General features: G+C 36.1%; 5 protein-coding genes and 2 non-coding genes across 8 annotated transcripts; 3 read left to right on the top strand and 4 right to left on the bottom strand.

Annotated features, from left to right (window-relative positions):
* Positions 1 to 16,260: 16,260 nt before the first annotated feature.
* LOC123257945 lies at positions 16,261 to 21,597 on the top strand. The gene has a single exon (XM_044717888.1). The coding sequence runs from the start codon at positions 16,261 to 16,263 to the stop codon at positions 21,595 to 21,597; it is 5,337 nt and encodes a 1,778-aa protein (XP_044573823.1).
* Positions 21,598 to 25,877: 4,280 nt separating this feature from the next.
* On the bottom strand, positions 25,878 to 26,597 carry LOC123257959 (pyruvate dehydrogenase E1 component subunit beta-like; the record flags this gene model as incomplete). The annotated part of the gene is made up of 1 exon (XM_044717902.1): positions 25,878 to 26,597. A coding segment is annotated over exon 1 (717 nt), but the record flags the coding sequence as incomplete, so codon positions are not given.
* A 179-nt stretch (positions 26,598 to 26,776) lies between these two features.
* On the bottom strand, positions 26,777 to 28,868 carry LOC123257936 (ATP-dependent zinc metalloprotease FtsH 2-like). Its single transcript, XM_044717877.1, has 2 exons — positions 27,983 to 28,868; positions 26,777 to 27,910 (listed from the first exon to the last, which is right to left on the bottom strand). The coding sequence occupies exons 1-2, from the start codon at positions 28,080 to 28,082 to the stop codon at positions 26,835 to 26,837; spliced, it is 1,176 nt and encodes a 391-aa protein (XP_044573812.1). The 5' UTR covers positions 28,083 to 28,868; the 3' UTR covers positions 26,777 to 26,834.
* Positions 28,869 to 37,760: 8,892 nt separating this feature from the next.
* LOC123257942 (valine--tRNA ligase) lies at positions 37,761 to 40,370 on the top strand. 2 transcript variants are annotated; one of them, XM_044717884.1, is made up of 2 exons: positions 37,761 to 39,743; positions 39,837 to 40,370. In XM_044717884.1, the coding sequence occupies exons 1-2, from the start codon at positions 37,893 to 37,895 to the stop codon at positions 40,362 to 40,364; spliced, it is 2,379 nt and encodes a 792-aa protein (XP_044573819.1). In that variant the 5' UTR covers positions 37,761 to 37,892; the 3' UTR covers positions 40,365 to 40,370. The 2 variants fall into 2 exon arrangements, with proteins under 2 accessions (XP_044573819.1, XP_044573818.1); XM_044717883.1 differs by having other exon boundaries at positions 37,761 to 39,552; positions 39,604 to 40,370.
* Positions 40,371 to 58,524: 18,154 nt separating this feature from the next.
* On the bottom strand, positions 58,525 to 61,070 carry LOC123257944 (NADH-quinone oxidoreductase subunit F-like). Its single transcript, XM_044717887.1, has one exon. It carries the CDS (start codon positions 60,423 to 60,425, stop codon positions 59,070 to 59,072), a length of 1,356 nt encoding a protein of 451 aa, XP_044573822.1. The 5' UTR covers positions 60,426 to 61,070; the 3' UTR covers positions 58,525 to 59,069.
* Positions 60,445 to 60,517, bottom strand: Trnak-uuu. The gene has a single exon. It is a non-coding gene; the product is annotated as a tRNA-Lys (tRNA).
* Trnaa-ugc lies at positions 60,838 to 60,910 on the top strand. Its single transcript has one exon. It is a non-coding gene; the product is annotated as a tRNA-Ala (tRNA).
* Positions 61,071 to 72,089: the final 11,019 nt, after the last annotated feature.

Here is a 72,089-nt window from a genome sequence, read left to right on the forward strand (position 1 = left end):
ATATTTCTTGTGCTAAATCTGAAATGTCCTTATCCTCCAGCGGCAAAATAGTGCTCTTTATCTCTATGATTGTTACATCAACACCCAAAGTACTATAAAAACTTGCAAATTCTATTCCAATTGCACCAGACCCTATAATTAGTAGCGATTTTGGTAATCTCTCTGGAGTCATAGCGTGCTGCGCATTCCATATTAAATCTCCATCTGCCTCTATTCCAGGCAGATTCCGTGCCCTCACGCCTGTTGCTAAAATGATATGCTTGGAAACAATTTCTTGTTCTTCCTTATCGCCAGCAACTTTTATAGTACCATTGCCTGCAAGTTTACCAAAGCCCTGATGAACTTTGATGTTATTCTTCTTCATCAAATAAGCAACACCGCTTGACAATTTATCAACAACGTTTCTTGAATATTTCACTATTGATTGTATATCAAAATTCGCTCCCTTTACTTCTATACCAAACTCTTTTGATCTTTTTATTAGCCTATAAACCTCAGATGCTCTAAGCAGTGATTTTGTTGGTATACATCCCCAATTTAAGCATATACCGCCTAAATTTTTTTCTTTTTCTACAATTGCAGTTTTAAACCCAAGCTGTGCCGCCCTAATTGCCGCTATATAACCACCAGGACCGCTACCTATAACCGTAATATCATACTCATTCATCAGTTTTCTTCGTATTCAAAAAGATTATATATAACAGATGGAACCCGTATGATCAATATTCAGGTAGCTGACAACATAGAAACGAAAAACTTACTTGACAAACTCCGCCAGCCCCCGTATCATGAAACTGAAGCTATTGTATTTGCTTTCGCCAATCTGCAGATTAAAAGGTAAGGATTACTTAATGTATCGGCGTCTTATGTTCAATTTTTTGCAGTATATAGATACTGTATGTCTTTACAAAACTTCATCTACATCTAGATTTTTATCTAAATAAGCTGAACGCGCTTATAAAGCGTTACAAGACATCAAAAAATGCCAATACTCGACAGAGATAGTAAAAGACTAGCTAACTCGGGGATTCTTTGTCTTTTTTTCTGCTTGGTAAATTTCTTAAACATTTGCAGCGTAGGTTAGTTGCAATTAAAAGCAGCTGAATTTCGCTTGTCAAGCGTTTAAAACATAAAAAACGCCAATATTTTAAAGCGGATAATAACCCCAGGGCTTCTTTTGCCTTTTTTTTCACTTGGTAAATTTCTTAACGTTTGTAGCTAAACAACAACCGTCATCCCGCTACTTGTTAGCGGGATCTCTTGTTAGCGGCTGAGATACCGCGAATGAATCGCGGTATGACGTAGGACTGCTGTTATCCCAGTGCCCAGACACTGGGATCCAGTTTTCTTTACAAATTCACCAAAAATGTTTCATTCTATAACGCAAAACCCATACTCACCAAACCCAATGCATTACTTGCAATTAAGTTTTCTGGATCCCAGTGTCTGGGCACTGGGATGACATCATAGGGGCACTGGGATGACACCCTGACAATCGTCATCCCGCTGCTTGTTAGCGGGATCTCTTGTTAGCGGCTGAGATACCGCGAATGAATCGCGGTATGACGTAGGACTGCTGTCATCCCAGTGCCCAGACACTGGGATCTAGCCTTTATTATTTGGTTGAAATTAAGTCTTCTGGATCCCAGTGTTAGCTACTTTCATGACATCATCATAAAGTAAAATGAGATCCCAGTGTCACGCACTGGGATGACATTATAGGGGCACTGGGATGACAAGAAGAGGGCACTGGGATGACAGGAGAGGGAGGCTACTTGGATGACACCCTGACAATCGTCATCCCGCTGCTTGTTAGCGCTTACTATTACCCACAAATAAAAACATAGTATTGTATTTACTCAAATAATTTAATTTTATTAACCTGAAAGCTTATTAGATTAAAATTATTAAACTAAGAGTTATAATTTTAGCAACTAAAAGCTGTAAATTGCACCATATAAACAGTTATTTCAAGCAAAAGTTATGCCATTAAGAGCTATGCAACAAACATTTATATTTGTGGGTAATAGTAAGATCTAAATCCGATAGAGCATTGTTGGCACACCATCAAAAGTCGCCTCAGACCTCTAATGCATCAATGTACAGACTTACACCTTTTAGTTGGTAATACCATTTTAGACGTTTATCATTCGTTTTAGAAAATACTATAGTAGCGGAATGACGAATTTTTGTTTTTCAAATTGTCGTAAGTCAGTTTAGCTATATAAAACATAGTATAAAAAGAGCTATTTCAGCAAAGTTTCAAACAAATAAAGTTCATTAGCCTCACAATTGGCACTTTATGGGATATACTTGATACATAAATTTAAAACACAAGTTAACGAATTATTATGATTTTTACCAAGATAATAATATAGTAAGATTTGGTAGTGAAGTATCAAAATGGAAAAATACACCAACGCATGGTTTAATAAGAAAGATAATCATGATTGTGCAAACGATGGTACTTGCGGGCAATCTATAACGGATTTTAGGATTGGTAATACAGACATTTCTTTTTTTGATAGTAACAAAAACTTAATTGCCAAAGTACCTAAACTACCAAAGTATTCTAGGGATAAATATGGGCATCAATTGTATAAGGAAGCTGAGTCAAAGCAGTTCAATTATTTTTCCACAAATATACATGATGTTTTGTCTAACAGCTTTACCGTTAAATACGGGTATATAAATTGTACTATAAAATACGACAACTTATCTGAGCAAGAACAAAACCAAATAGAAACAGACATTAAAACTGCCTATGAGGCATTTAAAGAAAAGTTTTGCTTCAAAGATAGTAGCATAATTAAAGATATAACGGTTTACATTTTTAATAATAGAAGCGATTATACAAAGTATAACAATCTTCTCGGCATAGATGAAGATGGTGGTCCAGGATATATTACACGAGGAGTAACAGATTGTCAGAATATTCTGACATATAAGCAAAGTGCCATGGATTTTGTTCTAGGTCATGAGCTAGGCCACATATTTCAATTGCGTTTTTCACCATCGGCAACAGTCAAAGATTTGAGTACTCAGGATACTGAACTCATAGCAAATGTTGTTGGACGAGAAGTAGAAGAAAAAAATTATAAAGCTATTTGCAAGCAGATGGGTGTAGATGAATATAAATACGATGGATGGAGTTTTATTTTTAAATACATAGGTACAACTGGTAGTGTATACCGCCTAAACCTTTCAGAAGAAGAGAAATTTCAAATTATACAACGTGTCAAGAGTTCTGGACTAGATGAATATGAAGACCATGGATGGATGTTTAAATTTAAATATAAAGATACAACTGGTAGTATATACCTCAAGGACCTTTCAGAAGCAGAGAAATTTCAAATTATACAACGTGTCAAGAATTCTGGACTAGATGAATATGAAGATCGTGAATCAATGTTTAGTTTTAAATACAAAGGCACCACTTATAGAGCAGAACACAGAGATTATCTTTCAGCAGAAGAAGAAAAACTTCAATTTATCAAAGACATTAAGAACTCTCATGAATCGCTCGTTAGTGAATGTGATGGATTGGGGAATGAGAATACAACTTTAGTGATTTACGTTGATGAAAATAAGGAGATAAGTCAAATGTATTTTCATAATCTAGACAAGAATATATTCAAATGGTTAGATAAGACACTTATAAGCAGAAGTAAACCTGAAGAAGATGTGGATGACACAGCAGGAAAAGAGCCTGAACCAGAATCAGCCGAAGAGGATACTCAGCAACCCAGTAATTTCTTATCCAATATTTTTTCAACAATTAAATCCATTATTGATTCTATCTCATCACTCTTTTCATGGTTATTTGGGTCGAAAGAGAAAGAGTCTAATCAACAATCTGATGATAATCCTTCTTTGTTTAAGCTCGATGCTAATGAGTTAGATCACGAAGTTAAGCCTGATGCCAATGAGTTAGGTCACGATGTTAGAGATCACTTATCAGACAATTATAACCATTACAACTCATCTGATGGGCTAATGTAATATAGCTAATTTACAGTATCTGTTCAGATGCATGGCTAATGTACAAATATTGAAACAAAAATTCCAGTGCCCCTGTGATGTCATTCCAGTGCTTGACACTGGAATCCAGCTTTTAATCGAAAATGTTGTATAGTACACAATCAAATTTTCTGGATCCCAGTGGGCTTTATTGCATCGCTCAAGTGAAAAGAACTGGCAGTTACTGACAAAATTCATTATAAATAGCCATTTAACTGTTGAAGAAAAAATATGCCACAAAAAATGAGAGTCAGTAACTGCCATGAATATAACAAATTTCTCCAAGAAAGAGGAAGCATTTTTTGTTATATCAATGACGCCATAGAAAATTGGTACGAGAATTGTCCAAAAATGCAGGGCGGCAACTATATTTATAGTGATAAAGTTGTGATTTTGGTGCATATAATCGTCAGTTTCTTTAGAATTGGTTTAAGACAAACAGTCGGGTTTATAAAAGGGTATTTGCAACAAATAGGAAGAGATTTGCAGCTATTCACAAGCATCAAAAGAAACTTAATATTAAGATAAATGATTGCAGAATTGATAAAAATAATATGGAAGATATCGAAATTGCTATAGACAGTACAGGAATTAGTATATACAACAACACACAGCAAGGAAAATAGCACTGACAGAAAATATCGTGGCTATGAGCAAACGAGAAAATTGCACGTAATGTTGAATATAAACAACAAAAAAGCCATAGCTGTAAAATACAGTAACGGTGTCTACTCTGATCACTATGGAGCTTGTGATTTGCTAAAAGAAGTTGATTTTCAGCATGCCATAAAAGCACTATATGCAGATAGAGCATATGACAGAGAAAAGCTCTATAAGCTGTGTAATCAATATGGTATAAAAACGAAAATTCCTCCGAAAAACAACGCAGCAGAGCATCCAAAGTTAGACTATATGGCTGAGAGAAATTCTGCAGTCAAGCTCATAAAGTCATATGATGAAGATGGTATAAAGAAGTGGAAAAAAGAGATGAGTTATGGAAAAAGATCTTATATAGAAAGTTTTTTCTCGCGACTGAAACAAACATTTGGATTTAGTTTTAGGAACAAATCTGAAATGAATCGTGAGAGGGAACTGCTACTCAAATGTTATTTGCTTAATAAATTCACTGATATTGGTATGGCTAAATTTGAGATAGTTACATGAATTTACCATAAATCACCATCTCATAAAGTGTGATGCAACAAAGCCATCCCAGTGTCAAGCACTGGGATGACACCCATTTGTTCCTATAGTTGTCTTTTCTCGTCTACCTTATTTTGCCACTCTGCTGAACAGATACAATTTACAACCACCCCCCTACCCTTTTTAGTTGTTCAGCAAATATAGAGAGGTTAAAGGGAGTGGTATTACTTAAACAACTAACAGAGCAATATTGGCTCTTCCTTTGGCATTAATCTGCACAGATGCAGTGAAAGACTTCAGCTTGATCATTTTTTTTGGTATTTTGATTGGCACTTGTTCTGCAATATTTATTTCTGCTCCTATATTGACCTACAGAGCTTTAGATTGTAGAAGTGTTTAGTCGCGGTATAATATCAACTTATTATCTCTTATAGTGAAATGAAAATACCTTAAAAAGCTCATTCCAAGTAGTGAATGAGACATAGAATGAGTGTTAACGCTTGCCTGTACATCATTAATCAAAAAATTTCCTATTTTAACTTGAGGTATTTGAACCACTCCAGCTTTTATTTGACCTTTCGCAGTTTCATATATTTTAAAATCCTGAACGTATCCGTTCAGCGGAGTGGCAGAATAAGGTAGACAAGGTGATCTAAAAAGATAATCATAGAGCAAAAGTGAAATAATATGGTAAACCTTTTAGAACTTTGCAAAAATTTACAGCAAAAAATAGAAAGGTTAGAAGCAAAAATAGAAAGATTGGAAAAAGAGAATGAAAGTTTAAAAGCAGAAAATAAGGCTTTAAAGATAGAAAATGCTGAGTTAAGAGAAAGACTCGGTTTAAGCTCAAAAAATTCATCAATACCAAGTTCCAAAGAGTTGTATAAAATAAAAAAGAATAAGCCGAAAAGCGAAAGGAATATTGGCGGTCAGGTTGGTCATAAAGGAAGTTTTCGCGCCAACATGGATGCAGATAAAGTAGTAAAGATAGAGTTGCCTAATACTTGCGAATGCGGAGGAGAAATTGCAATATGTGAAAAACCATATATTCATCAGAAAGTTGATCTTCCAGAAATCAAGCCTTATGTAGTGGAATATCAGTTAGAACATGGCCGTTGTCGGAGATGCGGAAAGAGAAGAAGTAGCAAGTTACCGGAAGGTGTTACGCCAGATACATTTGGTCCAAGGGTTAAGTCAATAATTGCAGCGTTCAGCGGATTCTACAAAAATTCAAAACGCGAAATAGCGAGTGTCGTAAATGATATCTTCAATTTGAACATAAGCGTCGGTAGCATATCAAATAGTGAACATAGAGTTGCTTCAAAATGCAAAAAAATGTATGAGCAGATCGAACAAGAGATAAGTAGGAGTAAAGTTCTACATATTGATGAAACGAGCCATTATAACAAAGGTAAACTCGCTTGGTGTTGGATGTTTGCAAGCAATACGGCAAGTTTTGTAAAATTTACAGAGTCAAGAGGAATGAAAGTTTTACAAAATAGTAAATTCTGCAATCGCAATAGCTTGGTAATAACTGACAGGTATGCAGCATACAATTATTTTGCCGATAAAAACAGGCAAATCTGTTGGGCACATTTATCAAGAGATTTTGAAAGATTAGCACATAGTTGGAATATTGAAGTTAAAGTTCTGGGTTGTTACTTGAGAAACGTGGCCACTGAATTATTTGCACTAAAAAAAGCTTTACTAAAAAGTGAGATAGATGTTTTGAGGTTTGTCAGACGTGCCAGAAAATTAAGAAAACGTACAAAGTATTACTTGAAGGAGATATCTCGTTTACCTGAAGCAATTGGAGCCTCTCGAGTTGCAAAAAATGTTCTGAGATCTGAAAGAATGATGTGGAAATTTTTAGATGACCCAGAAAATATTCCGCTGACAAATAACCACGCTGAACGGCAAATTCGGCATTATGTCGTTTATCGCAAAAACTCATATTTTACACAATCAAAGCGGGGAAATACATTCCTTGAGCGGATAATTTCATTATACTTAACTTGGAAACAAAGGGGTCTCAATCCTTTCCAAAATCTCCTATCTATTGTTTCTTAAACCACTCTCCTGAACGGATACTCCTGAACGTTTTGTAAGTTAATACCAGCATGTAATGCGTCTTTTTGTGATAGAACAATATCGGTTGCTCCAGTATCAAGCAAAAACGTTATATTGCTATCATTGACTTGAGCCTGAATATAAAAGTGTCCATCGTATGATTTCGTAAATTCGATACTTCCACTATTTTGAATTCTTCCTTTATATGGTAAAAAAGTACTGAGAAATCTGTCGCTTAGTTTGTCCCTTTGTGAATCAATAAGCATTGCAGTGGTGGCTATTATTAGTAACCAAATAACTAGATTTTTCACCGCGTTCATATCAGACCTCTTGCATAATCATTATTTGAGCAAAAAGTTAACAACGCACTTCCTGATGTCATTCCAGTGCTTGACACTGGAATCCAGTTTTCTGATCGAAAATGTTGTATAGTGCACAATCAATTTTTCTGGATCCAAGTAGTCAAGGCACTGGGATGACACCTTTGTACTTGAGGTAAAACCGGCTAACACACTGTCTTCGAAAACAAACGTTTGTACAATTGTGCACGTGACACTGGAATCTAGAAAAAAAGAACCAGTGTCAGCTACTTGGGTTAAAAAGAGCAGTTTATCGTTAAAATTTGAAGCCATTACAATAAATTTTTAAGATTAGCGTTAAAAGTTATTATTCAAAATAAGTAAATTTCATTGTTTTAGTACAATATTTAGTATACACTTTAAGAAGATATGTTTGATTTAATTTCATGTCAGAAGCAAAAAGTTTAATTTTGGCAGCTATCCTTTCCATGTTAATCATGGTGTCTTGGCGTATTATTTATGATAATTTTTTTAGTACAAACCAAAATCAGCCATTGATTGAACATATCGAATCTTTTAACGACCTTGCTCCTATAATACACCAGAATCGTTCTGAAATTATTAATTCTACTCGAGAACAGAGGGTTAGTTTAACCAATAACATGATTAAAGGATCAATTTCTCTGAAAGGTGCAAGGTTTGATGACTTAATTTTAACTAATTACCACTTAGAACCGAGTTCTTCTTCTCCACAAGTGGTGTTACTGTCACCTGCAGAATCAAAAGATGTATATTTCGCAGAATTTGGGTGGCTCGATCCGAGTAACAAGATTAAAGTTCCAGATTCTAAAGCAGTCTGGCGAGCAGATAAACTTAATCAAAAAGAGGTCAATTTATCTTGGGACAATGAGAATGGCATTTTATTTAGAATGAAAATTAACCTCGACGATAATTACATGTTTAAAGTTGAGCAAGTTGTTGAAAATAATACAAAGGATAATGTAGTTTTGGTTCCTTATGGTAAAATCAACCGTAAACGTGATAATATTAATGAGTCTTATTGGATATCACATGAGGGAGTACTGGGTGCATTTGATAATAAACTGGAGGAGTGGACGTATAAGGATATCTCCAAGAAACATTTAATAAAAGCAAATACAAGTGAAAAAAATTGGTTTGGTTTTGCTGATAAATACTGGCTCACAGTCATCATACCTGAAAAATCTGATAAAATAAATGTAAGCATTAAACATACTAACGCTAATGATATTGATAAATTTCAAGTAGATTTTGTTAAGTCTTATAAGAGTATACTTCCTGGTGCAAGCACTTCTAATGTGAATTATTTTTTTGCTGGAGCAAAAAAGTTGAATTTACTGGATTCTTATAAGGATACTCTCAATATACCTTTGTTTGATAAAGCTGTAGATTTTGGTGTTCTTTACTTTATAACTAAACCAGTGTTTTTACTGCTTGAATACTTTAACTTCGTTTTAAAGAATTTTGGCTTAGCAATATTATTGCTGACTTTAGTAATCAAACTTTTGATGCTTCCCTTATCTAATAGATCATATGTTTCAATGTTCAAGGTGAAAAGCTTGCAGCCTGAGCTAACTCGTGTAAAAGAGTTGTATAAAAATGACAGCTTAAAGCAGCATAAAGAGACAATTGCATTGTTTAAGAGAAACAACGTAAATCCAATGTCGAGCATTTTTCCCATGCTAATACAAATACCGGTATTTTTTGCTCTATATAAAGTATTATTTGTTACTATAGAGATGAGGCATGCTCCTTTTTTTTTATGGATTAAGGATCTTTCAGCTCCTGACCCAACGAACATCTTTACATTATTTGGGTTGTTTAATTATAACTTTCCTATTTCTATAGGCATTTTACCTATAATTTTCGGTGCTACCATGATAATTCAGCAGAAGCTAAGTGAGAAAGATCAAACCAGTAAAGATGATATTCAAGTAAATGTTATGAAGTTTTTACCTTACATTTCTGTCTTTATTTTTTCTTCTTTTCCTGCCGGCCTGGTAATATATTGGATATTTAGTAATATTATAACTCTAATTCAACAGTCATTAATAAAGTTGTTTTTAACAAAAAAAGTGGTAGTAAATGTCGAGAATACTAATAGTTAATTCGATTTATTATACTGAAATAGCGAACCTTTTGCTTGAAGGTGCAATTGATAAATTAAAAGGCAGTAATGCCAGTTACGATGTAGTTGAGGTTCCTGGTACATTTGAGATACCAGCTACAATTCTTTTTGCAGTCAAGAGTGGGCATACTAATTATGATGGTTATTTAGCTCTTGGGTGCGTAATTCGCGGTGAAACCGATCATTATCAATATGTTTGTAAAGGAGTAATTGAAGGCTTAAATGAGGTTGTTATGCATTATGCAATACCCCTTGGTATGGGTGTAATTACCGCTGACAGCAAAGATAAAGCACTAGTTAGAGCTGATAAAAACAAAAAGAACGTTGGTGGCCATGCAGCCTCAACTGTTTTGCGTATGATAGATTTACACAATAAATTAAAATAATGGAGGAAAAACCAGTAGATAAAAAGTGGCGCATAAAAAGAAGCACGGCAAGATTTCTTGCTGTACAAATTGCTTATTCAAATATTTTCGTAGGTTACAACAAAAGCACTTTTAAACTGGAAAATTGTGAGCTTAAGGACTACATAAATAAGTTGAAAGATATATTTGAATGTGAAGAATTTGAACATCAGTTCTTAGAAAACTTGTTATATAAGGTTATAAAAAGCAGTGAAGAATATGATAAAATAATAGAGTCTTATTTACACCCAAGTTGGTCCCTTTCACGGTTAAATCTTATAAGCTTATCTATTTTGCGTGTTGCAATATGTGAGTTAGCTAATTGTGATACGCCAGTTCCAGTTGTCATTAATGAATATACTAACATTGCATCTGATTTACTTGATAAACCAAGCGAAATTGGTTTTATTAATGGGTTATTGGATAAGGCAAAAGATGCAGTTAAATTAAATAAAAATCCTTAGCAATTATAGCCAGCAAGCACAAGGTGTCATCCGAGTAGCTGCTGTATGAACATTGTCTACCAGATCCCAGTGCTTGACACTGGAATCCAGAAAAATTGATTGTGCACTATACAACATTTTCGATCAAAAGCTGGATCCCAGTGTCAGCTACTTGGATGACAAGAAAGGGAGCACTGGAATGACATTATCTGTTGTGCAATTTACCTTCAAAAATGGTATCCGTTCAGCGGAGTGGCAGAATAAGGTAGACAAGGTGATCTAAAAAGATAATCATAGAGCAAAAGTGAAATAATATGGTAAACCTTTTAGAACTTTGCAAAAATTTACAGCAAAAAATAGAAAGGTTAGAAGCAAAAATAGAAAGATTGGAAAAAGAGAATGAAAGTTTAAAAGCAGAAAATAAGGCTTTAAAGATAGAAAATGCTGAGTTAAGAGAAAGACTCGGTTTAAGCTCAAAAAATTCATCAATACCAAGTTCCAAAGAGTTGTATAAAATAAAAAAGAATAAGCCGAAAAGCGAAAGGAATATTGGCGGTCAGGTTGGTCATAAAGGAAGTTTTCGCGCCAACATGGATGCAGATAAAGTAGTAAAGATAGAGTTGCCTAATACTTGCGAATGCGGAGGAGAAATTGCAATATGTGAAAAACCATATATTCATCAGAAAGTTGATCTTCCAGAAATCAAGCCTTATGTAGTGGAATATCAGTTAGAACATGGCCGTTGTCGGAGATGCGGAAAGAGAAGAAGTAGCAAGTTACCGGAAAGTGTTACGCCAGATACATTTGGTCCAAGGGTTAAGTCAATAATTGCAGCGTTCAGCGGATTCTACAAAAATTCAAAACGCGAAATAGCGAGTGTCGTAAATGATATCTTCAATTTGAGTCTTATAGGTGTATAATAAATGTAAAATGTATATATAAATATTTATGGATGAAACAAGCATTATAAATTATAATGAGTAGATTTGCAAATACTTTCTACTATAACAATCCATTTTCTCGAAAGCTGAAATAGCCTCCACTTGTGATGATAATATGGTCAAACAATTTTACGCTTACAGTACTACATGCTGCTGCTAAGCTCTTCGTTACTGCTTGATCTTCTTCTGATGGCTCTAAGCTCCCTCCAGGATGGTTATGTGACATTATTATTGATGTTGCATTTTTCATTAATGCCTTTCTTGTAATTTCCTTTATGTATACTGGTGCTTTTTCCATTTCACCAATATAGGATTCTTCTCCAATTAGTTGACGCCTTTTATTCAAGTACAGTATTTTTACACATTCCCTTTCTGAGTGGCCTATACTTACGTTTAAGTACTCTACTATCCCTTGTAAGTCCATGATTGGCTCACTCTTAAGCTTTTCTTTCAGTACCCTTTCTAGTGTTTCCTTAACACACATAATCATTGCTACTGCAGAATCAGTTACTCCTTCTATAACTTTCAGGTCATCCATTTCTCTACCTAAAATCCTTCCTACTCCTGTATAAGTATTCACCAAATTTTTAGCAATTTCTTGAGCCTGTGGGCTTTCATGTACTGCACTTAGAAACGTTTCCATTATTTCACGATCAAGTAGTGCTTTGCCTTTGCTTTCTAATATTCTGAATTCGATTTCTTCTTTACTTTTATTCATATAATTTACCTTTCACTAACAACAAACTTTTTTTAGATATTTACTGCTGTTTTTTATCAGCATTGGCATAAAGCCATAGCTTTCGAGTGAAGTCAAATCAATTTCTCAATCTTTTTTACTTATTTTTTCATCTAAGAGTAAAGATATTAATATATACTGATTTTTTATTTTAAATCTGTTGAATTTCGCCTAAAGAGAGGCCTGTTATTTGCAAAATAATATCGGTAGAAATTCCTCCTTTCACTAAATCCTTTGCAATTTTCATCTTTTCTGCTCTTTTCACTTTTTCTTCGCAAATTTGTATGCTTTCAAACAGAGATTTTATTAGCGCATAGCGTAATTCTTGACTCTCAATTTTTTTGTATTCTTTTATTAAATCAGGTAGCTCACTTTCTACTATCTCATCTTCCTCTATGAGCAGATCTGTAATGCTAATTGATAATGTTTCTGCTATTGCATATAATTTTTCCAGTGGAATGGCCACACGTCCTTGCTCATAGTTGCTTATTTCATCACGTGTTGTATCCATTTTCTCAGCCAAATCCTTTTGAGTATACTCTCTCACTAGCCTCCATTCTTTTATCTTTTTTCCTATTTGGTAGTAGATAGAACCTGTTTTTTCTTCAACACACTCATTAGCAGAGAGGCCAATTGCTTGTGAAACAATATCAACAGAAATTCCTGCTTTAACCATACCCTTTGCAATTTTTACCTTCTCTGCTTTTTTACTACTTTTCTCACCAACTCGGGTAAATTTTGTTAGCAAGTAAAACACCTTGCGCAACTCTTGATCATTAATCGTTTTATATTTTCTTACTAGATTTAATATTTCCTCTTCTTCGTTTTTAAGGCAAATTTTTTCACTTGATACAGGAATAAGATCTATGATGCCAACCGATAACACTTCTGCTATAGCATACAATTTCTCAATCGAAATTTTACGTGTTCCTTTTTCATATTGTAGTACTACTTGATACGTTACGCCAATTTTTCCCGCTAAATCTTTTTGAGTATAACCTCGCTTTAACCTCCAGCTCCTTACTTTTTGTGCTATTTTGTACCTTATCGAGATATTTGCCATAAATATTATACAGGTTAATACTACCAAATAAAGATATACAAAAGGGATGCTTCTTTCTATGTTTGAATTTTAGTTGAATATTTCTTCACAATTGTGTATAATTATTAATGCTTTTTAAGTGGATCCCAAGAATGATATATCGTTCAAGCGCATCTTTGGTACTGAAAAAAATAAAGATATCCTTATTCACTTTCTTAATGATATTCTCGGCTTTGCTGGAACAAATGCAATACAGGATATAGAGTTTTTAAGTACTATTCAAGATCCTGATATTGCTTCTAAAAAACAAAGCATTGTTGATGTTCTTTGTAGAGATAAAAATGGGCTGCAAGTGATAGTCGAAATGGTGCGACCTGAAAGCCTTCGGTCATATTGTTTAAAAGGAGAGGAATTCATTCAGAAAGAAACTGAAAGGATTCTAAAGCTTATTGAACCAGATGTTTTGCCATCTGAGTCTACGCATCAGTGCGAATTGGGTAACCAGTTGGTGCCGAGCGACGCGGACAATGAACCTCCTCTTGATAAAGAAGATGCTCAATCGTGAGAGAAAGCATAAACTACAAGCATCATGTGGTTGGAGGGCTAGGCTTAGTGGTATGGTATTTAGTTGAAGGTAAAGTATAGGTGCATCCTGAGATTACTCAGCTTGTTAGCGGGATCTAGAGATACCGCGAATGAATCGCGGTATGACGGTTCGCGGCGGCGTGACGATAAGCTCGTCATCCAGCTACGTGTTAGCGGGATCTAGAGATACCGCGGCGGTATGACGTGTTGCTTGGGTCAGCTATAGTATTTCTTAAAATTAATAATAAATTTCTTGGCTAGCAAGAAGCTGTAAATTTTTTTGCGAGACCTAAGCCGCTTTTGATATAGCTAAAGGTTTACTGATGATTTGTCTCATTCCACTACCTGCTGACTTACTTTCTGCTTAGCATATTCATCAAATCAGATTCTTTGAGTTTACTATGGTCAACTTTACTGAACTTATTTACCATAGAGCTCATTTGATTATACTGCTTAATTAGAAGATTAATGTCAGTTACAGTTGTTCCGGACCCCTTAGAAATTCTAAGTCTTCTTTTGCCATTTAAAATATCTGGATTTTGCCTTTCTTTTTCAGTCATTGAGTTTATGATGGCTATATATTTTTTCACTTTATTGTCATCTGGCACACTGCTACTTAGCTTTTTTGTAAATGAACTAGGAATGAATTTCATTATGTTGCTAATGCCATCCATTTTACTCAGAGTTTTTAACATTCCCACTAGGTCGTTTAGGTCGAATTTACCTTTTTTCACTTTCTTTTGTAACTTATCAATTTCTTCCTGACCAACAATCTCAGCAGCTTTTTCAACCAATGAGACAACATCACCCATGCTAAGTATTCTTTTTGCAATTCTATCTGGATAAAAATCATCGAGGTCACTTAATTTTTCACCACAAGCAATAAATTTAATTGGACAATCGGCGATCATTTTCATAGAAAGAGCAGCACCACCACGTGCATCACCATCAACACGGGTAAGAATAATGCCGGTTACACCTATTACCTCATTGAATGATTTGGCAATGTTGACCGCATCCTGGCCTATCATTGCGTCGGCTACTAAAATAACTTCTGCAGGTGAAGCTATTTCCTTTACGGCTTTCAACTCATTCATCATATTATTGTCAATATGAAGCCTGCCTGCGGTATCTAGTATTAATACATCATAATTATCGTTCTTTGCTGCTGCCAGTGCCCTTTTTGTAATTGTAATGGGCTTCTCGTCTATTACTACAGGTAAAGTTTGCACATCTATTTGTTTACCTAGCACTTCAAGTTGTTTTTGGGCAGCCGGCCTATAAATGTCTAAAGAGGCAAGCATCACTTTTTTCTTTTGCTTTTTTAGCTTTAAAGCAAGCTTTCCTGAGGTAGTTGTTTTACCTGCACCTTGTAAGCCCACCATCATAATCACAGCAGGGGGTTTAACTGCTAGATTTAAGTCACTTTTCTCTGATCCGAGAACTGCAACTAAATTATCCTGCACAATTTTGATTATCATTTGTGCTGGAGAAACGCTTTTTATGACTTTTTCCCCAATCACTTTATCTTTAATGTCGTTGATGAATTTTTTTGCAACTTCAAGTGAAACGTCAGCTTCAATTAAGGCTATGCGTATTTCACGCATGGCAAGATTAAAATCATCTTCAGAAATGATTGACTTTCCTCTTAGTTTACTAAATACAGAATTTAAACTTTCGGTTAACGACTTAAACATAATGCTATTATAGCCTCACAAAATTATCTTTTCTAGCGCCAGACAAATTTCTTATATTTACCTGCTGCTATTCAAGTTATGTGCGTTTTGGCATAAAAAGGCAAGTCTTTTTTCGCGTAGTACACCTTTTTAACTAAATACTAATATAGTATATGAAGATATAAATATATATGCTTAATGCATTAAACATATTACTTGTTTCTCTTCCCAACCTCTGTTCAAATGACGATGTTCGTGCCACGTTAGTACGCCTGGGTAAAACACTAAAACGTAATTTTCCGGTTCATGTATTGAATCCTTTTGCTCTGAATTTAAATCCCTGTTGAGGAACGGAATGCATTTGGGCAACTTTGTATCTATTCATGTTGCTGAGATTTAGGCAACATGAATCTTAATTCCCCTTAATCATATTGTAAGAAGTTCTATATACAAATAACCATGGCAACGCTGATCGACGTGCCGCCATTTTCTTATATACTTAATAATTTCCCTTTCTCACACATGTAAATCTATGTATGTATACCTAAGGCATCATTGCGCTGCGTCGCATTTACTTTATTCAGTTATTTCTTAACCGTCAATCAATAAACACCACAAAATTCATATACAGTCCACTGAGAAGCAGTCTCATTTCTGACCATAGTAAAGCTTTTGGTCCTTCGAGCCGGATTGACTGGAGAAATAATTCACCACTACACGGAGTATTGCCTTAAATGGAGGAATACAAGTTGCTGGTTGTAGGGCGCCGCAGACTGAAGGGTACGATCACGAGGATCGTGTCCTTAGCTGAGCGTTTACCTGCAACACAAACGAAGGATGGAATCGATGTCTTGTTGGATCGACTGGATTTGGCATGGAGCGAATTCGAGAAGATTGGCGACAAGATATCGCTTCACGATGCGGTCGATGGGTACGTAGATCCAGCCGACGTCTACGAGGAGTACGAAGGAAGGTACCTGAGGGCAAGGGAGTTACTTGTCTCAGGAAAGCGCTCACTGGAGCCACAAACAAGCACTCAAAGCAATGAGTCAATGCCGGGTAATGGAGATGCACTTTTCCGGTTACTACAACAACAACAACAGATGCTAGAACGAATGGCTGTTTCTGAAGCAGCAAGTACACCTATTTCACAAGATGACGCAATGAACGCGGTAGCAACGCATAATGAACTACCGAAAATTCAAATCAAACGTTTTTCGGGAGACTACAAGGAATGGCCGGCATTTTGGGATATCTATAAAAGCACTATCCATAAGAAGCGACAACTATCAGATACACAGAAGTTTCACTATTTGAAATCACTATTGACCGATGAAGCAGCGAATCTAATTGCGCATTTGCCAATTACTGACAGCGCATATGAAACAGCTGTGTCGCGTTTGAACGAGAGGTACGACAGACCACGCCATATTGTGTTTTCATTATTGGAACAGTTCACAAGGCTACCAGAAACAACAAAGATTGATGTATCAGTGCTAAGGAAAGTGACTGATGGAGCAAACGAAATAGTTCGTGCATTGGACGCAATTGGAGAAAACACACGTGATTGCTGGATCATTTTTCTAATTTTGCAAAAAATGGATGCAGAAACACGTCGCAAATGGATCGAGGACAGCCGCGATTTAAACTCACCAACAACCAAGGATTTGTTCAAGTTCCTGGATACACGCTGTGAGGAGTTTGAACTCAGTCAACGACAAAGCATCGGGGATGGCAAGATCAAGCAAGTTGAAAAGGCGAGAAAACCTATGCATATTATGATGGCTGTCGAGAGAAGCAATGGCGTCAAGGGCAACATGAACGGACCCGATCTGATTGGATCTGCGGATTTTCTGGCGCTAAGTTGTGAACAACGAAGAGCAACGGCAAAAGAGAAATCGGTATGTTTCAACTGTTTGAAGCCTGGACACTTTACCAGGCAGTGTGAATCCAAATTCAACTGTAGGATATGCCACGCTCGGCATCATACCTTATTGCATGTACAACCGGCTGCAAATGCGCAAGGCTTTGCAGCAACCACGATCAGTTCGCAGGATACGGCACAGACCGTGTCAACAGGAAGGGAGGACCAGCATAATCAGGATGCTCCTCACACTACATCGGTGACAGTGAGTCACATCGCCCGAGCATACGGCTCACAATCGGCTGCAGACGCGCAAGGCTCTGTAGCAATTCCAAACAATTATGGGCGTCGCCAAAGCACGCTGCCGACTGCATTGGTATATGTCCAAAACGCAAATGGGATATATACAAGCTGCCGGCTACTATTCGACAGTGGATCTGAATTGTCATACATTTCGGAACGTTGCATCAACGCACTTGGGCTAGCACGTTCATCATCACGAATCCTAGTGTCAGGAATTTCTGCCATCAAGGCTGAGGCAACCAGAGGGGTCACTCAGCTGCATCTCAAATCTAGAGTTTCGGACAATACTCTGAAGATTACCGCACACGTTCTAAGTAAGATCACATCTTCGCTGCAGAGACACAATGTAGATCCATCATCGCTCAATGTGTTCAATGGATTCCTGATGGCGGATACCAACTTCGCATCAGTGGCCCCGATAGACATTTTATTGGGGAGCGACTACGTTTGGGCCACCTTAACCGGCCAAAAGATGCACGACAACATGGGCAATCTTATTGCCATTTCTTCAATATTTGGATGGGTCATCACATCGGTTGGAGTTAATCAGTCTCCAACAACTACAACTCTATTCTCCACATGCAACATTGACACTACCCTACAACGATTTTGGGAGATAGAAGAAGTAAGCTGCTACGCACACAAGGATCCCGACGAAGACAAGGTGGAAAAACATTTCCTAGAAACTCACAAAAGGGATGACGCTGGAAGGTATATAGTTGAGCTACCTTTCAAAATAGCAAACCCGAAATTTGCAGACACGTTCCAGGGAGCGCGATCCCGCTTCATGGCTGTAGAAAGACGACTACAGCGCAATCAGGATTTACGAGAAAAGTACATCAAGTTTATGCAGGAATACATCAGTCTTGGCCATATGCACGAAATCAGAACACCAAGCTTCGATTCAGGCAATTTCTTCTATTTGCCGCATCATCCTATAGTTGGGCGAAAACTTAGGATCGTATTCGACGGGTCATTTAAGGACGCTAACGGAGTTGCACTAAATGACGTATTACACATTGGGCCTAGTATTCAACGCAATCTCTTTTCCGTATGCCTACGCTTCAGAATGTATAGATACGTATTCTCCGCAGATATCGTTAAAATGTTTCGCCAAATTTGGGTAAGCCCCGATCATCAAAACTATCAACGCATTGTTTGGCGAGAGCATCCATCAGCGCCTCTTAAGCACTATCAATTAGACACTGTAACTTATGGAACCGCTTGTGCACCATACCTGGCTGTACGAGTGTTAGAACAACTGGCATATGACCACAAGGAGCAATATCCTACTGCATCGAAAATCCTTTTGGAGGATTTCTACGTAGACGATGTACTTACTGGATCGAACAACGAGAATGAGCTAATAGCTATTAGGAATGAATTATTAGAACTCATGTCTCACGCCAAATTGGAACTCGACAAGTGGGTGTCCAATTCATCACGCATCTGCAGACGCGAATCCAGCACCGAACGAGAAGAAGAAGCAGTAAAGGTACTTGGAATTTACTGGAATTCAATCGACGATCAGCTGATGTACAAGACATGCTTGACATCAAATACGAATTGTACTAAAAGGCAAATCCTATCAGATGTTGCGCGTATCTTTGACCCTCTTGGCTTATTATCGCCGATTGTGGTTCAATTTAAAATCATGTTTCAACAGTTATGGCTATTGGATCTGGGCTGGGACACGAAGCTGTCACCAAACATTGCCGAACCATGGCTCAAGTGCAGAGCAGATCTCGACAAGCTAAAAAAGCTGAGAGTACCACGATTTGTTCCCAACAGGGAGGACTCGATTGAACTACACGCCTTTTCCGACGCATCAACCAAGGCATATGCTGCTGCTGTTTACTGTAGGTTTCGACATGAAGACGGAACATATTCGGTTTCATTGATGGCTGCCAAAACTAGGGTAGCACCACTGAAACAACAATCACTACCACGGCTGGAGCTTTGTGGAGCATTGCTGCTAAGTCGCCTGGTACGATCACTCAAGGATGGTTTACGACACAAGGATATACAAGTTTACGCATGGTGTGATTCAACAATTGTATTAGCCTGGTTATCATACCCATCATCGAAGATGAAAACATTTGTCGCAAATCGCACATCGGAAATTCTTGAAACATTGCCACGACACGCCTGGCATCACGTAAGCTCAAAGGAAAACCCCGCAGATTGTGCATCGAGGGGAATGATGGCTACACAGCTCATGGAATTTCACCTCTGGTGGAACGGACCAACTTGGCTACACGATGAAGATGAGTATACAGTCAAAATGCAAAACTCAGAACTCTCTTTGAATATTTCAGAAACACATGCACAGGACGAATTGAAGACAACAGCCATGCTCACTCTGAAGGAGATGGACAATTCATTATCAGAATTTGACGAACTAGTCCACCGCGCCTCATCCTGGCGAAAGCTGGTACATACCGTGGGCTATGTTTTACGTTTTATTCAAAGACTGAAAGAACCACGAAAACGAGTCGAATCCATAATACTGTCTTTTGAAGAAATCAAGGCAGCACAAGTAGTATGCCTGCGGAACGCACAGGCGTGCTTTGGAGATGACAGAAGGCTTCTACAAAAGGATCAACCACTGCGAAAAAGGTCGCAGTTATTCAAGCTAACCCCATACATTGGACAGGATGGTCTGCTACGAGTTGGAGGCCGTTTGAGGCAATCTCAATTACCAGAAGAAGTCAAACACCCGATATTACTTCCTAAGACACACCACATTACGAAGCTAATCCTGGAACACGAGCACTGGGTAAACTTACACCCAGGCACATCTGCACTGTTTGTAATAGTTCGCCAACGATATTGGATAATTGGAGCACGCAACCTGATACGAAAGGTCACCCACAACTGTATCAGATGCTTTCGTCAAAGACACCATACTACGCATCAACTCATGTCCGACTTGCCAAGTATCAGAATCACACAATCACTTCCCTTTGTCAATTCTGGATGTGATTCCGCTGGACCAATTACTCTCAAGGATCGAAAGGGTCGCAACGCTAAGAAGTCAAAAGGATACATATGCCTCTTCGTGTGCCTCGTCACCTCGGCACTACACCTGGAACTAGCCACTGATCTCAGCACGGAGACATTTCTGGCAGCTCTGAGAAGATTCATGTCGCTCCGAGGAAAATGTGTACAAATCTACAGTGATAATGGCAGGAATTTTGTCGGAGCAAGGCGAGCATTGGACGAGATGCAACAACTCCTGGCATCTTCACAGCATAAGGATCGAGTCTCGCAGACATTGGCAGATGAAGGCATTAAATGGGTCTTCATTCCACCGTACGCACCTCACTGGGGAGGAAAGTGGGAGTCTTCCGTAAGATCAGTCAAGGTTCACCTGCGCCGCGTCATTGGCAACACTATCCTAACGTTTGAACAGATGCACACCCTATTAGCACAAATAAGTGCAGTGGTAAACTCAAGACCACTGTACTATACACCGGACACCGACGTCACATATCTGTCTCCAGCACACCTGTTGATAGGCAGATCATTCACAACAATTCCCGAAGGCGACATGAGCCACATACAGGAAAATCGACTGGACTACTGGCAGGGAGTTCAAGCACTATACCAAGGATTCTGGAAGCGCTGGCACCAGGAATACCTAACTACGCTACAGCATCGCCCCAAGTGGGGAACCCCGCAACCCAATGTGGAATTGGGATCAGTTGTTCTCATCAAGGATTCGAATACTCCTCCAGCAGCCTGGCCACTTGCAAGGGTCATCTCAACTCACACAGGAACAGATGGTAGAGTTCGTGCTGTCAAATTGAAAACTGCTTCAGGAGAATCAACTCGCCCTATAACCAAGATCGCAGTTTTACCAAATTCAGAAACGATGTTTCAGGGCGGGCCGGGATGTTGAGGAACGGAATGCATTTGGGCAACTTTGTATCTATTCATGTTGCTGAGATTTAGGCAACATGAATCTTAATTCCCCTTAATCATATTGTAAGAAGTTCTATATACATATAACCATGGCAACGCTGATCGACGCGTCGCCATTTTCTTATATACTTAATAATTTCCCTTTCTCACACATGTAAATCTATGTATGTATACCTAAGGCATCATTGCGCTGCGTCGCATTTACTTTATTCAGTTATTTCTTAACCGTCAATCAATAAACAACACAAAATTCATATACAGTCCACTGAGAAGCAGTCTCATTTCTGACCAATCCCTTTCAAAATGAATATTGTGCTCTGCCACACCAAATATTATAACTTTTTGGTTGGTAAAATCTTCTACTTTGTAGTGGTGAGTAACGCTAAACCTTTCTAAAATTGGCTTGTGTTTTAAATTCCACAGTTGTTCAGATAGTTTATCACTTCCTAGTAAAAATTTACTTCCTTTCTCTTCTCCACTCGTAACCGGAAAACACGCGTTTATTTCTCCTAAGTTCCAGCTATCTGATAATACTATCTGCGCTTTAGCAAACTTAATCTTAGGTAATAAGCTCTGTGGTAGCGGATATAGCGCTTTGAAGTTATACCACACATGATTTCGTTCATAAATACCGTTGTAGTTCTTAGTATGAGGCTCGGTTTCTCCAAGTATTGCTACATCCAAGCGATATATGTCATTGCTTAAAGCTCGTTCATAATGATCGCGTAGATAGTTTTCTACAATCCTAATAACCGGACCATGAGACCTGAAAAAATTTACTCTTCCAAATGATAAAACTGGCCCATCTTTTTCTATTTTTACCCCGGAATAATCCGATAATAAACTTCCGAAAAAACTCTCATCCAATATGAACCTGCTAATGTTGTAATAATCGTTAAAAATCCTCATTAGCCTCGATCTTGCAGGCAATGATAGTTTTGCTAGTTCTACTACTGCATCAACGAAGAAGTCATTCGGAACATCTTTTATCCCTATCTGCAGTTCAAAGAAGTGCTTGCCAGATGGTTCTTCGATAATTGTAATATCTTCTATATTTGCCCATTTTAGTGCTATTTTCAGTGAAGCAGGTGTTCCTCTTAAACGCTGAAATTTTATCCCTTTTTTTATCGCCTTTCTTTTGTCTTTTACCCAATGTAGGATTTCTCCTAGCCCATATTCCTCTATTATCCATGGCAACACTTTTTCCCCTTGGCTAAATTTAAACCCTCTGATACAACCAGGATCTACTTTGTAATCTATTGCATCAACCAGCGCTTTTTCCTTTTTTGTTGCGTTTGGCGGTAATAGCATTAATTTAACTCAACATTTAAACTTTTTAAGAAAGCGCACTCATTTCCTTTCACAACTATGTCTTCTCTTGGCTCTATTAATTCCACGTTTTCTACTCCTTCCATAAACAAATTGGCTATTATCCATGATCTTGTTACCTTCCATCCTAATCTTTTCGTTGTTCCAAATTTTTCGATAAATTTCTTCTTCACCGTTTCAATAATATCTGGTCTTTTAATGCTAATTTTACTGTGGATATCTATTTCTATCATATTGCAACTTACCACTTCAACTGTATCTGTTAAAATCCTCACATCCTCCCTGTTTAGCTGATTTTTGACAATTTCTAGTAATTCTTCTTGCAGTGTGGATAATTCTGTGGATAAGATTGAAACTTGTACTTTCCCTGGTATAGGTGATTCTACTAATGCATCCTTTACTCTACTATCTGCTGACAGTGCATGATATCGATAGTGTTCTTTACTTCCTCCCGTGCTCCAGCCTATTATCTTTGCTTTAATTATTTTTCTAAAACGTTCGTCATCTTCTTCTTTCTGCCTCTCCACTCCATAAAATTCAGCTAAATTATCACCTATTGGTACCGATGGTTTATAAATTTCTTTTCGATGTCCTATTGCTGCAATTTTGACCATGTGCTCTGAGTTATCTATTAAGTATATGACTCGATAATCGCCAACACGCAACCTAAAGTAGCCTACCCATTTATGCGATAAAGCCTCACCTACTTTATCAGGAATAATTGTGAGACGTTTTTCTATAGCTTTTTGCACCCTTAACCGTATTGTTTTCGGAAGAGAAGGAAGATCTTCGGTATCTACACCTTCTAAATAACCAATTTGGTAAATTATTCCCACTTGATATCTTCATGTCTAATTATTTTTGCTCCAGGAACATTACGTTTAGCAGCAAGTTCAAGTAGAGCTATTTCTCCTTCATCCATTTCGTCACCTTCAGATAGTTTACTTACCTCAAGTTCTTCTTCTACTAGATCTTTTACAATTTCTTCAATAGTTCTATTTTGAACTTTTGCCATTTCTGTAAGATACTGAGCAAATTCCCCCTCAAAATTTACATTAACATTAAGCCTTCCTTGACTTTGATCCATATTATTCACTGTAAGATATCAACTCTAAACTATAACATTTTTACATAATTTTGTCAACCCCTTTATTTGTTGAAAAAACAATTTTTCTCTTTGGCTTCATACCTGCAATTTTCAATTCAGCCTTAATACGTTGTCTTAAGCTTAGTAAATCATTTATATCTACTTCAGCATATCTTACAACATGGTCACCATATGCAATTGATACTACTCGCTCTCCGTTTTGTAGTTTCTTTATCGCTTCTTCGACTTGAATTAGATAATCTTCGTTATACATTTACTACTCGCTGATCCATTTGCTTTTCACTATTTTCTTTGATTTTTTACTTTCTGGTTTTTCACTTAAACTATTCCATTTACTCTCTGGCCAACGATCGATTCCAAGCGCAATAGATGCTGCTCTTGCATAAATCCTACAGTCTAATACTTCATTTCTTTCTCTTACCTTTTGCCACTCTTGTTTGGTATAACCTTTTACTACTTTGCTGACTAATTGCTCTGCCGTTAGCTGCTTAAAATATTCAGGTGCATACTCGGGAAAATGACAGTATCCTGCTGGAGCTTCTTCACCGTCCTTTAAAACATTAAGTAATTGAAAAAGTTCTGACTTTAAAATCGATACTCCCACTGGCCAGAGCTTTATTCCTCTTTTTAGCTTTTGACCACCAACTGTTATATCTACTCTACTTGGGCTGCTAAGTGGTACTAGAGCTTTATTTACACCTTTCACTGCCATTACTCTTCCAGAGCCTTGATGACCTCTTACCCAATTGTATACTTCTTGTGTCGCATACCCAGCATCAACCGCCATCATACTTATCATGTATTCAAGACCATTTTCACCGATAAAATGATGATTTAAGAGCTCAGAGAGTTTTCCCCATACTTCTCCTCTTCCAGTATCACCTTCAAATACTCGGTATTCTATTGACCAACTTTCGCGGCTTTTTCCCCATGCTACAACTTCTACTTCTAAACGATCTTTTTGGACATCTACTCCTGCAGTAAGCACCACTTCTCTCCTAGGTACTGTGCCTACGGGAAAAAATTCTCTCCTGTTAAATAATTGCTTCCAATCTGGTACTTCTCCTTTGTCTACCCAGGTTTCTCCAAGTGTAGTATTTATCCATACTTTTAGTAATTGTTCACTTTCTTTTGCATGAAGAAAATCTTCTACTGCTTGAGTCCAGCTATACCAGCCTACTGGACTATAAAGACTTGAAAGATGAAATCCTTTTTTCTCACCTTTTACTCTATTAGTAGGTCTCCATTCTCCACGCTCAAGCATCTCTGTCTTTTGATGATTTTCTATTTTGCCGCTACATTCAGTGCAGACATAATGTGCTGTTCTTGAGTCGTTGTTTTCCCATTTAATTTGTGACCATTTTAGAACTTGATAGTAATTACAATACGGACATGGTACAAAAAAGTACTGCTTATCTGTTGCTTCAAATTCTTTCTCAATTCTGCTTATTCCATGAATCGTTGGTGTTGATACTAAAAAAATCTTTCGCCGTGCAAATGTATTAGTTCGAGCAATACTGAGCAGCACTGGATCTCCTTCACCACCTGAATCTCCTGGATAGGCGTCTATTTCATCAAGAAAGAGATATTTTACTGGCATAGATCTCAGTGCTACACTGCTATTTGCTCCGGTTATTACTACTATTCCACCTGGAAATTCCTTACTTTGTACAGTATTGCCTGAGTCTCTTGACCTTGGGTCTTTTACTTTACTCTTTAAACATGGCGTACTCTCTATTAACGGCGCAAATCTTCCTTTTGACCAACGCTTTCCCATTTCAACTGTTGGCTGCACAACTAACATTGGACCTCCTTCTGAGGTCAATAACTTCAGCTTCTATACCTTCACTCGAAAGTAAATCTGCTGCATTTAAGGCATCCATTAATTTTAATGAAAAAGCAGTGATAGTTACATCCTTTCCTTCCCGTATAACAGCAGCTTTGCCTATCTCAAGTAGATAATCTTTGTTTGATAGCTCAGAGTCAGAAACTTCATGCTCATGTCCATAAGCTATTTCGTTTTCTAGAAATATTACCGGATTAGGGTCACGAATTGCAGCTTTAAGCAGACCTCTGCAATCTGAGGCAAAATAGGGTGCTATTACTTTTAACCCCGGTATATGCGAATACCAAGCTGCAAAGCATTGAGAATGTTGTGCAGCAACTCTTGCTGCAGCGCCATTTGGTCCACGAAATACTATAGGGCATCCAAGTTGTCCGCCTGACATATAATTTGTTTTTGCTGCGGAATTCACAATTTGGTCAATAGCTTGCATAGAAAAATTAAAAGTCATAAACTCGACTATTGGCTTTAATCCAGCAAATGCCGCTCCAACAGCAAGGCCAGCAAATCCATGTTCGGTAATAGGCGTATCAACTACTCTGTTTTCTCCAAACTCTTTCAGTAATCCTTTCGTTACTTTATAAGCACCATCATACTCTGCAACTTCTTCACCCATGATAAGCACATCAGAGTCGTTTTGCATTTCTTCTCTAATTGCTGTGCATAAAGCTTCTCTTACACTTAAGGTTGCCATTTATAAACTTTTATAGACTTTAACTAAAGTAACTATATCAGAATTACTGGGGGTAAGTAAAGTGTACAAATTAAGTTTTACAAACATCATGACCAACTCATTCCAAAAAAAAATCTTCTCACGCTTGCTGTTTTTTGTTGCTGGAAATGGCTGGATTATTTAAGCTTTTAGTAATGTATGTTGTTAAATTAATAGCAATTTATTTGGAAATAACAGAAAAATTTATGATAGTTTTATACTCTAAATAGAATAAGATACTTCTGTCGGTGTCTTCACGTTTGAAACTAACCTTATTCTATCTCTTTCTTGTTCTGGACTTAACCTGTGAAGCGCGTAACTGAAATCTTCCTCACTCACTATAAGCCGTCTTTGCGCACCAGCGCTAATTTTTGCTTCATTCACTAATTGCTCCAACTCAGCTCCAGAATAGCCTTCAGTCTTGTCTGCAATGTCTTGGAGGCTTAGCTTTTCATCAGTTTTTGTACCTCGCATATAAAGTGCCAATATCTTTTGTCTCACCTCTATGTTTGGATTAGGGACATAAACCTTCTGACCTAAACGTCCAGGTCTAATAAGTGCTGGATCTATACCACCGATAAGGTTAGTTGCACCAATTACTATTATATCTTTTCTGCTCTTAAATCCATCTATTTCAGTTAACAACTGTGTTAAACTCTCTCGACAATGGTAAGCTGAGTTATTAGCGGTACTTCTTTTTTGAGCAACTGCATCTATTTCATCTATAAAGACTATACAAGGAGAATATTTTTTTGCTATTTTAAAAAGCTCGCGTACAGCATGTGCACCATGACCAATATATACTCCAATAAGTTCAGGACCTGAGATGCTTATGAAATTCATATTTGATTCACCTGCAATTGCACGAGCGATAAGTGTTTTACCATTTCCAGGAGGGCCATATAATATGTAACCTCTTAGTGAATTAATACTTTTATTTCCAAACAGCTTGCGTATTTCTTCTGTCATTTGGTCACAGCAAATCATCTGCAACCGTTGTCTTAAGGAGTCATCAATTATAGCATCAGCAAATGTTATTCTTTTATCATCTGAATTAGCTAATTCTATCGATATAGGCAGCTCTACTTCCTTTAGTTTGCTGAATATTTGATCATATATAAACCAAGCAATAAAAAAGAAAACGACAAGTAACACACAAGGCATAGCTTCACTAACATAATGTGCAGCTAACTCATACCCTTTACTAAGCAACATTGTATGCATATAGGCAAACAAAAAAGCGATAGAGATAATAGTTGCCACGCATAGTAAACAGATTGAAATTCTTTTTAGTAATTCTGAAATTTCAATTTTTTTCATCTTAATACCTTATACCAATTTTAAACTAAGAATAATTTTATCTAGCTTACCTATTTTAGCTTGATTAGAGCGTTCAGAAAAATTATCAAGTACGTACTTTAATTTATTAAATACTAAAAACAATATATCACCAAAGTTTACCAAATTCATTTTCAAAAAACAAGATTTTATTATTAACCCGAATTCTGGATTAGATTTTAGGTAAATTATTGAAAGTCTTGAATTTTACTAAATTAGTAACTAGTCTTAAAATGCTTACTGCTTTATCGTAAATGCTAAAACAATAAGCTATTGATATTCTTGTTTTTCTGTATTTGTCTTTTAAGGAAAATTTTAACCAGGTTGAGGTGAGTTTTTTGAACATTCCCGTACTGCCTGCTTATTTCTAGCAGTTTTTTCTTCTTTTGCTTCTTCCATTTTAGAGCCTGGTTCTTCATGTGTATCAGTCACAGGTTCTTTTTCTGCTTGCATTATTTTACCTGATATGTACTCCTTAGCTTGCTTAGCGAGCTCGATTACAATAGCTACTCCAATTGCAGTTGCAATCAGAAGTACTGGTATTGTAGCTCCCATAGCTAACAAAGAACTAACTGTAGTTGATAAAGAATCTACTTTAATTATTGGAGTCAAGTCACATGCAACAAGGCCAACTCCGGCTGCAACACTTCCAATAAACAAGCCAGCTAGACACGCAGTTTCTTTTAATGTTAACCCGCTATGACGCTCATATGGAATTGGATACAAAAGAATTGTTATGAAAGCTGCAATTAATGGCACTACATAGATGGCTCCAACAGTTCCGCCTATTATCAGAGGTGAAAGACTAGTGAAACTTAGTAAGAGACCTATTAAAGTGCCTATTATAGCTCCTATTATTGCTGCCACGCCCAGCATCGCTAAATAAATTACACCCACCATAACTTTGTCCCTATGTTAATAACATTTTAGTTTCACACACCATAATAAAAAAGTCAACCCACACCTTAGGTTGCAAAATCCCAAAAAGCAGCCACAATGAAATAAGCAAACATTTACAAATTAAATTTAGTGCAAACAAGGGTGTTGATATCAGCTATTCTCTGCAGAATCGCAATATGGTATGACCATATGCTCTTTATCGATCTGGTTAACATAATTAGTAGAGAGTTTTGTTGTGCAAAAGATGTTTACAACAGAATACTGCAATTGTTTGGAATTGCAGGACTGGGTGCTATGGTAAGGCCACTTGGCGCATTCATATTTGGTCACATTGGTGACAGGTATGGAAGGAGAATGGCATTAACGATTGCTATCTTGCTAATATCGATTCCGTCTAGTCTCGTTGCGTTTATTCCAAGTTATAGCAAAATAGGTATAACTTCTACTATATTGCTTCTTGCAATCCATGTGACACAAGGGATTGCGCTTGGCGCTGAACAAGGAGGCAGTTCTGTTTATCTCATAGAGCATTTACCTAATAAGAAAAAACTAGGAATGTTTTTTGGAATAATAAGTTTTGGTCGCTCCATTGGCATCTTGCTCTCTGTGATTGTAGTGATCATCTGCAAAAAAAACACTGATTTTAACGCTTGGGGTTGGAGGTTGCCGTTTACTTTTTCATTTGTTTTGGGGTTAATCAGCGCATATAGTGTATACACATTAGGAGAAACTCCAGCATATGAAGAAAATCGAAAACAAAGGAATTTATCTGATTTGCCAATAATAGAGCTTATAAAACGCTACAAGAGAGCTCTGATACTTGCTATTTTAATATCTGTACCTGTTAATGTTGTTGTTGGATTTACCATATTTCTTCGAACAATTGCAAAAGAAATAGTGTCGGTTGAGACGTATGTAACAACATATGTCAATGAAATTGTGCTCATTATAACCAGTATATTAATGCCGGTATCTTCAATAGCGCTCGGAATGTTAGCTGATAAAGTAGGAAAAGAGCGCACTACATCTTATTTACAGTGATCACAATGGTACTGTGTTGTCCTGTGTTATCTACTGCATACTACTATAAAAGTTATCTTATAATTATGCTTGGTGTAATGGCTCTTTCTATAATAGAAAGGGGTATAAATCCTATAGGAATAGTTGCTGCTGAACTTTTTCCTACCAATGTTAGATTTAGTGGAGTGAGTTTATCACGTAACATCTCTTATGCGTTACATGGAGGATTTACTCCTATGATATGCACTTGGTTTACTATAACATTTCCTCAAGTAAACTTTGCCGCTGGGCTTTATGTAGTCTTTTGCTTATTGGTCAGCCTGGTAGCAATATTGCAAATAAAACCGCAAGATAAGAAATTTGATTGGTCTTAGTTTTCTCTTAAGTGTGTATTCTCCTAAGTTGAAAAAAGGTGTGAAAAATGCGCTAATCTCGCTAAATGAGAAAATTTTATTGCGGAAAAATTAGAACGATCAAAAACACATGCCATGATAAACTTTTTTATGCGTAACACTAATTTCTTATTCTATTCGTCTAAAAAAACAGTATTTCCAACTGTAAATTTAAGTTTTTACAAGCGTCACAAATATAGTATGATATAAGTTAGGCTTTATAGAGGGTATATGACAACAAATACAGAAAATAATAATAGAATTAATATAGTACGTGAACAAGCAGGAAATGCTGTTCATTCAGATATTGCTTACTCAGAAAGAATACAAAAATCAGTAGAAAATGAAGCATTGTGTGATGCGTGGTCTAATTTTGAGTACTTTGAAGATGTGTTGAGAATAAAAAACAGCACCGATAGGGAAAACAGAATTAAGCAGCTTATCAAGGAAGATTTAGATATAAATGCTACAAAAAATGGCAAAACTATTCTAGACGTTGCTATAGAAAAAAAATGCTCATCGAAAGTTATAAGTTCATTAATAAGCAATGGCAGTAGGATTGATACTATAAATGCTAGCGATCGTACTGTACTGCATAGATCTGTTAGGAATGAAAATAGAAAAGTTGTTGAGTTGTTTTTAGAAGCTAATGAAAAAGAAGTGTCTCAGTACCTGGTAGCAAGGTTTTTGCCATTGTCTATGTTATATCAAAAAATAGAAGTAAATGCTAAGGATAATGATGGTTGTACTGCTTTGGATTATGCTCAATATGGCAGTGAAATGTATAGCTTGCTGCAAAAATATGGAGCACAACATAGTGAAAAGTTTTTATACTCACGCAACCTTAATATAGGGGAATTAGATTTAAATAAACTTGTTTCTGACCATAACTACTGCTTTGATGTGCTTACAAAAGCATTAGAGATTGAGGACAGATGCGAAAAGGAAGAGGTTATAGATTGGTTGCTAAAAAATGGTGCTAACATTAATGTTAATAAAGGTGATCAAGCCCTACTGAGTGTTGCAGCTGAAAAAGGTGATGTTGAAAATGCTGTGCTATTGCTTGAAAGGGGAGCACATGAAGGAGTAAATTCTCAAGATGCTGAAGGAAGAACGTTATTACTAAATGCAATTATTCAAGATAAGTTGGGCCATGCAAAATATCTCATAAAACAAAGAGTTAACGTTAATATACCAGATAATAATGGAAATAGCTCACTACACTACGCTGTTGTCAATTTTATTAAGCAGCGCTTAATTGAATGTGATGAAACCTATACAGCTAACGCTACTTTTTATGATTTTCTTAAGAATGGTGCAGATCTCTATATCAAAAATCATGATAACCTTACAGCATTTGAATATGCTTTTCACGCAAGAATAGCTCCTAGGGAAGCTGTTTATTTATTCAAGCTATATATAGAAAGAGGTGATCAGAGTGAAAACATGCAGTTAGTAAAAAATTTCAAATTGCCTTCTGGTGAAACACTATTGGAGTATTTTTTCAACAATAAATTATTTGATAGTGCTCAATCTTGTATAGATCTAGGAGCAAATGTTTCGCATAATGGGTCATCTTTACTGATACAAGCTCTTCAGAATCGAGATATAGAAGGTATCGGGTTTCTTTACGAAACAGAGCAGACATTCCAAATAACGCAAACATTTCAAATAATAAGAAAAACTGTAAGTTGTATTTCCAAGTAGCGGTTGGATGTGTAGCGATGTTTTCGCTTGGTATGGGAGCTGCAGCCACGTTTACTCTAATTAAAATGTCTCCGCTAGTGTTAGTAATAGTAGCTGTGACCTTCTTTTTGACTGCAATAGCATCTATGTCTCTGTTTGTATTATATAAAAAAGTAAAAGGGGAACGCAAACACGAGGTAATTGTTAATAATGCTGTATTTAACATAAGTCTAGAAGAAGCAGCTAATGATTTGTTTAGCGGGTTATCAACTATAGCAGAAAGAGGAGCAGAAGCAGGTGCACTATACCTGGAAGTAAAGGAAAAGACTGAAAGTGTAGCTAAAAAAATGACATCCAAAAAGGAATTAATTGAAGCAAGATTTCAAAATATACAAGAAAATTTCATTAATAAGTTAAGTAATTTTGAAGAACTTCAAGGTGCCAGAGATTCTAGTACTTTAAAGAAATTCTATGCTGCTGTTAAAGATGTTCTAAAGATACGCTCCAGCATCCCTATTTCCAATTTACATCTATTATCGCTTGTTTACCATTTATCATTGGAAGTATCATATGCTATTTTTCAGGCAATAACTGATCCAATTCTTGGAAGTACAATTTTAACTGCCATAAGTGAAAGAAAATTGCCTGAAGATAAGCAGTGGGCTAAGGTATTAAAAAATACAGTACCAAACTTAATAAGAAATCAAGAAGTTGTGCGGAATGTTATAGTACCAACTCTTACTGATATTTTAAAGAGCCTATCAGAATCAAGAGAAGAAAGAAAATTTATAATCTATACTCTGGTCTGCCTGAAAGAAGTGATTGATGAAGTTTATACGACATCGGTACAAGAGTCATTGTATAGGATATTAGGAGTAGAACTTGCAAATAGTCTAAATGGTATGGTACAGGCAATAAGTAACCTATTAGGCTGCTATGGACACAAAGAAGTAGAACGTGCAAGAACCGCAAATGAGTTAGATTACAGAGTAGGTAAACTTACACCTGAAGAAACGCAGCAATTCGTTATAAACTTAGGAGAGAGAGTAGGATCTCTCAGGGAGTTTGAGGGTCGAGTTACAAATAAACAGTCAATTAGTAAATTGATAGATTATTGTTTGGACCCAAAACTGAATGATAGGGAAGCAGCCGCAACACTATTAAATTATATACTCACATGTACTGAAGATGGTCGTTATTTGGCCGCTGAAGCTGGTACTAATAATAATTTATCTAGCAACTCTAATGTTGTACTTATTACGCACGTGGCAGCAAATCGATCTGCACAGTTAGACTAGAGGCGGCTATATGGAAAAAAGTGAAGATAGTTTCAGAGATAAGCAAGCAAATGACAATTGATAGACTTAAACTATGTTCTCAATTTCTCAAAAAAATCCTTTAACAAAAAAGAGCATTCTGTTTCTAATATCCCACCATAAACTTCAGGTATATGGCTGCAAAATTGAAATATCTTAGCACCATTTTCGATTCCTCCACCTTTGGGATTATAAGCTCCAAAGTACAATCGTTTAATTCTGGCAAAGGAAATAGCTTGAGCACACATCGGACATGGTTCTAATGTTACGTACATATCAGTATCACAAAGCGTGGAAGTTGAAAATGCTTGTCTGATCGCTAACATCTCTGCATGTGCAGTTGGATCGCTGGATATATTGTGTGCAGAAGAAATGATATTGTCTCCACTCACTATTACAGCACCTATGGGCACCTCATCATTTTTTTGAGCGAGTTTGGCTTGCTCTATGGCAAGCTCCATATATTGATACTTAAACACTAGGCACTTATTTCTTATCAATTGCTGCTTCAATAAATGATACAAAAAGAGGATGAGGAGAAAACGGCTTTGATTGAAACTCTGGATGAAACTGCACACCAATAAACCACGGATGACTCTCTAACTCCACTGCCTCTATGCACGTTCCATCTTCTGATATGCCACTGCATAGCAGCCCATTTTTTTCCAAATCATCTTTATAATCTGAATTGATTATGTATCTATGCCTGTGTCTTTCTGAAATAGTAGTGTTACTATATGCATCCATCATTTTAGAGTTTGCATTTATATTACATTTGTATGCCCCAAGTCTCATGGTTCCACCAAGATCGTCATCTTGATCGCCAGCTAACTTAACGATTGGATGTTTACAGTTACGAAATTCTTCAGAGTGTGCATCTTCAAGCTTAACAACATTACGAGCAAATTCAATAATTGCAAGCTGCATACCAAGGCAAATTCCGAAAAATGGGATATTATTTGTACGGGCATAATTTATTGCTAATATTTTACCCTCTACTCCGTCATCACCAAACCCCCCTGGAACAAGGATTGCATGAGAATTCTGTAATTTCTCTCCTATAAGTTTTTCATTTATAGGTTTTTCTTCCTTCTCTCTTGAGTTAACCCAATTTATCTTTACTTTGACTTTATTACTAATCGCACCATGATTTAATGCTTCAACCAGTGATTTGTATGCATCAGGGAATTCGGTGTATTTTCCCACTATAGATACAGTAACTTCCTGTGTTGGGTGCCTTATGGAATGCACTATTTGATCCCATTCAGTCAAGCTTGGTTTTGGCTTACTTAAATGAAAGTGCTCCAAAATTTGCGTATCAAGCCCACATTGGCTATACAACACCGGTAACTCATATATATGACTCACATCAGGGGCAGGTATCACATTGGATAAAGAAACATTGCAAAGCTTAGCTATTTTCTCTCTTTGATTATCGAAAATTTCTTTCTCACTGCGGCATAATATAATATCTGGTTGTAACCCCGCGGAATTTAACTCTCGAACTGAATGCTGCGTTGGCTTTGTCTTTAATTCTTGCGCTGCGGTAAGATATGGTATTAAAGTTAAGTGAATAAGGATAACTCTTTGTTTTCCTAATGTGTAGTTAACTTGGCGTATAGCCTCCAAAAATGGTTGGCTTTCAATGTCACCTACAGTTCCGCCTATTTCACATATTACAAAATCTAAACCTTCCGTACCATTAAAAATGAACGATTTGATCAAATCTGTTACATGAGGAATGACTTGCACAGTTTTGCCCAGATAATCACCACGCCTCTCTTTCTTCAATAACTCATGATATATCTTACCAGTTGTTATATTGTCATCTTTTGTTGCTTTAATTCCAGTAAAACGCTCATAATGCCCAAGATCCAAATCAGTTTCAGCACCATCTTCGGTAACAAATACCTCTCCGTGCTGAGTTGGGTTCATTGTCCCAGGATCAATGTTGAGATACGGGTCAAGTTTTCTGATACGGATCTTAAAACCGTGAGCTTGAAGAAGCGCACCAACACTCGAAGCAACTAAGCCTTTACCAAGCGATGACACAACTCCACCTGTGACAAAGATAAATTTAGCTTCCTTCATTAATTTTCAAATGGAACAGAAGTAGATTCACTTTCTTGCTTTTTTTCTAATATAATTTTTTCTGCGATCGATTTTTTATGTACGTCTTTTGAACATAATCCTGACAATAGCAATGTGTTTATAATAAACAATCCAGCAACAATAGCCGTTATTCTGCTGAGCGGGTTTTCAGAAGATTTCACTGGAATCATCGAGTTGACCCCCTGTTGTGTATTACTAAAACCACTTAACGAACTACTTCCAGGCGGCTGCAAGAGCACTAAAATTACTAACACAACAACCAATATTATTTGAAATATACTTAATACCGCTACTGACATTATAGATAGGGCTGAAAATAAAAATCTTAGCAGTACAAAGCACGTAAGTCAAGAACATCTGTCACCCAAATAACTTGAAATCTAAGTATGTATTTACTGCTTACCTTATTTTGATTAACATATGCATAAGACTTTGGGCTTAATATGTATCACATTTTAAAATATAAAGATTATGAACCAAAAATAGACGAAAGTGCTTTCATCGCAGGTGGTTCGCATATCATAGGCAAGGTTGAAATAGGAAGAGATGCAAGCATCTGGTTTAATTGTGTAATCAGAGGGGACGTTGGATCAATAAAAATAGGTAATGGAACAAATATTCAAGATGGAACGGTAATTCATGTGGATAGAAACCCAGGTGGTGACACAATTATTGGCAGCATGGTAACAGTGGGACATTTTTGTGTGTTGCACGCATGCACGGTGCATGATAAGGCGTTTATTGGTATGGGCTCTACCGTGATGGACCATGCAGTTGTGGAGCCTGAAGCTATGGTAGCTGCTGGCTCACTGGTAACACACGGAAAAGTGATAAAAAGTGGGGAAATATGGGCTGGCAGGCCAGCAAAATTCTTCAAAAAAATGTCGAATGAAGAAATTAAACATATCGCGCAGTCGGCACAAAATTATATTATGTTAATGAAGGAATACAAAAACTGAAGTTCGCGTCAAGTGTTTTACTTGACACGTACGTCTCAGCTCAACAAACTGTGTTAAGCTGCCTTGTTTTTCCCCCACTTACTCCTTGCACTTCCGCTCCATTCACTTGAGTACTAGGTAATGCTGCATATGTAATACTACCAACTGCGAGTGTAGATACTACTGCTATACCAACCATTACCCAAATATCTAATCTCACTGTACGTTCAAGTGCAGTAAATGCTATCAGTCCAGCAGCAAGACCCATACCAACAGTAGCAGTGTACCGTCCTCCATTGCCTTGTTTTGGTTGCTCAGTTGTTTTGTTTTTAGCTTCTAGTTCTTTATTTTCCTTCTCTAACTGATGAACTCGAGCATTTCGAGCTTGTAAGTCTTTCTTTAGGCTTTCAACTTCAGCATTTGGTTGGTTTATTTTAGCTTCTAATTCTTTTATCTTATCCTCTTTATCTTTTAACTGAGCAGCATCTGGTCGGTTGCTTAACTGTGCCTCTAAATCTTTTATTTTCTCGTCTTTATCTTTTAACTGAGCAGCATTTGGTTGGTTGTTTAACTGTGCTTCTAAATCTTTTATTTTATTTGTTAGTGTTGTTTTTTCACCCTCTAACTTCGTAACAGCAGCATCTGGTTGAGCTTTTAATGCTGTTATTTTATTCTCTTTCTCTGTTAACTTTTGCTGTAACGCCACAGCATCTAATGCTTCCAATTCTGTTATTTTAGCATTTTTCTCTTCTAACTGCTGCTGCAACGCTGTAGAATCTATTGCCTTTAGTTTTTCCACTTCAGCTTCTAAGTCTTGTTTTTCCTGCTGAGCTGTGTCCAATTGATCTTGTAATTCTTGTGTTTTAATTCTCAATTCCTCCTCAGCTTTCTTCTTTGCAGCTTCTAATTCTTCATTTTTCCCCTTTAACTGCTTTTCTGCAGCTTCCAATTCTGTTGTTTTAACATTTTTCTCTTCTAACAATTGTACTGTGGGATGGCAAGATAGGGCTTTTACCATAATCTCCTCTTTCCTATCGTTAAGGCCTAACAGATTTTTCATTTCTTCTAGGCGACTAAAATATTTGCCACCCTTTTTCCCAACGGATTTTACATTCATGATTGTATTATCTCCTAGTTCTTCTTGAGGATAAGAACCAGTAATATATAGTTGTTGATCATTTAGCGTACAGCCCACATAAAACGTGTCATCAATTATAGCACCACTCTTATCTACGTTTTTATACTTTTTAAATTCTTCATAATCATCTTTTTTTATAACAAGCACTATTTTATCATCGGCAACCTGTATTGTACCATTCTTTAAGCTTAGCATAACGAACCTCAATTATAATTTAACATTACATAATACCCTTAGAACCTAAGGTCAAGTAATATTTTTATCATAGCATAGAAAATTTATGTTCGTAAACAAAAAATTTTGGCGTAAAATTGCCGTAATTGTGCTATAGCTAAAGTAATTTAGGTTTACCATCGTCATTCCGCTGCTTGTTAGCGGGATCTAGAGATACCGCCGCGGTATAACGTTGCTAGCTTAAGGTTTAAAATTGAGAAATATTTATGTTAAAAGAAAAATACGGCTTTAAAGAAGTTGAAGACAAATGCAACATATTGTGGGAAGGCAGTAAAGTTTACAGGTGGAATGGTGGAAAGGATAACACTTTCACTATAGACACACCTCCACCGACAATATCGGGAAAACTCCATATTGGCCATATATTTAGCTATTGCCACACGGACTTTATTGCAAGGTTTCAGCGCATGCTGGGGAAAGATGTGTTTTACCCAATTGGGTTTGATGATAACGGGCTTCCCACTGAAAGATTGGTTGAACAAACCTATAAAACCCGTGCAAAAGAAGTTGGCAGAGAAAAATTTATAGAGATGTGCCATGAGGTTATTGAAAAATCAAAGCAAGAATTCAAGGAACTATTTAAATCGGTCGGCATTAGTTATGACTGGGATTTGGAATATCACACGATCAGCAAGGAAACTGTGACGCTTTCACAGATGTCGTTTATTGATCTATATAATAAAGGGTATGCATATAGAAAAATGCAGCCCATCCTTTGGGACCCGGTTGATAAAACAGCAATTGCGCAAGCAGAAATAGAAGATAAAGTTTTTGAGTCATCCTTAAACACGATAGTTTTCTCTACTCAAGAAAATGAGCAGATCAATATTGCAACTACGCGACCTGAGTTACTTCCCGCATGCGTTGCAGTTTTTTGTCATCCAGAGGATGCGCGCTACACTCATCTGATCGGAAAAACAGCGGTAGTGCCAATTACAAAGGAAAAAGTACTAATCATTGCTGACGATAAGGTCAAAATAGATAAAGGCACTGGGCTTGTTATGTGCTGTACGTTTGGTGATGAACTCGACATATATTGGCAGCAAAAGCATAACCTGCCGATGAAAATTATCATCGATCAGGATGGGAGGATGAACCTAGATGATGTCATTCCACCACACCCCGGCGTCATGAAAGTAGCTGACACTGGAATCTACGATGAAATAAATGGATTGAAAGTTACAGCAGCAAGAAAGAGGATGATTGAAATCTTGAGTGGAAAAGGACTTTTGATAGAAAGCACTAGCATTTCTCATTCTGTTAAGTGTGCAGAAAGATCTGGTGCACCACTTGAGATATTACCTACTTATCAATGGTTTATCAAGACCTTAGAGCAAAAAGCTCAAGTATTAGATAAAGTAAAAGAATGCAATTGGCATCCAGCTACTATGCGTAAACGTATGGAAGTGTGGATAGAAGGGCTAAATTGGGACTGGTGCATCTCAAGGCAGCGCTATTTTGGTGTGCCATTTCCAGCATGGTATTCCAAACGTAAGGGAGAAGAAGGTAAAATTATTCTAGCTGAAGTAAAGGACCTGCCTATAGATCCATTGAAAGATTTGCCAAAAGGGTATAGCAAAGAAGAGGTTATCCCAGATCAAGATGTAATGGATACCTGGGCCACAAGTTCAATTACTCCTCAACTGAGTGCACTGGCAGTAAACAGTGAGTTTAGCTTACCAAATCATCGCTATGATACGATATTTCCTGCAGATCTGCGCAGCCAGAGCCATGAGATAATAAGAACTTGGGCTTTTTATACTATTTTAAAGGCACATTATCATGCAAATTCTTTACCTTGGAAAAACATTATGATCAGCGGTTGGTGTTTAGCAGATGATAAGAAAAAGATGAGTAAATCAAAAGGTAATATCATCACTCCTCATGTAATACTTGAAACTTATGGAGCTGATGTAGTGCGCTATTGGGCAGCGAACTCAAGGCTTGGAGTTGATACAGTCTACTCTGAAAATATATTCAAAATTGGCCAGCGCCTCGTTACAAAACTTTGGAACGCTAGCAAGTTTGTTTCCATGTTCATGGAAAAGCATCAAACAGTAAGCATAAATTCCATCAGTGAGACGATGGATAAGTGGATATTGTCTAAGTTATACAAAGTAATAGGTAGAGCAACAAATAACCTATTACAGTTTGAATACTGCGAAGCTTTGGGCGCAATAGAGGAATTTTTTTGGAAAGACTTTTGTGATAACTACTTGGAATTAGTAAAAAAACGCGCGTACGGAAGCAGTGAAGCAACCTTAAGTGCAAAACAAAGCTTGGCGTATGTGTTAAATGTTATTTTGCGGTTATTTGCACCTTTCTTGCCATACATTACAGAAGAGATATACCACCAGTTGTATAGTTATAATTCTGTACACAATCAAAGTAATTGGCCAAGCAAAGAAGAACTTATCTACGATAAATATTCAGAGGAAATGGGAGATAATGTTATTCAGATATTAAATATTATCAGAAAGATAAAAGCAGATAATAATGTGTCAGTTAAGCATTTGATAAAGAAATTAGTGATAAAAGCAGATCTACGAGAGGACAAATTGAATCAATCCGCGCAGAATGATTTGCAGGCAGTGTGCAATGCGGAAATGATAGAGTGGATGCAGTCTGAGCTTGAAACTGAGAACGGAAAATACATAGTGAATATAGATTTATATTGATTTTTATGTGAAATTTGTTTGACTTCCTTTAATGTGAGCGTTACCATAACGATAACTTTAACTTATGAGGGAACGATAGTGGGAAATCTATATAATAAAACTAATGCGCCATATCTTATAGCTGGTACTCTTGCTACTTTGGCATTGCTTGCATCTGGGACACTCGCTGTTGCTCCTTATGTTGCATTCTTATCTTCAATTGCAGCCTTTAATGTAGCTCTTCCTGTTGCCTTGAGTTTATCTATACTATCTACTTTGATACTCGTACTTTCATGCAAGATGATTAGTCGAAATAAAAAATTAGCTGCTCAAGGAGCGGAGCTTAATGAAAAAACTGAATTAGCTGCAGAGCAAGAAAATACAATACAAAGCTTAGAACCTCAAATCAAAGGGCTAAATAAGAAAGTTAGTGATCTCGAAACAAAATTAGATGAAATTTCAAGGCAAGCTAATGGTGCTGCAACAAAAGATGAAGTGGAAGAGCTAAAGGCAGGGCTTAATGGTGCTGCAAAAGATGCAGTGAAAAAGTTAATAGAAGATGCAGCGGAAGAGCTAAAGAAAGAGCTAGAGGTAAAGATTGGTAATGCTGCAACAAAAGATGAAGTGAAAAAGTTAATAGAAGATGCAGTGAAGGAAGTTGAAGTAAAAGAAGAGCTGCAGATGAAGTTTTATGAAAAAGGTAAAAAAAGATATAAGACAACATTTGATGATGTTATACTTCAAAATGAGAAGAAACAAGAGCTGAAAGAGATTTATGAATCACAAAAAGAATCAGATGCGGCTCTAAAAAAAGGAGAAGGATAAATTTTGTATGGTCTACCAGGAACTGGTAAGACTATGATTGCTAAGGCAATTGCGAGTGAAACTAAAGATACATCTGCATTTATAAGTGTTTCTGGTTCTAGTTTGTTTAATATAAAAAATATAGATGATCTTTTTAAAAAAGCAGAAGAAAACGCTCCTTGTATAGTTTTTATAGATGAAATTGAAGGCTTTGGCAAAGCGTATAGTTCTGATGATAATGTACAATATTTAAAACATTTCTTAACTAAAATTGATGGCGCTGACCATGTAAAAGGTGTGACGGTGATTGCTGCAACTAATCATATAGGTATTTTAGATAAGGCACTTGTTAGGGGAGGTCGTTTAGGCAATCACATTGAGATTCCTACATTAGGTACAGATACGCGTAAAAAAATAATCAACAAGTATTGTCAGAAGGAAAATTTGCAAAGTATCGCTCATACAATTTTAAACAATACTAGTGAGGGTTTTTCACCAGCAAATCTGATTAGTTTATTAAAGGAAATAGAAGGTTGTGCAAGTAAAGTACGTGACAAGACTAAGACTGCGGCTATTTGTCGAAGTTTTAAGAGGACTCATAATATTAAAAAGGTGTCGAATAAGCAGACTAACAGGAAAATTGAAAATTCTATAGGAGAATCACAGCAATACACATCCAGACCATCACATAAGCTGAATGACGCTTTATGTGATTCTGGATATACCAGTATATGTTCTACCCTGATCAATAGCTAACTAGACATTATAAGTACAATGGTACACTCGATACACAAGGTCTAAGTCATTTTTTAGCTAGTAGACTGAAAATGGGAAGTTTGTTGTAGGTGCAGCACTATAATTCCTCCACAGATAAGAGAATTTTAATAAATATATACAAGACTGCTGAACGTGGGGGGAGGAGGGGAGTAATGAGCAATTTGCTTAGTGAGGCTAATGCATTTTATTTTGTAGCTAGTTCCTTAGCTACTCTTACGTTACTTACATCTTTAGCGCTTATTGTAACTTCTAATGTGCCTCTTCCTCTAATTCTTGCTTTAGCTACATTATCTGTTTTGGTGCTTGCACTTTCGTATAAAATAATTAGTAATAATGTAGAATTGGAAGCAAAAGTAAAAGGTCAGTTAGAACATAAGGAGGAGATGCTTTCTCTTGAACACCAAGAGTTACGTGATGAAAATACAAGATTGAATGAAAGAGTAGATTCTTTAATGGAGGAATTGTGTCAATGCAAATTAGAAAGTGAAAAGAATAAGTTATGTTTAAAGTCAGAATATGAAGATGAGTTACGCTTAAGATTGGAATATGAAGATGAATTAAACTTGGAATTAGAACATAAAAGTAGAGAAGCTTCTTCTCTGCGTACTCAATTAACTATGTTAAGAAAAAAAGTAGAAGTAGAAGAAGTAAAACAATTAAAAACTTTAGAATCGGAAGAACAACATGAGAGCTCAGAAAGCGACATAGAAGAATTAGAGAAGAAGTTATGCCAGTCGGAAAAGGAAAAGAAAGAATTAGAAGGTAAAGTTAGTGATGAACGTCAAAAGCGCACCGATCTTGAAAGTAAAGTTGATAAATTGTGTACAAAGGAGAAAGAGTACTTATCTAAAATTAAGGAGCTGGAAAAGGAGTCATTATCTTTACAAAAAGAAGAGAAAGAATCTGATAACACATTAACAACAGTGAATGATGATCGCGATAATAAGGTGAAAGAATTAAACAGTTCACTTTTGAAGCAATCCTCTCAAATAGAACAACTTCAAAAAGCTTTATTGGAAAAGAAAAAAGAAGAAGTGCTTTTTTTGCAACGGATGATAGAATATGTAACAGATGAGGTAGAAAAATTAGTAAGGGAAAATGAAGTGATCAGAGATGATGATAAAAAAGTAATATTACAAGTGATTCAAGCAACAAAGTCTGTGTTAGTAGAAGAAGCTGCACAATATTTGCCAGGCGAAACGTCTGTTCCTTCATTTATGGAAGATCCTGGATATACCAGTGGATGTTCTACCCCGACCAACAGCTGCCACACATTTTGAGTACAGTTGTACACTCGATACACAAGGTCTAAGTCATTTTTTAGCTAGCAGACTGAAGATGGGAAGTTTGTTGTAGGTGCAGCACTATAATTCCTCCACAGATAAGAGAATTTTAATAAATATATACAAGACTGCTGAACGTGGGGGGGAGGGGAGTAATGAGCAATTTGCTTAGTGAGGCTAATGCATTTTATTTTGTAGCTAGTTCCTTAGCTACTCTTACGTTACTTACATCTTTAGCGCTTATTGTAACTTCTAATGTGCCTCTTCCTCTAATTCTTGCTTTAGCTACATTATCTATTTTGGTGCTTGCACTTTCATGTAAAATAATTAGTAATAATAAAAAAATAGAGGTTGAGAGAAATAAATTCGCTCAGAAAGAGCAAGAGTTGGAAAATAAAATAACTCTAGGAAAGGAAGCTGAAAAAGCTGCAAACAAAGAAGTGGAAAAATTAAAACATGAATTAACTCGAGAAAAGCAAAATTTAGACAAGAGAGCAAAAAAATTGAATCAGAAAGTAAATGAGTCAGAAGTTGAGAGAGAATCTCTTCTTGAAGAAAAAGAATCTTTAGAGAAAAAATTAGAAACAGCAAAGAATCATACGTTTGAAATAAACAATGAATTGGACAAAACAAGAAAGGAAATAGGTAAGCTTAGTGAGCAGGAAGAGAAATTAAAACTTGAAATCTCATGTTTGAAGAAACAGTTGGAAGAAAGAAGTAGATTTATTGCAAAGCTGAAGATGGAAGTGGATGATAATAAACATTTAGAGCTAGAGAATAAGGGGTTGAATGATAGAATAGAAACGTTACGTGAAGTACAAAAGGCACTACGTGAGAAAAAACATGAACTTAGTGAAAAAGTAGAGGTATTGAATAAGGAAAAAAATAAACTTTCTAAAGAAGTAAAGGAATTACGCGAAGAACAAGAAAAGCTGTACATAAGCTTAGATAAGCTACAATGTAAAATTAAAGAGGTCAACAAAGAAAAAGAGGATTTACGTCAGGTTTTATCTTGCAGTTATAGTTGGCAGGAGTTCAGCGAGGAAATGGAACGCTGTAGTAGCAGGGAGAAAAGAATGAGAGAAAGTTGTAGCAATGAGTTGAAAAGATTAGAAGATTTAATTTTAGAGAAATCCTCTGAAATAGAACAACTTGAAAAAGATTTGTTGAGAGAGAAGGAAGAAAAAATGTCTTATGTGGCAAGGATAACAGAATATATGTTATGCAAGTTAGAAGAATCAATAAAGAGAAGTAAAGTGATCAAAAATGATGATAAAACAGTAATATTACAGGAGATTCCAGTAATGAAGTCTGTACTGGAAGAAGTTGTACAAGATTTGCGAGGCAAAACATCTGGGAAAGATTCTGAATATGCATCATTACCAGTCGAAACATCTGTTCCTTTACATGCAGGAGATCCTGGATATGAGTCTGAGGAAGATTCTGGATATAACAGTCGCTCATCCACTCCGATCAAATTGCCAAATTCACTATTGACAGAATCTTATGAACGCAGTCAGTTCAATCAGAGTGAAAGTATTTGCAAAACACAACAATGAGTCTTATTATAAGATAAATCATGCAAGATAATGAACCCAATAATATGCGCACTGGATACACAAGACTTAAATAAGGCTATTTCTCTAGCTAATGCTCTGCGTGGTAAAGTTGGCATGGTAAAGCTGGGATTAGAATTTTTTGCTGCTCAAGGTCTTTCTGGAGTGCAAGAAGTTGCAAAATGCAATGTACCAATTTTTTTAGATCTGAAATTGCATGACATTCCAAACACTGTAGCCAAAACAGTTGAAGTAATAAAAGTTCTGAACATTGAAATGTTAACTCTGCACATCAGCGGTGGAACAAAAATGCTTGAAGAAGCGCTAAGTGTAGTGCAAGGCACAAAAATAAAGCTGATTGGAGTGACAGTGCTAACTAGTATGAGCAATGAGGATTTAAACGAGCTTGGAGTAGCAAGAGAGGCAAAATCACAGGTAATTTTGCTTGCAAAGCTTGCAAAAAAGATTGGACTCCATGGAGTAGTCTGTTCTGCACTAGAAGCTCAAGAAGTGCGCCGAGAATGCGGTGAAGACTTTAAAATTATTACTCCAGGAATTCGTATAGATCCAGGTCATGACGACCAAAAAAGAACAGCAACACCAAAAGAAGCAATAAATTCAGGAGCTGATTATATCGTCATTGGCAGACCCATTACAAAAACTACAAGTAGTGCGGAGCTAATATTGAAATCCATGAAAGAATTTTAATATAATAACTTAATTTATAAAAATACTAACATATTAATTAGGAATAAGCATGAGTAATATCAATAGAATAATACGCGAAGTAATCAAGGAATTCCGCTCAAAATTACCAGATAAGGAAATAGAGGAATATTCTGGCAAATTGAATAAGCTACATATCTACCAGTGCAATAAGCATATAATAGAAAATAAGAAGCTATATCATTATACAATAAATGGGAAAACCCATGCTATGGGTCAGCATGGGCATAATTTTGTCAAGAGTTTAGAAGTTATCTTGAGGAATAAGCCACAAATTTCCTTAGAAGAGGTAATTGATTTTATGGAAAAAATAATTAATTTTGGTATTGATAGTTGTTATGGAGCATTTGAGATGATATTTGAATCTCGCTCTGGTGTTACAATAGATGATGCAGTTAATTTTGTAAAAGATAGCTTATCTAGTAAATTTTATGGATTCCATGGCAGTGGGATTTTCAAAGTAATATTAGAACTTAATCCAGAGAGCTCTCTTGAAGAGATAGAGAAACAATTTAGCAAAGTAGTAGATCCTTACTTTCTTAATGCTTGGAGTCGAGAAAGTGAAAGGGCTTTTGCTAAGATATGTAGGTTATGTAGAGAAGGACATGTGGAGAATATGCAGAAATTTGATTTTAGCAATTTTAATTTAGATCAAGATAGTGCTGGAGCATTAAGAGCACTGTTACAGTATTGTGTTGACGTTTCTAATCAAAAAGCTTTAGGTGATTCACATGAATTGCATAGAGAAGAGATGGAGGGGATATATAAATTTGATGATAATTACGATTTAAATTTAGATAGTGATCATAATGATAGTATCTGGCATTGAAATTATACTACAATAATAAAATAACTGGATAAAAATTATCACCAAAAAAATTCAAAAAAGTGCTTGACATAAAAGAACGAACATTATATAGTGTCATTATTTTTTATTTTACCTCGCTTAATTTAATTACTGGATTAAGCTTACAGTACTAAGCGTGGCACAAAGTGCCACGCTATTTTCCGGTTTACATTTTCAACAGATAAAAAATGATGCCATTTCAGTGCCAAGCACATAACTGTACGGATATTCATTTTTAAAGGTAAATTGCACAACAGATGATGTCATTCCAGTGCTTGACACTGGAATCCAGAAATTTTGCTTATAACTGAGCTGATGAGCTAAAGGTAGTTGTCTTACGCTAAAACAAACGTTTTTAATTAAGTTGCATAGAAGCTGGATCCCAGTGTCAGCTACTCGGATGACAAGAAAGGGAGCACTGGAATGACATCGTTTACTATGTACCATATTGCAATATTCGTACAACTGTGGGAAACATCTATGGATGCCATTCTTATTACCTTATTTCCATTTTTATTTCATTTTCAAAGGAGGCTATTATGTCACTTACCGATATCGCTCACCGTATCAATGAACTCGCTTCATCATGGGAGCAATTTAAATTAATAAATGATCGCAAACTAAAAGAAATTGAAAGCAAAGGGCGTGCTGATTCTGCAACAATTGAGCAGCTATGCAAGGTAAATAATGCCATTGATGGTTGCAAAGAGCGTTTAGACTTGATCGAAACTGCAGCTCAACGTCCAGAAGTAAATACAGATTTTAGCACAAGCGATAAATATTTTTCTGATTATATCCGCAAGGGAATGGAAAGCGGTTTATCGCACAAAACCCTCAGTGGAGATGATAATGATATCGGGGGGTATCTAGTTACTCCGCATATTGTAAAACGCATAAGCAAGCGCGTAATTGATTCGTCCCCAATGCGACAAATATGCTCCAGTCAAAGAATCTCTACTGAAACATTGGATTACATTATAGAAGATTTTGACCGCGCCGGTGCAGGTTGGAGCAGTGAAACAGTAGATGATGAGGACGGTGGCAATAAGTCTAAGTATGATTTTGCAAAAGATACGGACACGCCCAAAATCCAAAAGATTTCTATCACGACTTACGAGTTATATGCTCAACCACAAATATCACAAAAGTTACTCGATGATGCGTTTGTCGATGTTGAGAGTTGGCTGGTGGAAAAGATTGCCGAGACTTTTAGTAAGGAAGAAAGCGAAGCCTTCATTAAGGGTGAGGGCACTTTTCAACCAAAAGGAATTTTAGCTTATGAAAATGGAAACAGTTATAATAAAATAGAGCAAGTTAAAACTGAAAAATTAGATAGTGATTCAATAATGATGTTGTATTACTCTCTGGACGAATATTATTCCAAAAATGCGTCATTTTTGATAAACAGGAGTACGTTGAAGGATATCAGGCTGCTAAAATCTCAAACAGGTCAGTATCTCTGGCAGCCAAGTCTGTCGCTTGAAGCTCCAGATACTTTAATGGGAATACCAGTATATCAATCTGCCGATATGCCACCAGCGCCAAACAATCAGCTACCAGTAATTGCCGATGGCAGATTTCAAACAAGCTTATAAGATTGTAGATAACAGAGGAATGAGAATATTAAGAGACCCTTATACGAATAAACCTTATGTGAGGTTTTTTGTCACTAAGCGTGTCGGCGGAGAGGTTGTAAACACCAGTGCTATTAAATTGTTGAAAGTTGCGAGCAAGTACTAAAAACTTCCGCAGCATCATCTTTATAGCTGATCAAAGCAACACATCATACCGCGATTCATTCCATAACTGTACGAACATTGTGATTTTGGCCCATCAGGAGGGTGTCATCCCAGTGCTTGACACATATAGCTAAACTGACTTAGATTTACCGACAGTTTGAAAAACAAAAATTCGTCATTCCGCTACTAGTTAGCGGAATCTATGCCGAGATACCGCGAATGAATCGCTGTATGACGCAGGAAAACCTTGCTTCTTACATTATGTAATTTTATTTTTAGCGTTGCTTCTTATATTATGTAATTTATTTTCCATAATGTATATTATGTAATTTTCGATGCTAAGATCTGTTATAGCTCTCAGTATGATATGAGTGATTCTCTTTTAATAATTATTTTTTAAATAGTTTGTTGGTTCATCAATTTCTTTAGGATTGATATCTACAATTATTTTTCCGTTTTTTAACAGAATAATCCGATCTGATATTTTTGTTAAAAAATCCAAATTGTGAGAAGCGATAATCATAGTAATACCCATATCTCTAACTGATTGTAGTAGTTCCACAACGTCGACTATTGTTGCTACATCTAAACCAGACGTTGGCTCATCGCATAATAGAATCTTTGGATTCATCATTAAACTTCTGGCAAGCGCAACCAGCTGTTTTTGCCCTATTTTATCAAATTTATCGAGAAATGGAAGTCTAAGTCTATGTTTAAAAGCAAAGATGCCCCTCCTTTCAGGTCAAGGCCTAAGTTTATTCTTTTTTTCGAAATAAAAAGCTTATTATCAAAGAAATTTGGCAGTGTTATGTATAAAGCAAATAAACAGATGCATAATACTGAAAAAGATTTGACTATAAGTCTGTTGTACATAAGTTGTAGGTTTAAAATTGTAATAATTGATTGTAAGTTAAAAATAGATTTTTGTAAAATTCTCTATTTGACCTTACCCAGAAAAAGTAGAGAGAAAGTTAAGACGTTTTTATCATGAGAATAAATTGTGCAGGAATGCAATAGTTAATAGTAGAATGTCTACGTTATTTGTTATAAAAGATTTCTATGTATTCAAATATGGCAGTTCTGGTTTGTTGAGCGAGAAGTATCAATAAGCAGCTCCCTTTTAAGTGAACTTTTCTGCAACAGAGTTATCGTAACAACAGCCCTTATGGCTCATGCCATAAATTTGAATCTACTACTTTGAAAAGTAGTAAATTTTGCATTGGGGACTGCGACAACCGATGTAAAGCGTAAGTGTCTGGAAGTATTGCGCCATGTTGAGGACAATTTAAGTGGTGAATATATGACGGGGATTCATGCACTGGTAAGTCCAGAGTTTTTTGATGCACTAATTTCGCATAGTAAAGTGAAAGAGGCATATGAAAGATGGCAAGAAGGAGCAGCGCTGAGGAATGACATGAGATCAGGATTTACGTTCTGTGGAATAACATTTGAAGAGTATAGAGGGCAAGCAACCGACCCTGAAGGAACCGTAAGAAGATTTATAGAAAGAGAAAGTGGAAACTGTTTTCCACTAGGAACAGCGAGCACATTTACAACGTATTTTGCACCAGCAGACTTTAATGAGACAGTAAATACTCTTGGACAGCCACTTTACGCGAAACAAGAGCCAAGAAGATTTGATAGAGGGACCGATTTACATACTCAGTCAAATTCTCTGCCAATGTGCCATAGACCGGGAGTATTAGTAAAAGTCGTTGTAACATAACAACACAGGTAGAGCAACTATAAAGTGGTGAGGCAGAAGAATGCTTTACCTGTGTGCCCCTTCTTAGCATGTAAAGGTTAGTATATAGCAGAAAAATATGCAAGAAAATATTAAGAGATTATTGCAAGATTGTTTTGCCCATTTAGGAAAAGTAGCTTTGTATGAATCAAAGGATAAGTCATATATGGTACAAGTACTAAAGCAACAGCCAGATAAATTATACGAGATTGGTGAAGGACAATTTGTAGGAGAAATTTTATTGTTGGAAGTAAGTGTGTTTGATGTATTAAAGCCAATGGTAGGAGATACTTTTTCCATAGGTAGTTGTAGATACAGAGTACACACACCACCACTTAGAGATAATTCAGGAATGGTATGGAAAATTCAAGCATCGGGGGTGTAAAATGTCTATTAATATAGAAGTTACCGATAATATTAATAAGGTAATTGAAAATGTAAATGCTGAAAGGAAAAAAGTGGAAAAAGCAGCGGTGAGGGCATTGAACAAAACAGCACTATGGTTAAAAACGCAAGCAGCTAAGGAAATTAGTGAGGAAAAGAAGATAAAATTAACGGTAATGAGAAAAAGGCTAAGAATTTTTAAGGCTAAGACAAGTAGGTTAGATGTATTAATGAGAGCAAATTTATATGATATTAGGGTATCAGCAATTGGCAAGATGAGACAAACAAGAAAAGGAGCGAAAGTAGGAAAACATAAGTTTATAGGAGGATTTATGGCAACAATGCCAAGAGGAAATAGTGGTGTTTTTAGGCGTGAAGGAAGAACAGCTTTGCCAATACAAGAGGTAAAATTAGGACTGGAACCAGAAGCATCAAAAATAATAAAGGAGCTAGTTAATTATGAAACAGAAGGGATATTTGAGAAATATTTTGAGCGTGAATTAAACTATATTGTAAAAGTATGATTTTAATTGAGTTGCACAAAGCAATTTGCAGAATGTTGAAGAAAGAAATACCAGCGATACAGACATGTGAAATATATCCAATGATAAGAAGGGAAATAGTAGCACCAGCGGTATTTGTGGAATTGTCAAGTTTAGAGCAAGGAAAAGATTCAGGAACAGAAGAATTAGCCCTGAAAGCAAGATTTGAGGCACGAATTGTGATTGATAGCACAATAGAGAATGCAGCTATTATTGTCAGAGAATTAGCTGCTGAGGTTGCGAGAGTAGTAAATAAAAATACTTGGAACGTAAAAAATGTTTCGCCAGGTGAATTTATATCAGCAGAAATTGACGGATTTAGGCCAGAATTAGACGCGTATTTAGTGTGGATGGTAGACTGGGTGCATGAAGTACACTTGGGTCGATCTATTTGGGAAGAGGGAAAATTTATGCCACACAAAATAGAAATCGGTGAAATAAATGTTGGAAAGTAATTTTGCTATTTCAGAGTTGCAAAGAAAGTTAGCTAACATTGTACGTATTGGGCTTGTGAAAGAAGTAGATTATGAAAAAGCGAGAGTAAAAGTGCAAATAGGGGAATTTTTAACAGATTGGTTGCCATGGATAACAAGTAAAGCAGGAAAAGATAGAAATTGGTCTCCTCCAGATATCGATGAACAGGTTATTATACTTTCTGCGCTAGGAGAACTATCATTAGGGGTGGTATTAGCAGGAATATATCAGGAAAAATACCCTGCACCAGAGAATAAAAAAGAAATAAATAGTGTAAAAATTCAAGATGGGACAAGATTGTTATATGATAAAGAGAAGCATCATTTAGAGATTGAAGTAGTGGACAAAATAACATTGAAAGCTGGGGAATCAAGTATAGAGATGACAAGGAGCGAAATAAAACTGAAAGCAGATAGAATAGAACTTAATTAATTGGAAAATGAATAAATCAGTTGTGCGAGTAGGAGATTATTGTGGAGAAGCAACACCACATTTTTGCATTAGCGGCAGTAATAATGTTTTTGTAAATGATTTCCCAGTCTGTAGGAAAGGAGACAATTTTAACGAAGGAAAAGTAATGATTCAAGGATCAAAAACAGTGTTTGCAAATGGTCATGGTGTAGGAAGAGTAGGGGATTCAGTATCTTGTGGGTTAAAAGTAATAAAAGGCAGTAAAAGCGTCTTTGCAAAATAGAAATGAAGGGTATGGATGGTAAAACAGGAAAAGCGTTAGAAGGAATAGAGCACTTAAAGCAATCAATAATTGATATACTTACGACTCCTATAGGATCACGAATTATGATGAGGAATTACGGGTCTAGGCTATTTGAATTATTGGATAAGCCAGTTAATCGTGATTTAACACTAGAAATTTACGCAGCAACTGCAGAAGCTTTGGAAAAATGGGAAAAAAGGTTTAAATTAGAAAAAGTAAAAATGACAGAAGTAAAAGAGGGAAAAGTAACGCTTGACCTGGAAGGGTTGTACGTACCAATGGGGAAAAAGATTCGCTTCGATGAGGTTGTAGTATAAAGATGCAGCAGACTAACATTATTGAGCCACTGAACTTCGAAGAAATCTTTTCACGTATGAAAGAAGAATTAATAAGTCGAGATGAAAGTTTTACGGCATTAGTAGAAAGTGACTCAGCGATGAAGGTATTAGAAGTAGCAGCCTGGAGAGAGCTTTTGCTGAGACAAAGGATAAACGAAGCAGTAAAGAGTAATTTACTTAAGTTTGCGACAGGAGAAGATCTTGATAATTTAGCTGAATTTTATGGAGTGGAGAGGCAGAAAGAAGAAGATGACGAACGTTTTAGAAAAATAATTAAAGCAAAGATAATAGGCTGGAGCACGGGAGGAAGTAAAGAACACTATCGATATCATGCACTGTCAGCAGATAGTAGAGTAAAGGATGCATTAGTAGAATCACCTATACCAGGGAAAGTACAAGTTTCAATCTTATCCACAGAATTATCCACACTGCAAGAAGAATTACTAGAAATTGTCAAAAATCAGCTAAACAGGGAGGATGTGAGGATTTTAACAGATACAGTTGAAGTGGTAAGTTGCAATATGATAGAAATAGATATCCACAGTAAAATTAGCATTAAAAGACCAGATATTATTGAAACGGTGAAGAAGAAATTTATCGAAAAATTTGGAACAACGAAAAGATTAGGATGGAAGGTAACAAGATCATGGATAATAGCCAATTTGTTTATGGAAGGAGTAGAAAACGTGGAATTAATAGAGCCAAGAGAAGACATAGTTGTGAAAGGAAATGAGTGCGCTTTCTTAAAAAGTTTAAATGTTGAGTTAAATTAATGCTATTACCGCCAAACGCAACAAAAAAGGAAAAAGCGCTGGTTGATGCAATAGATTACAAAGTAGATCCTGGTTGTATCAGAGGGTTTAAATTTAGCCAAGGGGAAAAAGTGTTGCCATGGATAATAGAGGAATATGGGCTAGGAGAAATCCTACATTGGGTAAAAGACAAAAGAAAGGCGATAAAAAAAGGGATAAAATTTCAGCGTTTAAGAGGAACACCTGCTTCACTGAAAATAGCACTAAAATGGGCAAATATAGAAGATATTACAATTATCGAAGAACCATCTGGCAAGCACTTCTTTGAACTGCAGATAGGGATAAAAGATGTTCCGAATGACTTCTTCGTTGATGCAGTAGTAGAACTAGCAAAACTATCATTGCCTGCAAGATCGAGGCTAATGAGGATTTTTAACGATTATTACAACATTAGCAGGTTCATATTGGATGAGAGTTTTTTCGGAAGTTTATTATCGGATTATTCCGGGGTAAAAATAGAAAAAGATGGGCCAGTTTTATCATTTGGAAGAGTAAATTTTTTCAGGTCTCATGGTCCGGTTATTAGGATTGTAGAAAACTATCTACGCGATCATTATGAACGAGCTTTAAGCAATGACATATATCGCTTGGATGTAGCAATACTTGGAGAAACCGAGCCTCATACTAAGAACTACAACGGTATTTATGAACGAAATCATGTGTGGTATAACTTCAAAGCGCTATATCCGCTACCACAGAGCTTATTACCTAAGATTAAGTTTGCTAAAGCGCAGATAGTATTATCAGATAGCTGGAACTTAGGAGAAATAAACGCGTGTTTTCCGGTTACGAGTGGAGAAGAGAAAGGAAGTAAATTTTTACTAGGAAGTGATAAACTATCTGAACAACTGTGGAATTTAAAACACAAGCCAATTTTAGAAAGGTTTAGCGTTACTCACCACTACAAAGTAGAAGATTTTACCAACCAAAAAGTTATAATATTTGGTGTGGCAGAGCACAATATTCATTTTGAAAGGGATTTAAATTCAGAGCAAAAGGATTCAATACATGAACCGGAAAATTACGTTTTAGTGTTTTACCCAGGCGTACTAACGTGGCACGAACATCGTCATTTGAACAGAGGTTGGGAAGAGAAACAAGTAATATGTTTAATGCATTAAGCATATATATTTATATCTTCATATACTATATTAGTATTTAGTTAAAAAGGTGTACTACGCGAAAAAAGACTTGCCTTTTTATGCCAAAACGCACATAACTTGAATAGCAGCAGGTAAATATAAGAAATTTGTCTGGCGCTAGAAAAGATAATTTTGTGAGGTATGAAATGGGGTTCAGCGAAGAAAAGAAAGAATCTTTTAACAAGTTTTTTAAAGAAGTATCAAGGAATGGATTTAAAAATATTAATAAAAGGGATGAAAAAGGAGAAACAGTATTGCACCATGCAGTAGAAAATTCCGATCACAAAACAGTGAGGTTATTAATAGAAAAAGGAGCGGAGATCAATGCAAGAGATAAAAATGGTTATACGCCACTGCACTGTGCAGTATTCGCAAAAAGTTTAGAAAATGTAAAAGTACTGCTAAGGTCAGGAGCGGAAATAAATGCCACTCAATATGTCAGTGGATGTACGCCACTGCACTCTGCATGTAAAATAGGAGGAGCAGGAGTTGAAATAATAAAAGAGCTAGTAAAAGCAGGATCTGAAGTTAATCAACTGAATAAGTATGGTTCAACACCAATGTATTACATATGGGAAAGTGAAAAGTATTGTCTATGTGATAGGGAAGAGAGTGAAAAGGCAAGTAAATTTTTGAGAGCAAAAGGTGGAGTAACAAAAAGTAGAAAACTGACGTGCTATGGAATAGAGGGGCTAGTGGGAGAAATAGCAGACAAGTTGGATAGGAGCTATATGCCAGAGCTAAAAATAATGGAGATCGAAGAAATAAGGAAGAGAGACAAATCATTAATAAAGAAAGAATGTCAAAATTTAGCAACCAAGATAATGTGCCAAGTAAACGAAATGATAGATGAGGTGGTGAGAATTAAAAAAGGGACTTAAATTTAAAGAAAAGGTGAGGTAGGTTATGAGTAAAAAAGAAAAAGAGGATGCACTAAAAGAATTATTAGAGAACTCAGGTAAAAATATTAAGGGGACAAAAAAGGAACTGCATTATGCAGTAGACGGAAAAACAGTGAGCTTATTAGTTGAAAAAGGAGCGAATGTGAATGCAGCGGATGTAGAAGGATATACAGCACTGCACCTAGCGATAACGGAGAAACGTCTAGAAACAGTTAGAGAATTGATAAAATCAGGAGGGAATGTAAATGCTGAAGAGTATGGCAGTAAATGCACACCGCTGCACCTTGCATGTATGGTGGGGAAAGTGGAAATAGTGGAGGAGCTAGTAAAAGCAGGGGCTGAAATAGAACAAGCAGATAAATTTGGGATGACAGCGATGGATTATGCGAAAAATAGTAAAGAGGTAACTGAAGTATTGAAGAAAGAAACAGACAGAATAGAAAAGTTATTTGAGAAATTATGAGAGGCTGAAAATATGGAAAGAAAGGAAGAAATAGAAAAGAAAGTAATGAATTTAGAGAAAAAAGCGTTGGAAGAGGTGAGGAAAATATGGAAAAAGGTATATGGAGAAGGAGCGCCTAGATACTCAAAGAAATACCTGATACCAAGATTAGCTTATAGAATGCAGGAAAAAGCGTACGGAGAAATATCAAGAAAAGGGGCAAAAAGACTAGAATACCTGGCAGATCGACTAGAGAAGGGAAAAAGGATAAGTAGCGATAAACTGCCAGTAGAGGGAACAGAGCTAATATTAGAAAGAGGGGAAGAGACGCATGCGGTAATGGTAACAGATAAGGGTTTAATCTATAAAGAAGAGTTTTATACGTCATTATCAGCAGTAGCCGGCAAAATAATGGGAATGAGTTATAATGGACCGCTCCTATTTGGAATGAGAGATAAGGAGAAAGAATGCTGAAAGAGGTAAGATGCGCGATATATACGAGAAAATCAAATGAAGACGGGCTAGAACAAAAGTTTAATAGTTTAGATGCACAGCGAGTAGTATGTGAGAAGTATATAAAAAGCCGAGAAGGGTGGGTAGCATTGGCAAAAAAGTACGATGATGGAGGGTTCTCAGGGAGTAATTTGAATAGACCAGCGATAAAGGAATTGTTTGAAGATGTAAAGGTAGGAGAAGTCGACTGTGTAGTAGTATATACGCTAGATAGGTTATCAAGAGAAACAAAGGACTGCATAGAAGTAACATCATTTTTTAGAAGGCACCGGATAAGTTTTGTAGCAGTAACACAAATATTCGACAATAATACGCCAATGGGAAAATTTGTACAAACAGTGCTATCAGGGGCGGCACAACTAGAAAGAGAAATGATAGTAGAGAGAGTAAAAAATAAAATAGCAACATCGAAAGAACAAGGGTTATGGATGGGTGGAACTTTACCGCTTGGGTATGATGTAAAAGATAAAGAATTAATAATAAATGAAAAAGAAGCAAAGACAGTGAAGCATATATTTGAAAGGTATGTAGAGCTGAAGTCAATGGCAGAGTTGGCAAGGGAGTTGAACAGAGAAGGATATCGAACAAAAGCAAAATCAGATATTTTTAAAAAAGCAACAGTGAGAAGAATAATAACAAATCCAATATACATGGGAAAGATAAGACATTATGACAAACAGTATGAGGGAAAGCATGAGGCGATAATAGAAGAAGAAAAATGGCAAAAAGCGCAGGAATTGATAAGGAATCAACCATATAAAAAAGCAAAATATGAGGAAGCTTTGCTTAGGGGAATAATTAAGTGCAAGAGCTGTGATGTAAATATGACGCTGACGTATGCAAAAAAGGAAAATAAAAGGTATCGATACTACGTATGCAATAATCATTTAAGGGGAAAAAATTGTGAATCAGTGAATCGAACAATAGTAGCTGGAGAAGTGGAAAAAGAAGTAATGAGGAAGACAGAGCAGCTATATGAAAATTGGAAAGAAAAGACCGAAGAAGAGTGGAAAAATTTAAGTTTTGGAAAGCAGAAAGAAGTAGTGAAAAAGTTAATAAAAGGAGTAATGGTAAAAGGAGATGGAATAGAAGTGAGTTCAGAGGATAAGATAGAATTTATACCAATAAAGAAGAAAGGAAACAAATGTGTAGTAATGGAACCTGAAGGAAAAACGAACAATGCGTTACTGAAAGCAGTGGTAAGAGCCCATCTGTGGAAACGGCAACTAGAAGAGGGAAAATATGGAAGTATAAAAGAGCTGAGTGCCAAAATTAATATAGGTGCAAGACGTATACAGCAGATTTTAAGGTTGAATTATTTAGCACCAAAGATAAAAGAAGACATAGTAATCGGTACCGTTCATTCATAACCATCTCTTAGATGGGTCAGCTACTCAGATCTGCCATGAAAACTGCAACCCTAAATGTTGGAGCACTGTCGTACACTAAGCGCTGTAATGACAATTTTAGTCGCTTCATACACTTATCATGCTAGTCATAACAGAAATAATTTTTACCAGAGATATTTATAAAATAATTGACATAGTTTGGAAATATGTATATTATAGAACATTAATAGTTAGAGGTTGTCCGGAAACAAGTAAAAGGCTATAATATCTGAAATTTTAGTACGGGGTAAAGATGAGAAAAAAGTATCCAACAGATCTAAGCGAAAGGGAATGGGCAAGAATAGAAAAACACTTCAGAGTATCATACAAGAAAGGAGGAAGGCCGCCAAAGTATAGCAAAAGAGAAATATTAGAAGCAATTTTCTATGTATTGCGTACAGGGTGTCAATGGCGGTATTTACCAAATGATTTTCCGCTATGGAAGACTGTGTATGAGCAGTTCAGGCAATGGAAGAAGCAGGGAATTTTTGAGAAAATGAATTATGAAATTACAAAATATAGTAGAAGAAAAATAGGAAGGAATGAGCAGCCGAGTGCCTGTATAGTAGATAGTCAATCTGTAAAGACTACAGAAAAGGGGGGATCAAAGGCTATGATGGAAGTAAAAAAGTAAAGGGTAGAAAAAGGCATATAATTACAGACACTCAGGGTTTTATACTAGGTTGTTACGTAGGCGCTGCTAACGAAAATGATAGAGATGGTATTAAAATAGCATTAAACAATATGAGAACAAAATATACTAAAGTTAAAAAAATGTGGGCTGACATGGGATACCAAGGAAGAAATTTAAAGAATCACATAAAGGAAGAATATGACATAGATATTGAAATTGTTAAAAGGCCTCCATGTAGATTTTGGGTGCACAAAGATACGCCACCTGAGCTACTACCAACAAGAGAACAAGGGTTTAAAGTACAGCCAAGAAGATGGGTTGTAGAAAGGACTTTTGCTTGGGTTAATAGGAATAGAAGGCTATCGAAGGAGTATGATTTACTCACAACATCCACTGAGAATTTCATATACCTAGCTATGAGTAGGGTTATGTTAAAGAGGGAATATGCTTGAATTTACTAGTTTCCGGACAACCTCTTATACCAATTCCCATTACACGGCAAACAGATGGACAAAGATGGAAGAAAAGCCATAATGAAGTAAGTAAAATAGTTGAGGTATAAATGGCATTAAGATCAAAATTATTGGATGAAAAAGTAGTAGAATCAGCAAAAGAAATGCTGAAGAAAGTAAGGAATAATGCATATGTTTCAAAAAAACTAAATGCTGTAATTGCAGCAAAAAAGTACAGTATAACGGCTGTAGCAAAAATATATTGCATTTCAAGAAGCGCACTAACTTCGTGGGTAAAACTCTTGAAATTTGGCAGAGAAGAAAAACTGTTTGCTCCTCCACAACGCCGTAGAAAAACTAAATTAAATCAGGTTCAACTACAGCAAATTGAAGAGTGGATAGAAGAAAATCCTAATATTACCATTAAAGAAATGAGAATAAGAATCCAGGAAAAGTTCAGATTAAATATCAGCAAATCTACAGTACACCGCTATATGCAAAAGATGAAATTCTCATATATTACACCAAGACCAGTTCATAATGGACAAGATAAAAGCAAACAAGAGGAATTCAAAAAAAAATCTCAATGGAGCTATTAGCAAGTATCCAGAAAAAGAGCTATTTTTCTTTGATGAATCACGGTTTGGCACACATTCAAAGGTTGGACATGGGTGGTTTAAAAAGGGGATTAGAACACAGGTTAAAACAAAATTATGATGCAAGACGGTAAGGTCAAGCAGCTTATCTATTTCATCAGGTTTAATATCTCCTGCCACCATCCTCTTCATAATCCTCCACATCCATCCAGTACCTTCACGGCATGGTGTGCATTGTCCACAGGACTCATGCATATAAAAGTGTGATAACCTCTCTATTGCAGCTATTATATCAGTTGATTTATCCATCACTATTACAGCAGCAGTACCAAGCCCTGATTGTGCAGTTCTTAATGAATCAAAATCCATTTCAATAGTATCGCATATAGATTTTGGAATTAATGGCGCTGAAGACCCACCAGGTATTACAGCAAGTAAATTATCCCAACCTCCTCGCACTCCACCTGCGTATTTTTCAATTAATTCACGTAATGGAATTCCGAGCTCTTCTTCAACATTACACGGGTTGTTTACATGTCCTGAAATACAAAAGACCTTGGTACCAGTATTATTTGGTTTACCAAGAGATGTAAACCATTCTCCTCCGCGATTTAGAATATCTGGAACCATGGCTATAGTTTCAACGTTGTTTATTGTGGTTGGGCAGCCAAAAAGTCCAACACCTGCGGGAAATGGAGGCTTCATGCGAGGAAAGCCCTTTTTTCCTTCAATTGATTCAAGTTGAGCTGTTTCTTCTCCACATATGTAAGCTCCTGCACCCCTATGGATAAACACATCAAGATCATAACCTGATTTGCAGGCATTTTTTCCAATTAAGTTTTCTTTATAGGCTTCCTCAAGTGCTTTTTTCAGAACTAAATATTCATTATAAAATTCACCCCTGATATAAATATACGCAACTGATGCGCTGATCGCTCTGCTGGCCAGGAGAATTCCCTCAAGTAACTTATGTGGCTCATATCGCAATATATCTCTATCTTTACATGTACCAGGTTCTGACTCATCTGCATTGACTACTAAATATGCTTTTGGGAGATTTTTGGGCATAAAGCTCCACTTAAGGCCGGTGGAAAATCCTGCACCCCCTCGACCTCTCAAGCCAGATTTCTTTACTTCATCAATGATTTTTTCTGATCCTAAATCCAGTAATTCCTTTGTTTTTTGCCAACCACCACGTTTTTTTGCACCCTCAAGTAGTGGAGTTTCTTTACCATTTAGGTTGGTGAATATTTTGTCTTGTTCTTTTAGCATGTTTTTCAAAATTTGTGAGTGATCCCGACGCGATTCGAACGCGTGACCCACTGATTAAAAGTCAGTTGCTCTACCGGCTGAGCTACGGGATCATTTCATTTTTCAGCTATACTAAACATCAATACAGTTTTTATCCGTTTTAATCAAACTAAAATTTTCATGTGTGGTTAAATGAATTATATAATATACTGCGTTAGTGATAATTTAGTTAAAAAATTTTTAAAGGAAAACTTCTTGTTAATTTTCAGTTCACAGATTTATTTGGATGGTGTGACGTATAACGCTAAGGAGACAAAAAAATAGAGAAGTGTGTACACCCTGCAGAATTTGTACACTATTTAGCAATAGCCTAATAGATAAATATTTCTTGCATTTCAGCCTGAGTGATTTATGCTTTAAGCAAGAATTACCTGGGGGTATAGCTCAGCTGGTAGAGCATCTGTTTTGCACGCAGAAGGTCAGCGGTTCGATCCCGCTTGCCTCCACCAGTCTATACAGCTCTAGCCGCCACAAAACCTGTCAAAGCAGCTTATTTTAATCTATGAGGATTTTATACTACTTCCCTGAAAATCTCTATTTCTTTTCGTAACTTTTCTCTACACAAGTAATGTTGGTTATTACAATTGTAATATATACCAATTTAACAATAAATTAATCAATAAATGTTAGAATACTAACAATTAATTTATTGGTAACGCCTATGAGTGGAAAAAAGCATGTTTTTAAGATGATACCTGGAAAAGAGGTGTTTAGAAAAACCCCGACTACAAGGATAAAGTGGCCTGAAGGTAATGATCCTACAATGCCTATTAAAAAAGTTGAGCTTGTATCGCTGGATGATAAAAACGATGTAGTACTAGGCTTATTGCCTATAAAACTTTGCAGCAGTTCTTGCCTAGACAGTTACATATGTCTGGAGGAAGAAAATAAAGGAAATCTGGTAGCCAAAGATTATAAAAGTGATTCTAACTTAGATTATGTAAAAGGTAACCATACATTTGTATATTACGGTAATGAGTTGGCTAAGTTATCATATACAAGAGAGCTTGTGCAGCCTTTCAAAACTATGTGTAGCAGTTCTATTAAATCAAAAAAATTGGAATACAAATATGTAACATGGGAAGATTCAGATACTGGCAACAATAAATATTATTTTTCAGACGAGGCAGGAAATATAATCGATTCACCTGACAATGAGGTATTACAAGACATTATGTTATACTACGGTGAGAGACATATAAGAGATGTGCTACTGTTGCTATCAAACGCGTTTACTAAAGTTTTTATTCAGGGCCTAACAGACGGCCAACTAAAAACTCTTGCCAATACTCTTAGTAACGAGCAACTACAAAAAATCATTCCTGAACTGAGCTCAAGCCAGTTGCAGGCCTTAGCAGAGAACTTAACAGATGAACAACTCCAAGCTTTAGTGGATCATCTAACCAATCACCAGCTAAAAACCCTCGCTCAGGAACTAAATCCAGAAAAGTTACAAATAATTGTTCCTATTTTAAATGATACTCAGCTTGAAGCTCTAGTGAGAAAATTAAATTCAGAGCAAGTAAAAGAAATTTTACCTCACTTAAAAGTGGATCAGTTCAAAGCACTTATTAAAACTTTAAATGACGAGCAATTTACAGTGCTTGCAAAAGACTTGGCTGAGCACCACTTGACGATACTCTCCAAAGAATTAGAAGGTGATCAGTTGAAAGCTTTAGTAAATAGTCTGCAAGAAGACCAACTGAAAGACTTAGTTAATAAGCTTGATCCTGAGAAACTCGAAGCAATTGCTCAGGATTTAACTGATTCTAATAGGATCCAGATTATCATTAAGTCTTTAGTTGATAATCCAGAAAAACTTCAAGCTTTTGCTCGCAATATGTCTAATGAGCAGTTTAAAGAACTTTTGGATAACATAGGCGCAGAAGAGCTTAAAGATATTATTCACAAGCTGCCTTATGAAAAGGTGACAGCTGTGATTGGTGATCTTGGCAGTAAAGATCAATCTAAAGCTATTATTGATGCATTAAAAGGGGAACTTGACGAGCAGAGTAAACAGAACAAGGAAATGATTGAGATGCTCAAGCAAATCAAGGACGATATGCCAGAAATCGGACAGGCCTCAGACTTCACAATAGTAGACATTAATAATGACTCACTGTTATTTGTATAGTAGTGATTTATAAAGATAAGTAGTTTTTTATAGGAGGTAACTATTATGAGTAAAAATACAGAATTATATTCTAGTGAAGAAGTTGAATCAAATAATACATTACAACTTCCGAAGCCGGCGTTTAATAAACCAAATTTTGCAATACCAGAAATAAAGAAGATTACTACTAAAAGCGCACCGGATGGAATTGATATAACTAAGGTTATGGAAGAAAAAGAGATTAATGCTATACCGACAATCACGGTAAGCGTTAAGAATCTTAAAAATTTTTATGATGGTCTGATGAAAAGTATTAATAAATATAACGATGATGTAAGTGATGTGATGACAAGCGGCATAGTAGAACCACTGTCATCAACTATAGAAAACATAGGCACAAAGACAAGCGAGATAGACGCTAAACTTAAAGATCTTCAGGCTAGACTTGATGATATACCAGAGATTGGAGAAGCTCCTTCATTACTCCATATTACTGGCGGAGAGAACGGATTGCTTTAATAAAAAAGGTAATAGCTGGCTAGCAGGCTGTTGCTTTCTTTCACATACCATTTCAAGGTAACTAGTTAGTTTCAAAGTTCTAATTTTTTATAGGAGTTAGCATGAATAATAGTAAACAAGAAAGCAAAAACGAACTTAAAGTAATAAGCAAAATAGAAGTTAACGCCAAACCTAAAGGTTATGATGAAACAGTTGCGCGAAATCCAGCGCAGCTTGGTTATGTCCACAAAGCTTTAGATAAATTAATCGCAGAGCTGAACACGAAATTCGTTCCTGAATTGGATGATGTATTGCATAACAATAGCAACTCTATCAGTCAATTAAATGACATGCTAACAGAAGAAAGGAGTAAGCTTGACGAGCTAATAAAAGAAATTAACGATTTAAAATCTTCGCTAGAACCGCCACCAATGGATGCTCCTGAATTCATATAAGAAAAAAAGTAATAGCCCAGTGGGCTGTTACTCTCTCTACATATCGTTTCAATACAGCTGAATTAGGGAATCTGTTTTAAAACTTTCGGCATATAGTTCTCATCATGTTTTGCAAACACTGTATCTGCAAGAAAAGTACTATTATCAAACATTTTACCTTGCACAACAACACCACTTTTTTCTGAAAACATTGGTGGAAGTATCCCTTGATATTTTACCACAACGCTTTTGTTAAAATCTGTCATTTGAAAAATTACTTCACTTTCGCTCCGTATCACGCTATTTTCAACAACCATTCCACCAACACGGATTAGTTTTTGACTATTTTGTAAAACTATTGCCTCACTTACTGTATAGAAAAATGAGATGTTTTCTTTGAGCGTTGTTAAAATAAAAAAGACTATGCAGCTTAAAAAGCAGAAAATTCCTGAAGTTATAAGTAATCGCTTATGTTTCTTCTTCATTATTATCTTTCAGGCTTTCTAGAATTTTTTTACTTTTAATATAGCAAGAAATGGTAAGAATCAGTTCTCCGGTAATCAATGTAAGACTAATAAGGTAAGCAAAAATCACATACGTGTTCATAATATATCGTTAATAAATAACTCACCTGCATCAAAATAAATTAAGCTTTCATCCTTTTGCTGCAACACCAATTTACCACTTTTATCTATATCAGCAAAAATTCCTTCATACAATTTGTCAGCTAACTTTACACTGATTTGCTCATTCATTTTGAATGCTTTTTTTAACCACATTTCTCTTATAGCATAAAACCCATCAAATAGCCATTGCTTTCTTAGCTTATTAAAATTTATTATTAATTCCTTTAACAGATCTATGTTAGACACAGACTCACCGTAATTGCTAATGCACGTTGTTCCTGGAAGTGGTGCATGACTGACATTAATTCCAATTCCTACAATAAGCCAATTCGAATTGGATCTTTTTTCAAGCAATATTCCACTTATTTTCTTGCCATCAATAAGGACATCATTTGGCCACTTATACTGGAGATTTAGACCATTTATAAATGACAGTATAGTATTTCCAACAGTAAGAGCAGTAACAAAAGTCAATTCTGTTAATTTGCTAACATCCGCAATTTTATTCACCAAACCCTTCTCTGTCATCCCAATGCCCTCTGATGTCATCCCAGTGCTTGACACTGGGATCCATTCTTCTTTTTTTCTAGATTCCAGCGTCACGCGCTGGAATGACACCGAAAGCTGGCTTTCATTCAGATAATCGTTAAAGAGGTTTATTACCAAACTTGCATAAAAATTACCCTCGGGAGAAATCCAACTTTTTCCGGTACGCCCTCTACCCTCTGTTTGTTTGTCGGCAATAATAGCGGTTTCATTTGATATTCCTTTATCAATTAAATCCAACGCTTCTTTATTAGTGCTTGAAACTTCTTTGTAATGATGAATATGAAAACCCTCAGGGATCACCTTGTCAGTCCTTTAGTTCAATGAGTGAGTAAAACGTACAAGAAAAGAACGAGGTTGATCAGTGAAGCCACTGAAGTAATAATGAATAGACCCTTAGAATAAGCAACCTTATTACCACTAGCTTTATCAAAATACATAACTTTCATGATATTTAAATAATAGTAGCATGATATCACACTCGCTATTACAAGGATCAAGGACAGGCTGATAAAGCCAGAATTTATTAAACTTTTGAATATAAAAAATTTAGCGATAAAACCTGCAAGTGGAGGTATTCCCGACATCGAGAGTAACAGCACAGAAAGATGAAATGCTACAATTGGGCGTTTCTTCCCTATACCAGATAAATTTGCAATATCACAATCGTCATCGTCAATTTGTACAAGATATGAGAATAGCCCTATGCTTGTGATGATATATATCACCAGATACATTAAGGCACTATCTGTTCCTGCTTGTGTAAAAATAGAAAGTGAAGCAAATATAAAACCAATTTTAGACGTTTATCATTCGTTTTAGAAAATACTATAGTTGAAATAGCGCAGTTACTCACCCCATAAATTTGGTGCTCTCTTTCAATCAAAGGTGTCTTGCTGCTTGAAATGTTTTCTTTGTAAAAATTTGGCTTATCTTTATATCATCTCATTCAAACAGCATTAACATAACTTATGCCTTTTTTGGATGTAGAAATTTTCTAGGAATTGTCTTTTTGAATTCTATGGTATTTTGTTTAACATTGAAACAAGAGGCCAGTGTCACGCACTGGCATGACACCCATTTGTTCCTATAGTTGTCTTTTCTCGTCTACCTTATTTTGCCACTCTGCTGAACAGATACATAAAGAAAGTGGAAAATTGGACATTCTCAACTCGGCTCCTGCAGATTAAAAATTAAGTTGAATAAAAATTGGATTTGACGCAGTTTTTTCCCATAGTTTAAGAAATTAAAAGTTTAACGATTAGAATTATAATTACAAACCACAATAAAAAATAGACTTTTCCATTTGATTTATTTTTAATTTGGATGTTTTCTAATTTTTTATCAGCTATTAGGTTCAATTTTTCTATAAGGCTAAATATCCCTTGGATTGTTTTTACAGGATAAGAACTTCTAATTTTTTCCCTATACCCTATTTTACTTTCATGTTGACTGCTTATCCACGCTTCAACTACTTTCCACATATTGATTTCTGGGTAGATCTTTCTACATGTCCCTTCCAGTAAAATCATAGTTTTCTGCAGCAATAACAATTGTGTTTGAACTTTCATATCAAAATCACCAGTTATTTTTAATAGCTGAGCAAGTAAACTAGCAAATGAAATCTTCTGTATAGGCTGCCCAATAATGGGTTCACCTATTGCCCTGCAAGCTGTGACAAAATTTCTATGCTGTGATGAAACGTAACCAGCTTTAAAGTGCATTTTTGCAACGTGATCATAATCCCGATTTAAAAAGCCTTTGAGTATCTCTATAACGTAATAGCATGTCTCACGATCTATTCTACCCATGATTCCACAATCCAGAGCAATAATATTGTTATTACTATCAACCATTAGATTTCCAGGATGCATATCAGCATGAAAAAAACAATCCCTGTATACCTGATTACAAAACGATTCTATAAGATTGATAGCTATTTGCTTATGATTATTCAGTTTTTCAACTTCGTATATTGGCGTTGCTTCTATCCATTCTAATGTTAAAACCTTTTTTGCAGTTCTATTCCAATCTATTTCAGGTACATAAAAACCTCTGTCATTTTTTGTGTTTTCCTTTAGTTCCGAAGAGTGAGCAGCTTCAAAACGTAGATCTAACTCTAATCGGCAAATTTCAGCAAAAGTTTTAACTAATTCAATTGGCCTCAGCCTTTTTGATTGTTCGCTAAATTTTTCTGCAATTTCTGCAAGCCAAGAAAGCATTTTTATATCTCTTGAGAATGTTTTCTCAATATTTGGCCTTAAAACCTTCACAGCAACTTCCTTACCCTCAGTTGTAACCGCTCTATGCACCTGAGAAATCGATGCTGCTGCAATTGGCTTTTCAGAAAAGCTTGAAAAAATGTCGCTCAATTTACAATTAAACTCACTTTCTATAGTTTTAACTGCTATTTTATGTGAAAATGATGGCAATCTATCACATATCAATAACAAGTTATTTGTTATATCTTCATTTAAAACATCAGTACGTGATGAGATAGACTGCCCAAACTTAATGAACACCGGACCTAATTTTTCAAGAGCACACTTTAGCTTGTGGCCTTGTATTTTATTTATTGATTTTTTTGATGGTGGAAGTAAATAAGGTAATATATTGTAACGCGTCAGCACCGTAGTTATGTGCAGAAGACGCAGAATATTTTGAATCATTTCGCTGCGTAACTGCTAAATATTTCATTTAGGGTTCTATTTTTCATAATCTCATCAGGCTTGCCTTGGCAATAGATAGTATTATTTATACAAATTATGTAATCTGAGGATGGTAGAGCAGAGTTAAGATCATGAGAAGTCATAAGAATCGATACCAATCGTTTTTTTGCTATTTTATTTATAATATCATAAAATTTAGCCCGCGCGTTAATATCCATTGCACTAACTGGTTCATCTAGAATGATCAAGTCAGGCTCTGCAATTAAACAACGTGCAAGTAGCAATAATTGTGTTTGCCCTGCAGAAATTTCTAACACTTGATTCTTCAAAATGTTACCGATACCAACCAACTCTATCGTTTCTGTAATAATGGATTGATTTTTCTTTAGTCTTTTCAAGGAGCTATTTAAAAGGAAATATTCAACTGTTATTGGCATCAAATTACTAATACTAAAATTTTGCGGCATATAGCCAATTTTTATGTTGTCAGCAAATACGATATTACCGGTACAGCTTTTATTCATGCCAGCAAAATAAATAAAGAGGTACGCCACTTGCAGTGAATAAGCTTGCGATCAGCAAGGTATTCACAGAAGTTTCAAATATTACCCAGCAGCAAAAGGTTGTTGCTATACTGCCAATTAAAAATTTGTAACAACTCTTTTCTTGCACAATAACTTTGAGAAAAGCAAGACTGCATGCAAGGTAAACAAATAAAAATGAAACTACAGAAAAGTCGATAATTGATGTGATCTGCTTAGCAAAATTGTTGCTTGAAGTGAGGATTAGTAAAGTTGCAGTTCCAACTGAGCTAGTTGTTATGCCCCAGAAAGGAGAACCGTGCTTGTTTCTTTGAGCAAAAAACTGTGGCATCAGTTTATCTTTTGCAAGGCCAAGGGCCACTTGTCCACTAGCTAGTACCCAAGCGTTTAAAGTACCAACACAAAAAATGAACGCAGTTATAGAAATAATCAAGTGCCAATTGCCAGAGGCCATAATTTTTATTGCGTCAACATATGGTGCTCTTGAACTTGCTAAATCATTGCCATTTATTAATCCCATAATTGCAAGATTGTTGATAAAATACACAACAGCAACAGAGATTGTTCCAAGTACCACTGCTCTTGGTATTGTTCTAGCTGGATTATCAACTGACCCTGCAGGTGCTGTTGCCAATTCAACTCCAATAAAACCCCATAGAGTAATAAGTGTAGAACGGGCAAGAATCTGCGATGTTGTAAGATTTGATATTTCTTCACTTATGATGAAGTTATTTCTATCAAAAAAAAACAATGCTGCTATAGGTATTACAAGCAATACAGAAATTTTTATCACCGTCAATAAAAACTCAACACGTCCAGCAGTAGCTACTCCTCTAAAATTTATTAGTGTAATAATTGTAAGTAATAACATCTCTAAAAACAGATGTACGTTTTGAATATCTTCATGGAAAAATGGTGTAAGATAACCAACACCCACAACTATTACGGCTGTTGTGCTAACCCATGAGATCACCCAATACGTCCAACCAACAAAAAAAGCTGCAGCAGGGCCAAAAGCATGCTTTACATAGACGTGAGGGCCACCCGTTTCCGGAAATTTTGCGCAGAGTGAGGCAAAAACTAAAGCAAGAGATATAGCACCAAGCCCTGATATTATCCAGCTTATAAGGCTATACATGCCATATGGAGCAAGGCTAATTGGAAGCATAAAAATTCCAGAGCCAATTTGGCTGCTAATCACTAAGGCAAAAATAGCCCAAAAATCTATTTTATTTGACACAATAATTCTTATCTAAATAGATTAACAATATACCCTAAACTCAGAAATTTCAATTGATCTTTTAACATAAAAACTTGCATTTTTTTCAATTTATTCCTAAAATAGATTATATTAACAGATTATTAAGAGGGGGTTATGAATCCGAGATTAAAAGCATTTTTGGTTGTTTGTAGTATTATTGCATTTTTGATTGCACTTTTGTTTCTCGTGTATTATTTAAATCTTCTTGTTAACTATATCCTTGACCCGATTCTAGTTCGTCCCTTTGAAAGATTATACAAAAACTTAATTGTTGATGGTCTTTATGCCTATTTATCTACAAGCACTTCTAGCCCTGCACTAGCATTTTTGGCTACAGGTTTTATTGTTATTGCTGCGTTTATTTGCCTGAATAAAATGCTTCTTCCCTTGCAAGAGAAGATCATAAACAACTATACCTCCTTTAAAAACAACAATATTGATAGCAATAGCATGTTGTTTGAGGTTTATAAAGATCCAACAATAAAATTAAAGGACAAAATCTTATTCTTCAGTATACACTTGATATATTACCTACAGCTTCCATTTTTGTACATTGCATCAAAGGTATCAGCTCTACGTGAGTTTCTTATATTTAATTTTGGTTTATTATTGTTAAATTATGCACTGCTAATTCCAGTAGCACTTCTTGAGTTAATAAAATATCCATCAGTAAAACTCTTTTCACCTTTGGGTTTGAATGTAAAGCAGCTAAGCTTTTTGTTTAATGTAAGTGATGTGGGCACTGGTAGTCAAAGTGTTCATACTAGAAGTTTTGAAGAAAGCACCATTAAATGTGCTAAAGAATTAAAGGAAAAATATGGGGCACCATCAAATGAGTTAGATGAAGAGTTTAAAAGTTATATAAGCGGTTTAACAAGTCAGCAAAAACGAATGATAGAACCTTATCTAAGATTGGATGGTTATGAAACTGGGGAGTGGGTAAATTGGGTAGATTCAAAAACCGGATTGACATTGACACAGGCTATAAATTTAGTTTTAATTGCGGCAAGAAAGCAAAATTCAGACGTAGAACTATTGAAATCTATATTACTGGTTCGCTTTGATGAAAGTAACCGCCAATGTGGTCCTGGAATGCTTCTCCGCATTATTTATGCATTAAATGGCCTTGAAGCAGAAAACAACTTTGCAGCTCAACTAGAGCCTTGGCAAATAGGAGAGTTGGCTAGGTATACTACTAAAAGATTTTTTGAGAGATATGTGGATAAGCATTACTATAAGATAAAAGTTTTGAAAGAAAATTTTGATGATTTGTATTCACCAAGTTCTGAAGTGGATTTGAGCAACGTGAGTGATGAAGTAAAGGACGGCATTTCTTATACAAGAGATGCTATAAAAGAATTTGTGTTTAAGGAATTATATGTAAAGTTTTATAACGACTATGGGGAGCATATTCAGAGAGGGCAGATAAAACAAAGGTTAAGGGAGTTAATAACGGATGAAGTCGTAGACGCGGCAATATATTCTAAAATAGATGAAATAGAAATCCCTGCAGAACCACCTACTTATCTTGAAAGAGTAAAAGCATTTTTTGGAGGTCATGCAAGGTCTTCTGCTGCTTAGTGGTTTAGTTCGTGCTATATAGCTAAACTGACTTAGATTTACTGACAATTTTAAAACAACAAATTCGTCATTCCGCTACTAGTTAGCGGAATCTATACCGCGAATGAATCCATAGCTGTACGAACATTGTGATTTGAGAGCAATTTCCACAAGGGAGGGTGTCATTCCAGTGCTTGGCACTGGAATCCAGCCTTTATTATGCAGCCACTTGGTTGAAATTAAGTCTTCTGGATCCCAGTGTCTAGGCACTGGGATGACACCATTTGCTGTGCAATTTACCTTCAAAAATGAATGTTCGTACAGCTATGGAATGAATCGTGGTATGACGCGTTAGCTATAGCTTTGTCTTCCCTTTTCTGAATGGCTTGCAAGCTGCTATCTCTACAAAAACTATATTTTTCTTCAGAAGAGAGTTATATTGTAACTATGGACAAAATAATCATAAAAAAATTTGGTGGGACTTCGCTAACTGATTTAAACCGAGTTGCAAATTTGATAAAAAACGATATTGAGAAAGGTTGTAATGTAATCGTTGTTGTATCTGCTGTTGCAGGATTTACTGACCAAATGGCTTTTCAGGCTAGGCAAATCTCAAATTTAAGTTGCAGACAAGAGTTATCAGAGTATGACGTTATGCTTTCAGCAGGAGAACAAATTTCTTGCGGTCTATTAGCTATCACTCTCCAATCGATCGGAGTTAATGCTAAATCGTGGCTTGCTTGGCAGTTACCAATTGTAACTGATGATTTTTATTCTGAGTCTAAAATAAAAACAATAAAGATTGACCGTGTGAAAAGATCTTTTGCTGAGGGTTATACTGCTGCGATCATCGCTGGTTTTCAGGGTATAAATGATGATAGAATCACTACTTTTGGAAGAGGAGGCTCTGATATATCAGCAGTTGTCTTCACGGTAGCCTTTGGTGTTAGAACTTGCGAAATTTTTACTGATATTGATGGAATATATACAGCAGACCCGAGAATTGTTCCAAAGGCACGCAAGCTCAAATTTATCTCTTACGATGAAATGTTGGAAATGTCGTCATCTGGTGCTAAAATACTGCATAATCGTTCAGTACAACTTGCAATGAAACATAACATTAAAGTGCAAGTGCTATCCACTTTTAAGGAAGTAGAAGGCACCACAGTGCTACACAAAAGGGATGTACTAGAGAGATACTTAATTACTGGAATAACTTATAGCACTAATGAAGCTCTTGTAACTTTCACTAACCTTGCAAATAACTTGCGTACTTTAAGAGATATAGTAGGGGCAAACGTTAAAATTGATATGGTACATGGGTCAAGTTTTGTTATCTCCAAATTTGATATTGATTTAATGGAAAAGTTACTGAA

This window comes from Drosophila ananassae, assembly GCF_017639315.1.
Source record: "Drosophila ananassae strain 14024-0371.13 chromosome 4 unlocalized genomic scaffold, ASM1763931v2 tig00000077, whole genome shotgun sequence".
NCBI classification, from domain to species: Eukaryota; Metazoa; Arthropoda; class Insecta; order Diptera; family Drosophilidae; genus Drosophila; species Drosophila ananassae.

Bases quoted from the DNA above. Each gene is read 5' to 3' on its own strand.
- LOC123257936 (XM_044717877.1), bottom strand. From the start codon at position 28,082: ATGAATTTGGTAAACTTTGGTGATATATTGTTTTTAGTATTTAATAAA. The intron at 27,911-27,982 runs GTAAGCTAGATA...TTGAAATTTCAG, and splicing joins CTCTAATCAAGCTAAAATAG to AATTACTAAAAAGAATTTCA.
- LOC123257944 (XM_044717887.1), bottom strand. From the start codon at position 60,425: ATGCTAAAAGAACAAGACAAAATATTCACCAACCTAAATGGTAAAGAA.
- LOC123257942 (XM_044717883.1), top strand. From the start codon at position 37,893: ATGTTAAAAGAAAAATACGGCTTTAAAGAAGTTGAAGACAAATGCAAC. The intron at 39,553-39,603 runs GTAATATCATCA...GAGCTGATGTAG, and splicing joins AAAGATGAGTAAATCAAAAG to TGCGCTATTGGGCAGCGAAC.
- LOC123257945 (XM_044717888.1), top strand. From the start codon at position 16,261: ATGGAGGAATACAAGTTGCTGGTTGTAGGGCGCCGCAGACTGAAGGGT.